Source organism: Schistocerca serialis, chromosome 2 (assembly GCF_023864345.2).
Source record: "Schistocerca serialis cubense isolate TAMUIC-IGC-003099 chromosome 2, iqSchSeri2.2, whole genome shotgun sequence".
Classification (NCBI taxonomy): Eukaryota; Metazoa; Arthropoda; class Insecta; order Orthoptera; family Acrididae; genus Schistocerca; species Schistocerca serialis.
The window spans coordinates 727,512,913-727,585,001 of NC_064639.1; positions in this window are offsets into that span (position 1 = coordinate 727,512,913).

Here is a 72,089-nt window from a genome sequence, read left to right on the forward strand (position 1 = left end):
CTAGCTGCTCGTAGAGTAAGTGATATTCGTACAGTGTGAGTCAGGAGGAAATGTGCCGGGTGGTTATAGTTAAAGTGGTACTGCTCACGGAGGTCCTGTGTGGGCTGTAAGTATTGTGTGGCAGTGAAACTTTGTAGATACGACGATTCATTGATGCGGAACCGATTTATGCTGGAGAAAAGTTAGTTCCAGTTTGAGCCACCAACTGTAAATCCAGTGCTGTACACCGTTTCCTTTTGTAACTGGATTTAGCATCCACTCTGTCATTTCACAATCCATAACGTGAGTGATCAATGGCTATCGAGAAGAGAGACCGTGCACTTTTATTGAATCCTATTTTTCTGAACGGTAGAAATTACAGTGCTGAATCTGAGAGAGTATCGCCGACTGAGACGTCTGAGGACAGGCCTAATGTTATTAAATGTTTTGAAGAAAATAATAATGAAATTCGCAAACGCAGATGAGCTCGGTCAAGTACATAGAAGAGGAAGGCGTCCTGTCACGATGTAAGTTATTGACGAGGTTGCTGGTGCCATTTAACTGTGCAAGGCAATGCCTAAGATTAACCTGTGTATTCAGCAATTAACATCTATGCAGACACAACGATCGTACGTAAGCTTCGATGTTAATTTTCTCTCGCTACAGATCACACTACGTACCACTACAAGTAAGCTTTGTACTGAAGGGTAGCCACAGTTGCTATTTACGTGATATAATGGGGCTAGTTGTAGCTACGGCGATTTGTTAATACCGATTTTAATAACGCATCTGACTCACAGGATATCACTAGGTTCGTACAATTAACTACCATCAAAGCTAATCTCAAGCACAATGAAAAACACTGCTCACAAGAGTATCCGATGGATATAAATCAGTTATTCCTCTTTAACACTTGCAGCGACAAACTAAAATCTTCCATTGTACGATTTGGCAGGTAATTTCCAAGAATGTTTCCCTATCGAAGCCGCGGGCTCCAAACGATAGATATCGAACATCCTATTCTAAATCGATCACGCGACTGTGGTGGCGGGCGTTATGAGCCGGTTTATAATGGTCGCTACAGCAACGACTAAAGAAGAGCGTCACTAAAATAGTTGTAATTACAGAGGAAACGACTTAATTCACTCGTCGTCGACGTTGTCGTCATGAGAAAGTGCATCTGATGTGTATGCTACGGGAAGCATTCCCTTTTGTCCGTAACATGGGTAGACCTTGCCACTGTCAGGCAAAAATATGGGTAGAGTGTCACATTTCGGATAAAAATTCAAACATTATCTACATTGCATAATCATGGAGATAGATTCATCCATGTAACGCAATCGGACGAAGAAACGTCTACAATACCAGGCATTCCCATCACTACCGTCATAAGTCGTTTGGGTTTTCCAGCATCTCAAATAATTTATCATAACGCCTGCCATCATAGTCGCGTAATCGATATAGAATCACACGTTCGATATCTACCATTAGGAGACCGCGGCTTCGATAGGCAAACATCATTGGAAATTACCATTTGGCAATACTGCGACGCACATCGCAAAGCAGCGGCGCAACCAGAATATGCGATCAACGTATAAAATTAAGAAATACGGGCTGTCTGACCTGCAGATTCCACTTAAATGCATTTCCTACCAGAGCTTCAAAGTATCAAGTAAAACCATCCAGTCAACTTGGATTTCAAGCACTTTTAGGTAAGACGAAATATATTATACGCGTAAACAAAGTAGACACGGCGCGGTGGCTGATGGGAGCGACTGCAAAGGCATTCCCTTTTACTGCCACTCCTATCAGCCAGCGTGCCAAGTGTCCACTTTGTTTGCGCGTTTAACTCGTTCAACTTCCAACGACGTAATTTAATCTTTAAATATCAGTAATTGCTAGTCAACGATACCGTCTGTATGTAGTGTCTCGCTACAAGTTCATTGATTAAATAGAATTATAACAACTTAACTCTTTCTCAAAAATCTCAGTCTGTCTGAACTAAATGAAATTTCTTTCCTTTAAAATTAATTATCTTTCATAAAGGCTAACTATCTTTCCCTTTCTTAAATCGTTAATGTCTTTCCTCACATCGCAAGTTAATAGATGTAGATTATTATATCTTCTTTGCGGGTTGATATATCTGAACTTTATTTTAACACAATGCCAACCTTTTTCTTTACGTGGCTTCTCTCTAATACTTTGCTATATATATGGGAATTATTCATCTGTTCGAAGATCGAGCTTTACTTTCAAATATCTTTCCACTAATAGTTCGGGAATAAATGATACTCAGGCAAAGAGACAATTAGCATATCCTCGAAAAATGAAAATCGTTCTTGCTTCATCGTTTAGCGACCATGGGAAGAGCTACATATGAAAGTATCCGACAACTTCCGATTCGTTCTCAAGAATACATTAATTACGTAGGACGTCCGCTCTCGTCATAACAACAATTGCGCTTACTGCTTATCTCTAGAGAGATTTCTAATATTTATTAGAATAAACGACTCTCACGCTGAACTCACAAAGTACGCCGTGACTCAAAGTCGCAAAGGCACTATTCATAAACATTTATTTCAGTATCAATATATCCTATAAATATTTAATATAGGAAATTAGTTAATAATTATGGTTATCTGAGCCTAAGGATCGCTCGAATAATACTCTAAGACAAAAAAACTTTCAAAAATTTAGAATAGAACGTAATCACAAATTACCCTCATTATAACTTACAAAACTAATACAAGTATGGTGCTGAACTGGTATGACCGTTGTTTCATTCTTGTCACTTGCCATATGTAACAATTCTACATGATATACATAATTCACCAATAAATTTCTTGTATTTTTCTTTAAGAAAAACAAAACTAGCGCTAAGTTTCAATTTTACGTTTCCGCTGGAGCACAGTGTAACGGACGACCGAAACGTTCAGTGTTTTCGTATTTTAACTATGTTGTAAGACGGCGCGGCAGTTCGCCCGGAAGGATTTTGAAGGGACAGGAAAAAATACTTTGTTGCCGACACAGATAGTACTGTAATTACAACGTCGAATACGCTACTCATACATTCGCGTGCTAAGCTTGGGCCACAGCGGTTAGGGGAGGGAGGCAGAGAGAGAGAGAGAGAGAGAGAGAGGGGGGGGTGGGGGTGAAAGAGGAAGGGTGGAGGGAGGGCGGGAGACTAGACGGGGACGGGGGAGAGCCGACGGCTGCGACCCATGAATTTGGAGTTGAACGTGCTCGTCATTATGCACGGTACGACAAGGAATTTACCATGTCACAACACTGACTGCCTAATTAATTACGCTATATGAATTTCATTCGCGTACCGTGTATAGCGCAGCATCCGGTCCGCGGCAGGCGAGTCCGTCACAGCCCAATGTTTGGAGCAGCAAAACTATCGTTATTATATTTTTTTGTCGGCGCTGATTACAACGGCGGCGCGGCGATCCGCCCTGCGCCAGAAATCCGGATCGGTGCAATACCACGCCTGACGGCGCCCAGAGCGCCACAGATGAGTTTGTAGAGCGCGCCTGTGTATCGCGGCCGTTGATTACAGTCACTGCCCGCTCTCACCCCCCGCTGTCCAACAGCTTTGTCGAACGGCTCCGAAACAGATGGCCGTAATGAAGGTATGCTGCCATCACCGCGCTGTTGACAGCCGGCAATACGCCTTCTCCAGTGTTCGCATCTTTCATGTACAGTGGACGCACAAACTACAGGAGAGACTAGATACTGCATCTAATTCTACATCAATAAGAATCGACCTTACGGAGCGGGGCGCGCTTCTAGTACCACGAGGTTTTCTTCCTTTCCTTTCGCGACTGGAGGTGAGAAGAATAATTATTGATAAACCTCCGTGTTACCTCAGTCTTCTGATTTTCGCGTGTAGTCACTTTGCGACACGTATGTGTTTGTCGACTGTTCCCGGAACATACTCTCTCGGAATTTCAATAATAAACCTCTCCGTGACTCACGAAGCCCCTTTTGTAGCTACTACAAACAGAGTTGGTTGAACATCTCCGTAACGTCCTCGCGGCGACTGTACCTTCCCGTAACGAATAGTACAGCTACACCCCTATTCCGCAAGCAAACGTACTGTGCGTGGCGAAGGTACCCTGTACCACTACTAGTAATTCCTGTACTGTTCCATTCGCAAACAGAGCGAGGGAGAAATGGCTGTCTATGTGCCTGCGTATGAACCTTAATTTCTCGTATCTTTGTGGCCTTTACGCGAGATGTATGTTGGCAGCAATAGAATCGTTCTGCAGTAACCTTAAAACGCCGGTTCTCTAAATTTTCTCAATTGCCTTCTCTCAACAGGGCTTCCCACACCAGTTCCCGAAGCACACCAGTAGCGCCTGTGTGTTTCTAGAGGCTACCGGTAACAAAACTTGCAAACCGCCTCTGAATTGCTTCGATGTCGTCCTCGAATCTGACCTGGTGCGGTTCCCTGTCGCATGAGCATGCTGTATGCGGTCTCCTTTATAGATGAATCACACTTTCCCAAAATTCTCCCAATAAAGTGAGGTGGATCATTCACCTTCCCTATCACAGTCTGCATAAGCTAGTTCCATTTCATGTGGTCAGTTCACTTTTGGTTACCTCAGAGGGATAGTCCTAGGTATTTTACAGCGGTTTCCAATTGTCTGTCACAAATACTGCAACCGAACAGTGGTAGATTCCTTCGCCTACTCAGGCTCAGCAGCAAGTCCAACACTAATCGTCGCTCCCATCCAGGTACTCCTGGAATTCGCTTCGGTCTTCTTGCGTTGCTACTTTCTTCTAGAAATCTGCATAGTTTGCTAATAACCCCTTGGAGTTTTCGACGTTATTTAGCAGTTCATTTATAGATACTGTAAGCCGCGCAGGGTAGCCGCGCAGCCTCAGGCCTCTTGTCACGGTCCATGCGGCTTCCCCCGTCAGAGGTTCGAGCCCTCCCTCGGACATGGGTGTGTGTGTCGTCCTTGGCATAAGTTAGTTTAAGTTAGACTAGACAGTGCGTAAGCTTACGGACCGATGACCTCAGAAGTTTGGTCCCATAAGTCCTTACCACAAATTTCCAATTTCCAAATAGATACTGTAAACACTAACGGTACTATCATCCTTCCTCGGGGAACTCCTAAATTATTTTTACCTTCGTCCATTTTATTTCGGTATTCAGTTCTATCCGCAAGGGAGTCTCGAATCTAACTGCAAATCTCCTCGGGACTGTTGCTCCGTAAGCTCGTATTTTGTTCATTAAACGACAGTGCGGATGTGAAAACGACAGCGCTCGGTACCCCGTGCACCAACAGACAGAGCTGAGTTTCATGTTTGCTGAATCCACGTTCGTTCTTTTCTTTTTTCTCCTAAAGCGCAATACCTAAGCATAAAATACGTTACATAACGTCTCGTCAGAGATATAGCCCCATATTATATACATCTCTCCTACGACTCTTCTTACAAGTCTTTATTTGATACAACGCTTTTTTTTACCGCCTTTACTCAGAGAATTTCATTTCTTGCAAACGCCTGAATGGTTAGAAATGGAAGTCAACCTTCGCCTTCGAAAAAGTACTACTCATAGAAAGCTTGTAAGACTTAAATAACGATGATCAAACCTCGCATTACACCCAACATTTGCGAAGCTAATAAAACATGACAGGTTACCTTTCCGCGTCAAATCTTGGGAACAATGTGAACATTTAAGCGATCATTAGTTCTCCAGGTGCTGGTTCCGCAATATTTAATGAACTGGTGAAAAACCGAGGCAGCTGCTGTTGAGAACGTTATTGCGTTCACTACTGGTTTTGGGCCTAATATGAGAACATATTTCGAGTGTTTTGAAAAATACCATAAATTCGATAGATATATGAACACTGTACGTGCGGGTCGGTGGTTCAGTGTCAAATTACCAGACTATAAATCCCGATATCTCGGGTTTGATCTCCAGTCTATCTTAGGAGCTTTGTCTGTGCTAGTTTACGTGAGAATTGTCGAATTGCGCCGTGGTACGGAATCAACGTTTAACGTTAGGTCCCCCTGTAACTATCTGGGTGAGTAAGCTCAAATGTCGGAGAAAGGCGACGGCATACCACCACCAATAGGACCATGGTAAGTAATGCACTGTGGTGTTCAAAACAATCTTCGGATCGATGCCGTATACCATTGGTAAGTGAATTTTATCTACTTTTCATGGATATATTTAATATGTGTGTTATTTTCTTGAACTTCCTACCTAATGTCGTGTGCAGCGTACTTTGAACCACTGCTAGCTCTCGTGAATGAACCACTGGCCCATTCATGGAAACACCGTAAAATTACTTAGGAGTTTAATTTGTACGTATAGTATTTAGTTACTTCATTGGAAAGAAAAGCGTGCAAAATGGCATTCCTGTTCATCTGACAGATACACAGATATAATTTAAATACACATACTGCACACTGAAAACAATAACTGTAACTAAATATTTAATAAATAATATTAAATTCTTCTAGCACGTTAAAATTATTGTAGGAAGCTAAAAACGGCTATAATATTGCTACCACACGTACTCCTTTTTTGCAATGTACTCGTAGTTCATTTTGATCCATACAGTAAAGAGTTACCAGTAGTGAGAGAGACAACATTCTCACAAGCAAAAGTGATGGAAAGGGCGTTAGGATCAGCATCATGCTTAGAAACCTCAGCAAGACGAGCAACAACCGCAAAGGGCATCGGAAAAAATATTGCTGGACCCAGTCGTTTGGTTCTTCCTTTAGCAGACATTTCCCCTCTTTCCAAAGCTGCTACGTCACTGTAGGCCAGGTTGAGGAAAGTCAGTCAAAAAACTTTTATACTGACCAGTTCTGCATACAAGGATCAATTAGAGCGTAGCGTTAAACCTCCCACTAATCTAAAGAGAAAGCTGCCTATAGCGAGTCAAACAAAATGAGTGGAATACACAAATACCGATGATGGTTTTGTGAGGTATGTCAAAATCGATCAGTGGAAGGCATGATTCAGAGCATGCCATGTAGAAAGTGTCTGGATGAAAATGGCGCTGCAGTTAGGAATAATGTTAAAAGATACCTTTGTTATAACTGCAGATAGACTGTACTCCTGTGTTTGAACTGCCTTATAATCTGTCCACAATTATACATAATGCCAGTTGTTTTACAGAGTAGCCTAAATTTTATTCAATTTCATAATGTCAATTTAGAAATGTAACCCACTTCACTATTGATCTTGCGTTCAGAATCAACGTTCTTCGTTCATATTACAATTAATTTCCACATAATCATCCTTTCATTTTCTTAATTATGCTGTGTGACCACATTCAAATCCTGCTAGTCGTTGTATACTCGAAAAAAAAAACAGGAAATTTCGGATATACCACTACTGGTCTATTCATGGACTTCAACTACTCCATTGATGGAAACGGTTATCCGTGAATGGACCTTTACGGAAAATAACTGAGCATATTTTTCGTGATGGTGTTAGGAGTATTTTAGGAATAACCATTATACACTGGCATGTAGGCAACCTGAAGAATTCTGATGTCCAGTTTCACCACATTAGAAACACTGAATTTCATTCAATTCCAGACAAAAGTTATCTGGTCCATTGATGGCAACCTTGCCCTATATACCCATTACATTTATGGCAGTTTTCATAACAATTTCAAAATGGTATAATATAAAGAACGAAACCGGTAATGGTCTAAATAAAGTTCTCAACAGCAGCGCCTTTCATTGCTTTTGGTGATCACGTGTATCATTTTTGTCACAAGCTCCTCACGAGATTTGTGAAGGTGACTACAGAAAGCTTCTGCTTTTATATATATCTGATGCGGGTAGAAAACTTGAAAGTGTTTTATACAATACTGTCGTGAGAAACTTCGCTGTCAGTCTACGTAATGAGTGAGTTGGTGGAGGAATCAATGCGAATTACAGAAGTCTACACTTGGAGTGTAGCAGTCAAACAAGCGACATACGGCATTTGCATACTAATATTGCCGGTCTGATGGTGTAAATGGACTTATCCTGGCCCGTTTGATTGGTAACACTTCTAAATCTGTATCACATTTTAAGAATATTCGGCTTAAAGGGAAGAAAAATCATACAAGCGATGGAAGAACATGGCTATAGCATTAGGTGACCATTATCAAACAACTTACGGGACTTCAGCCAGGTAATGTTTAAAGCGATCGCCGATATTTCGGTGGGAGTACACCGCGGCATTTCCAAGGCACAAGCTGCAACCGACAGGCGATGTAATGGGAAATTACAAAAAAAATGGTTCAAATGGCTCTGAGCACTATGGGACTCAACTTCTGAGGTCATTAGTCCCCTAGAACTTAGAACTACTTAAACCTAACTAACTTAAGGACATCACACACATCCATGCCCGAGGCAGGATTCGAACCTGCGACCGTAGCGGCCTCGCGGTTCCAGACTGCAGCGCCTATAACCGCACGGCCACTTAGGCCGGCGGGAAATTACAACGTCGGTTCTTGGAGTAAGTCAGGATAGATAACACACACACACACACACACACACACACACACACACACACACTGACACTAGTGCCATTAAAGATAGCCAAAGTCAGAGGTATCGAGGGTGAAATACTACGAACTAGCAAGTGAGGTATCACTGACTCTGTCCCTCTGTTGTTTGACAAGAGAGAGAGCAGGATTCCAAGCAGAGCTTAAGCAAAAATCTCCATCTCTGTTTACAAGGTTGCTCGCTAATTTAAACTCAACAGCCTCCTTAATAGCACTGGCCTAGTAGCTGGACGTGCATCCCAATATCTCGGTATTGTTATATAAATAGGGTGACCAGTATCCAAACAACGTACGCCAATAGCAGATTTACGTGGCTGCTGTAATCGTGTGTGCCGCTTATGCTCAGTACATCGGTCCTCCACGGTTCTGATAGTCCGACCAATATATGCCATGCCACAGCTACTAGGAATGCGATATACACCCGCCATACGCAAACCAAGATCATCCTTAACAGAACCAAAAAGCACTTTAATTTTAGATGGAGTTCGGAAAACACATTTCAAGTCTAATTTCCGTAAAATACCGATCTTGTTAGAAGTGCTTCCTACGTATGGCAAAAAGGCAGTAGACTTAGGTGTCGACTCAGTATTGTCATCAATCGTTTGCACAGTTGGTCGGTAGCGCAACGCACATTCAATCTGTCTTTCACTACACCCATTTTGACGAAATGTAGCTTCAATATGGGTCAGCTCAGCTGACAAATCTCAGTGTCGGAAATGACATATACCCTGTGTACCAAGGTGCGAAGTACCCTTTCACGCTGAGCCGGATGGTGACAACTATTGTCGAATTTATTTTTTATTCTAACCTCGAAAATGTTTGAGAGGAGGAGTGAGTTTGTCTGTTGTCGTACGATATACCTCGTTTTGGCTGTTATTCGCTTCAGTTCCTATAGGCTGATGGTAATATCTGTACCATATCAGACTCATACATTAAAAGGGAATCAGTAAGATTAGTTTAAAATATTTCTGTTCACTTGTCCGTAAAATGTTGTACTAGCCACACTGCAGCCCCTCTGGGGTATGCACGGGATGAGTAAGACACTGCTAGTGAGCACCTAGAAATCACCCAGAGTATCGTTTAGAGATTGGAAGCTGCTACGAATAGTGGTGTATGGATGTCTACCAGGATTAATGTAGGAGAGATTCCAAACGTACTACAGTACTATCCTCTTCTCTTGATACTGTCTCTTCTACACGAAGTACAGGCTCTATCACTACTGGCCCACTGCGAGTGGCGTGTCAGTGGCAGGCCTAGGAACTACAGTATGTAGCCCAGGATCTATGTACAGGAGAGACAGAACCCAGCGAGAACTCAAAGTGTTATACCCGTCCCCCTAGCCACCAAGTTCGAGTTGATAGTTGATGGTTGCAGACACAACGTCGCTTTTACAGTATTCTACGAAAGCCAGTTCATGTTGACCACTGGTGGTATCGTGTATACGACAGCAGTTCACCCCCACAGCGTCAGTTAAGGCATGAAGATGGTTTATTGAGTCACCGAACAGGTTGGAATATAATAAAGTTGCCAGAACACGATGGCTGCAGATGTTTCATTTCAGTAAGTAAGTCCACGGTACTGTTGTCTACTGAAAACCAACCTGAGACTCACTTCATTTGTTGGTAACGTGCTGCGTTCCGTTTCAAGGGGAAGCACACGTAAAAGGGGAGCAGTCTATTAATTGCCCTCAGTTCAAACGATATGACAAAACAATTTTACTGTACAACTGTTGCATTGTTCACTAAATAAGAAGCCACCATCTGATCAACCAAGACTTTATCTAACACATTTCGGGTAGAATCCACCTTGAGACTGTCGTGAACATCTTGGTGATCAGGCATATAAAGACAATACGTAACAAACAACGCTATCATGAGAGCTTTGTTTGTTCCATACTATCTTTTTGCATCCGATCACCAAGACTTCCATGAGAATCTGAAGATGGAATCCACGCGAAACGAGTTAAATAAAGCAATTGTTTTATCAGCTAGTGGTTCCTGTTTAGTGATTAAGAGAGCAGCTGTGCAGTACTCCCATTGATTTTCAATATGGTCGGATACTTACCACTTAACTTTATGTCATAACTAGAAAAAATGACAGAAAGGGATGAGAAGGAACACAAGGTACACTCAGCGTGTATGGCAGGGAGCCACATTCTCACGGAGTTTAAGGAAGCTCACAATCTGCAGCATCGTGTCCAAAAACGATCGTGGCCCCTGGTTTTGAGTCGAGTGGAATTCTTGAACCAGACTGCGAAGGCTTTATGACGAACTGGGCTACGACTTCCATGACTTAGGCCACGGGATTGATAACTGTAGAGTCTCCTCAAATGGGTCAGGTGTCCATTACACATCAGAGGCTGCTACTCAGGTAGATGACAGTGTGTGGATTGAATATCAGGGTTTCTTCGATTAGGCAACTGTCCATCCAGTCCAAATAAAGATAACTGTAGAAGACCCGATAGTATCAGTGTAAGATACAAAGAAATGCCGCTCCCACCCCTTTCCCGCCACTGGTGAGAGTATTAAAATCATAAGCGTTCATTGCCGTAACGAAGTGTCAGAGCATGATGCGCTCCTAAAATGAGAGAAACATGCAATACTAGCTACAGAAAACTGGGTAAAATTCGAAATTAACGGCAGTGACATTTTTGGGGGAAATATAACCTAACATTGAATGAACAGGTCATGGGGAATGGGGGTGATATACATGTCGCAGTAGACAAGAAACCTATATCCACAGATATAAATATTCAAACTGCTTGCAAGATTGTTTGAGTCCTACTATCGACCATCAGACTAACCCATTGATATGAATGAAAACCTTAGGGAAAACCTAGTAGCTAAGTTCCCATTTCTTGTTGTAATCGTAGAATGATACTTTAATACCCAACGATGAACAAGAGTAACCACAGTTTTGTTTGCTGTGGGAGTAACAAGTCATTCTGCGACTTACTGCTAAATGTCTGCTCTAAATATGTAGAATAAGTGGAACGGGTTGCTCAGAACGTCACTAATGATGAAAATATATTGAAAATATTGAAACTAGTGGCAGAAAAATAGACCTGAGCTCTTTGAGGATGTCCACGTTCAAACATGTATCAGTAGCAGCAATTCTTACCAAAGCCCAAAGGGCACCAAAAAAAAAAAAAAAAAAAAAAAAAAATTGAGGGATTTGTATGATTAGTGAACAAGACTAAGAAGCAGAAGTGTCAAATCTCAGTGAGGGGCTACGAAAGTTTGACTCAGAACAGGACCATTTAGAGGAACTTTGTGTAGCAAGCACAGTGTTTCAACGGGTGTGGGTGGTGCTGACTTGAGAGGAGAATACACGCTGACATGATTTTCATTTACTTTCTTTTGACAATCTTGCCTTCCAGGAAGGCGCGAGACACAGATAGAATACGCTATTACTAACATAAAATTTGAAATAGTTGCATTAATTTAAAAATGAGAGAAGATACATAATATCAGGAACGTCAAAACAGAAAAGTAGCAACAGTTTAAAAATAAGAAACAAAATACACAACATCAATGAACATCCAAAATATCAATGAAATGACAGTCTTGTTTCCCGTCTTAGAAACTAACAGGCCCTAGAATTTAGGAACATCAAGCGTCAACTACCAAAATATTATAATACATGTCACAGTCAAAGTTCAAATCCTGTGCCCAACAGCTTTCCTTAGAACGGTTTGAACGTATCTCGACAACTCAACAATACACGTTTTTCCGAAGCCTCTCACAAATGGCTACTAACGCTAAGAAGAAAAAGAAAATTCGTCACAAATACACATTTGGCAATTCAGATTTTCAACTCTTACGCAGTTAGCAGAACTAGCATTACAAAAGGTTACAAGTGACAAACCGACAGCAGTGATTTGGTCCGAATTTCATCCGTCTCAACACAGTGACCTGAGCCAATGTTTCTAATTACACCGTAACCGCTGATCAGCCGAACAACAAACACATCAAATAAGCCCTAACCACCCAAGTCACGCCATGTGATAGGAACACGCAGAATCACAATTTCCTTGACTAGACCTCTTCACGGTGGAATTCTACAATAGTAGTAACCTAGGTTAATGTGTTTAGCTTCACCTTACCACCAAGGACACAAAGACTTATAAAAGCATAACTTCTTATATACCATATGAAAAGGGATAATCACTTCCGGCAAATGCCGGGATGGTTCCCTTGAAAGGCCACGTCCGACTGCAGCCCCCATCTTCCCTAATCCGATTGGACCGATGACCTCGCTGTTTAGTCCCCTCCTCCAACTCAACCAACAAACCAAGAGATAAGCAACGTCAATAACCACAACAGCTCTATAAATTAACTAGAAAGCTCAATTAGAAAAACCAACCTAACCACTTATCACATTTGTACATAACTTCCGTCCATCAAGTCACGGCTTCGGCACAACTGACAAGTGCCGTGAAGGTTTCATTTATTTTTAGTGTGGCCGGCCGGAGTGGCAGAGCGGTTCTAGGCGCTTCAGTCTGTAACCGCGCGGCCGCTACGGTCGCAGGTTTGAATCCCGCCTCGGGCATGGATGTGTGTGACGTCCTTAGGTTAGTTAGGTTTAAGTAGTTCTAAGTTCTAGGGGACTTATGACCTCAGATGTTAAGTCCCATAGTACTCAGAGCCATTTGAAACTTTTATTTTTAGTACAATGCAAGGTTCAGGATTTTTCTGTGCGTGTAGAAACAGAGGTACCACGCAACACCAGAGGTAAGAAAGCCTTACGCATTGAGAACAGTTGAACTACCGCAACAGGAAAGTTCATCAATATACATCGATTGCACAAAACCACTAGCGTTTAGGACAAAATGATCAGACACAGTTAGAAATTCAGTTCCCAAGGCAGAGTACTTACAGCAGACTATTTCGTCCCAAGCGAGCAGAACAGTGTCTGCAACAAATGATACTTTTCACTGCAACGTCATTCTGCCCTATCTTCTGTACCGATCATTTGCCATCACATGTGCATAAGCCGGACCCTCACAGCCAATGTGCGCACACGTCCTCCGTTCGACTCACGTCTATGTGCAGGGCACATTTATTCCTTTCACGACGACGACTGGAATTCCAAATAGCTCCTCCACGCCGAGCCCCGGACTGCCTCGCCACATCCACCACAGCGCCCTCTTTCGCCGCTGACTGACAACCGTTGCTCTCTGGTGGCGCTCTTCTCAGTGACCGGCCGCGGCAAGGAGTTCAAACACCGCCGCTCGATGTGCCGCCATAATATCACACTTTGGCTCAAGTTTAAATGAATAGGTGACCACGCACGGGATAGATATGTGTCTAGTAGATCAATTTCTGATGCGTGCGACGCTTTCTTGTATACACTCACCGTAAACATAATTATAAAAAACCAGAGAGAATTTCGTAACAGGTGTAAAAGATAGCATAGGGTACAGATAAAGAAATACTGAATGAAACGCGTTTGGCTGTCAAGATGGCAATGTATGAAGCCTTATGGTACTATCATAGCAGAGCGTTATCTTAAGACCTCTCCCAAAATCGGAAGAAATTCTAGTCGTATTTGAAGGATGTTAGTAGCACCACAGTTGATATCCAGGTAGTTCTGGACCAGACAGGATATGAAACTGAAGAGAGCAAAGCAAAACCATAAAGCTTAACTCCGTTTTCTAATGTTCATTTACTAAGGAAAACCTGGAAGAGTTTCCTCTATTGAATCTCGTAACACTAAGAGGATCAGCGTAACAGACATCTGTGTCAGTGGCGTAGAAAAGAGAAGAAATCTTCAAAGTTCAACAAAGCTCCAGGGTCTGACGGCATCTCTATGAGAAACTATATCGAGCTTGCTGAAGAGTTAGCCCTTATCGAGGCATGAACGTGTCCTAGATGGTAGTGTTTGCTTGGCTCAGCGCGAAGTCGTCCTGCTGCGGCCATCACCCAGCGGCACGAGCTGGCCCTAGGCGGTAGTGTTCATTTGTCTCAACGCATTCCAGTAGGAGTTGGCTGGTGGAGGAAAAGCTGCCAATCTGGATAAGTGCACGGTGGTGAAGCAGAGATGTCAGCATCACAGTTCGTCTGGCCACGGCATGCGGCACGCCCACGGTAGCAGCACACTGTGATAAAAGCCACGTCATTTTGCACAGCTGTGCGACCACCTAACAGTCTGTGGTGGGACAGGTACAGGACGCATCCATGTGTGGTGTCGAACTGAGAACCCCTAACGTAGGATGTGGCATCAGTGGCCCACAGGGGATACAAGCCGGTGGTAGTAGAATGCGTACACCTAGCGGAGATGTCGGCTCGGTAGTACGTGAGGTACGCGTGGTGCCTGAGCAGTCTGTCAATCATGGATACCCCAGGTAGGTGCCATGAAGTAGGCCGAAGTCAGCCAGCAACACCACCTTCCAGAAGCGTCAGGACTAGGTGCAGATCTCAGATTAGCACCTTGCTGAGGAAGCTTGCTGTAGTAGTTTGGCGCGATGAACCACATGAGGTCGGCGACGGCTTGGAAAACTTCTCAGTGCTGCAGGTAATGGCAGATACTGCGTAGCTGGAAAAGGTTATCCAGAATGAGATTTTCACTCTGCAGCGGAGTGTGCGCTGATATGAAACTCCCTGGCAGATTAAAACTGTGTGCCGGACCGAGACCCGAGCTCGGGACACTTGCCTTCCGCGGGCAAGTGCTCTACCAACTGAGCTACCGAAGTACGACTCACGCCCCGTCCTCGCAGCTTTACTTCTGCCAGTATCTCGTCTCCTACCTTCCAAACTGCGAACCTTGCAGAACTAATACTCCTGAAAGAAAGGAAGGAGAGGAAGAGGTGATATTTATTGCTCGACCTGCTTTGTTGTCACAAAACATATAATTTTCGATCACATAGACCACGGAAGCTGTGTAGTCCCAGTCTCAATGTAACCAAGGTCACCACTCCGGCCGTCAGGTCCCTGTACTTTGCTGCGTAGACAGTATTCCACCCTCAGCAGCAGTCAGTGGGGCAGGACATGGGGCAACAACACTCACTTTTGTGCAAGGGTGGAGACTTCCGTCATGTCAACTCGGCCCCTTTCACCTTCTGGTCAAGAAAAGTGGAAGGGTTTCCAATGACTTGGCTGCTAATATCTACATCTACATAAATACTCCGCTAGCCACCAAGCGGTGTGTGGCGGACGGCACAATTCGCACCAAAGTCATATTCCCTCCCGCCGTTCCACTCGCGTATCGCGCGAGGGAGAAACGACTGTCTGAACGCCTCAGTACGAGCTCTTATTTCCCTTATCTTTGAATGATGATCATTACGCGATTTGAATCTTGGTGGTAATAATATATGCTCTACATCCTCGGCGAAGATTGGATTTCGGAATTTAGTGAGCAGCCCCTTCTGTTTAGCCCGTCGTCTATCTGCAAGTGTGTCCCACTTCAAACTTTCTATGTAACGCTCTCGCGATGGCTAAATGTAGCAGTCACGAATTTTGCCGCTCTTCTTTAGACCTTCTCAATCTCTTGAATCAGACCCAATTGGTAAGTGTCCCATACAGACGAACAATACTCTACGACTGGACGAACCGAAGTTTTGTAAGCAATTTCCTTTGTTGAAGGACTGCATCGCTTCAGGATTCTACCAATCAACCGCAATCTAGAGCTCGCCTTACACGTTACTTGTGTAACCTGATCATTCCATTTGAGATCATTTCGAAGAGTCACACCCATATACTTGATTGATGTTACCGCTTCCAAAGACTGATCATTTATTTTGTAATCATACATTAATGGCGAATTTCGCCTTGTTATACGCAGTAGATTTCGCTTACTAATATTGGGAGATAACTGCCAGCCATCACAACATGCATTTATTTTCTGCAAATCATCATTGATTTGTTCACAACTTCCGTGTGATACTACTTTCCTGTAGACTACAGCATCATCGGCAAACAGTCTGAGGCCGCTGTCAATACCATCAACCAGATCGTTTATATAAATCGTAAAAAGCAGAGGACTTATTACGCTGCCCTGGGGTACACCTGAAGTTACTCTTGTTTCTGTTGAAGTTACCCGTTCAGGACGACATAGTGCTTCCTGTCTGTTAGAAAACTTTCTATCCAACCGCATATGTCATTGCATAGACCGTAAGCGCGCACTTTTCGTAGCAAGCGACAGTGCGGAACTGAGTCGAACGCCTTTCGGAAGTCGAGAAATATGGCATCAACTTGGGAACCGGTGTCTAGAGCCTGTTGTATACCATGCACAAAGAGGACCAGCTGTGTCTCGCATGACCGCTGTTTCCTAAGACCGTACTGCTTTCTGCAGATCAGCTTCTCAGAGTCTAGAAATGTCATTATGTCTGAACACAAAATATGTTCCACGATTCTACAACAAATAGATGTCAGTGAAATTGGCCGGTAATTATGTGCATCCGATTTTCTACCCTTTTTATAGATTGCTATGACTTGGACCTTCTTCCAGTCCCGTGGAACTTTCCGCCGTTCCAGTGATCTCTGATAGATGACGGATAAGAATGGTGCGATATTTGTAGCATAGTCAACATAAAATCTTACGGGGATACCTTCTGGGCCAGATGCCTTTCTGGCATCTAAGGATCTCAACTGTTTTACAATCCCAGACACACTAAACACTATGCCAGCTATCCTTTCGCTTGTTCTATAATTGGAAGGGGGAATGGTGCTGCAGTCCTCTATCGTAAACGAGTTTTTGAAAGCTAGCTTTAGAATTTAGGCCTTCTGTTTATCTTCATCAGTTACATTACCTGTACTGTCAGCAAGAGAAAGTATTGAATTATTTGTAGCGTTCATAGATTTTACGTACAACCAAAATTTTTTGTGTTATTTTTAGAATCTGCAGTTAAAATATTGCTTTCAAATTCGTTAAAAGAGTCTCTCATTGTCCTTTCATTTCGCATAATTTCTGTTTCCAGCGGGGCAGTGACTACGTTTAAAACGATTGTGCGAAATTCTCTGCTTTCTCAGCAACTTCCTAATATGTATGTTATACCAAGGTGGATCTTTTCCCTCCCCTATACTTTTGATAGGCACATACTTTTCTAGCACATGGTGGACAATACCTTTAAATTCCGACCAAAGATGCTCAATATCTTTGCGTCCCGCGGTGAATGCTTGGAGCTGACTATGAAGATATTCATTAATGACACTTTTTTGCTTTTCCAAACAAATAAAAGTGTCAATAAATATGTCAGACAGTAGTCCAATACATTTATCCTCTTTAGAAGATTTGATCCAGCAGCTCGCAGACTTGAGCTAGGTCTGAAAATCTCTTACAGTAGCTAGTCTGCTCCAGACTCAAGTGGAATGTACAATACTTAATCACGAATCATTCGACAGGTATCACCCACTCGGTCTGCACATGGTTTACAGGGAGGCATGGTAGGTCGAGAGGTTTCCGCCGTAAATAAATATAGGCTGCACAGATGAGACTCAGAATCAAGACGGTACCCGAGGTTGAAATATTTATTGCTAGGACTTGGTGGAGGTAATTTCTCTGATATTATTGCACTTGCTGAAGCGTCTGCTCCAAGCTAACACACTCTTTCTGCGCTGCTATCAATTGGTCCAGAGAGTTAACAAGTTTGCGTTCCAAGGTACTGTTTAAAAAGGGTAATTTTTGGGCAGGCACTATATCGAAAGGTTTGTCAGGCCAGTACAGTGATGGATATGTTATTTTTGGAATCTTAGGCACTGTTGTGGTTGCTGGGAGATGAAAAGTTGGCCCTAAAAGTCATAACGCTCAACAGCATGCCGCTATTTTGCAGCTCTAGTTGTTCTATACCACTAGGTCACCCCTGCTCGTGAGAGTTCCTGCAGAATCTAATCACAATCTGGTAATCATGAAGAACAGGAAGAAGTTTAAGAGACTAGTCAGGAAGAACCAAGGCGCAAAGAAGCAAGATACAGAAGTACTGAGAAATGAACAGACACGCTTCAAATTCTCTAAGACTATAGATACTGCGATGGTGAATGGTTCATTAAGAAGTTCAGTTGAAGAAGAATGGACATCTCTAAGAAGGACAATCACAGAAGTTGAAAAGACAAACATAGGTACAAAGAAGCTAATTGCGGAGAAACCTTGCGTAAAAGAATAAATACTTCAGTCGATCGACGAAAGAGTAAGTGCAGTAATGTTCTGAAAATTTAGGAGTAGAGCAATGCAAGTCACTCAGGAACGAAGTTAACTGAAAGAGCAGGGAAGCTAAGGCGAAAGGCCCCTTGAAAATGGGAAGAAATATGAGGATCAGTATTAGAAAGAAAGTTTGAAAGAACTTTGGACGACTTATGATCAAATAAGGCAGAAGGGATAGTTGACACACCACTGGAATTTCTGGAAGACAAACAACACAACTATTCACGTTGATGTGCAAAATATGTTATGAGACTGCCGATATTCAATCAGATTTTAAGAAGAAAATGATCCACGCAATTCCAAGGACAGCAAGAGCCTACCCGTACGATAATTATCACATAGTCAGCTTAACAGCTGATGCATCCAAGCTGCTGACAAGAATAATATACAGAAGAATGAAAAAGGAAACTGAGATGTGTTAGACGACGATCAGTTAGGCTTTGGGAAAGGTAAAAGCACCATAGAGGCAGTTCTAAAGTTTCGGTTGATAATGAATGTAAGACTAAAGAAAAATCGCAACACGTTCGTAGGGTTTGTCGAAATGTAAAAAGCGTTCGACAATGTCAAATGGTGCAAGATGTTCGAAATCCTGAGAAAAATAGTGGCAAGCTATAGGAAAAAAATAGTGGCAAGCTATAGGAACCAAGAGAGAACAATAAGAATGGGAGGCTAAGAGCGTACTGGTCAATCTATACAGCGAAGGAGCAATGAGAGAAGTAAAAAAGAGGGTTCAAGAGTTGGATTAAAAGTCATGGTGAAAGGATGTCAGTGATAAGATTCGCTGATGACATTGCTGTCCTCAGTGAAAGTGATGATCCATAACGGATGTGTTGAATGGATTGAATAAGCTAATGAGTACAGAACGGAGATTGAGAGAGAATCGTAAATAGACGAAAAGTAATGAGATGTAGTTGAAATGAGAACAGCGAGAAACTTAACATCAGAATTGGCCTTCATGAAGTAGACGAAGTTAAGGAAGTCTACCACATAGGCAGAAAAAAGATTCATGTTGGATGGTGCTAGGACGTAATGTAAAGCTGACTCTGGCAGAAAGGGCATTCCTGGAGAGAAATAAATTTCTGAGAATGTGTATTTGGAGCACAGCATTGTGTGGTAGTGAAACATAGCCCCAGGGAAAACCGGAACAGAACATAATCGAAGGCTTTGAGACGTGGTGCTGGAGAAGAATGCTGAAAATTGGGTGGACTGATAACGTAAGGAATATGGAGGTTCTTCACAGAATCGGTGAGGAAAAGAACATACGTGAAACACTTATAAGAAGAAGGGACAGTACATCTGTTAAGATATCAGGGTATTAGAGGGTGCTGTAGAGGGCTAAAACGTAGAGGAAGGTAGGGATTGGGAACACCCCCTAATAACTGATGGTGTTTGTTGCATGTGCTACTCTGATATGAAAAATTTATCACAGGAGACAGCATCAAACCAGTGAGACGACTGGTGCCTTGAAAAGAAAAAGATGAATCTAGAGTGGGAACAAGCAACTCTTTTGGCATGAAACTAAACCATTTACGATGCTTCTTAAGTGGTAACCGGCTGTGCTTTTGCTCAGAGAGTACGAGGTGTTTATCTGATATACAACTCTACGTAACATTTGTAACAGTACTGTAATATAATTCAGTCTTTCCGCCCAAGCGTTAGCCAGGCACATCCGTCTCACTGTCTAGCATAACGCCTACGATATGTGAAGTGTGTTACTGGGTCTCACTTCATACAGGGTCTAGTACGACCCTCAGGACGCATTACGGCAAAGGCTTCCTTCACGTGTCCACTGAACTGATTCACATCTACGTCGTTGTTACTTCTACTAAACTCCATTTTTAAATGCATCCACTAGTCCAGCCGGCCTGCCACCATGCGTCAAGAAATTACAAGCAGGCGAGACACTTTCTTCGATCACACTACTGTGTTGATGATGCTGCATGTTGACCAACGACGTTACTTGAAGCCGCAGGTCTCTTTTGACAACAGTTGTAGCGAGTGTTTATTGGTCTCACAGAAAGTTATGTTCTCACTGCAAGATGGTTGACAGGCAGCACGAATGTGGAACATACACTACTGGCCATTAAAATTGCTACACCATGAAGATGACGTGCTACAGAAGCGAAATTTAATCGACACGAAGAAGATGCTGTGATATGCAAATGATTATCTTTTCAGAGCATTCACACATGGTTGGCGCCGGTGGCGACACATACATCGTGCTGATATGAGGAAAGTTTCCAATCGATTTCTCATACACAAACAGCAGTTGACCGGCGTTGCCAGGTGAAACGTTGTTGTGATGTCTCGTATAAGGCGGAGAAATGCGTACCATCACGTTTCCGACTTTCATAAAGGTCGGATTGTAGCCTATCGCGATTGCGGTTTATCGTATGGCGACCTTGCTGCGCGCGTTGGTCGTGATCCAATGACTGTTAGCAGAATATGGAATCGGTGGGTTCAGGAGGGTAATACGGAACGTGATGCTGGATCCCAACGGCCTCGTTTCACCAGCAGTCGACATGACAGGCATCTTATACGCATGGCTGTAACGGATCGTGCAGCCACGTCTCGATCAAATGGCTCTGAGCACTATGCGACTTAATTTCTGAGGTCATCAGTCGCCTAGAACGTAGAACTAATTAAACCTAACTACCCTAACGACATCACACACCCATGCCCGAAGCAAGATTCTAACCTGCGACCGTAGCGGTCGCTCTGTTCCAGACTGTAGCGCCTAGAACCGCACTGCCACTCCGGCCGGCACGTCTCGATCCATGAGTCAACAGATGGGGACGTTTGCAAGACAACAACCATCTGCACGAACAGTTCGACGACGTTCCAGCAGCATGGACTATCAGCTCGGAGACCATGGCTGCGGTTACCCTTGACGCTGCATCACAGACAGGAGCGCCTGCGATAGTGTACTCAACGACGAACCTGGGTGCACGAATGGCAAAACGTCATTTTTTCGGATGAATCCAGGTTCTGTTTACAGCATCATGATGGTCGCATCCGTGTTTGGCGACATCGCGGTGAACGCACATTGGAAGCGTGTATTCGTCATCGCCAAGCTGGCCTGGCGTATCACCCGAGTGATGGTATGGGGCGCCATTGGATACACGTCTCGCTCACGTCTTGTTCGCATTGAAGGCACTTTGAACAGTGGACGTTACATTTCAGATGTGTTACGACTCGTGGCTCTACCCTTCATTCGATCACTGCGAAACCCTACATTTCAGTAGGATCATGCACGACCGCATTTTGCAGAACCTGAACGGGCCTTTCTGGATACAGAAAATGTTCGACTACTGCCTTGGCCAACACATTCTCCAGATCTCTCACCAATTGAAAACGTCTGGTCAATGGTGGCCCAGCAACTGGCTCGTCACAATACGCCAGTCACTACTCTCGATGAACTGTGGTATCGTGTTGAAGCTGCATGGGCAGCTGTACCTGTACACGCCATCCAAGCTCTGTTTGACTCAATGCCCAGGCGCACCAAGTACGTTATTGCGGCCAGAGGTGGTTGTTCTGGGTAAAGATTTCTCAGGATCTATGCACCCAGTTTGCTTGATAATGTAATTACATGTCAGTTCTAGTATAATATATTTGTCCAATGAATAGCCGTTTGTGACCTGCATTTCTTCTTGGTGTTGCAATTTTAATGGCCAGTGGTGTAATAGATGGCTGCCGCAGGATGACAGAAACAGAGAGAATAGTAATAAATCATAATAAATATTAGACATGGCCTTTCTGTGGTCTGCAGACAGTGGCGAAGCCTGACCGCAGGTGGCGGTGTTTGCTTGGCTCAGCATGCGGCAACAGGCGGCGGCTGGCGGTACAGCCGCCAAGCAGGGCTGGCGCGCTGCCGGGAGAAGCGGCGTCGGCGCTGCAGCATAGCAGCGTAGCACTGTGTCAGCCTTGCCCAGGTGGCACGGCAGCAAACTCCATTGTAAGCCGGTCACTCTGTTTGGCTCAAATGCACGACCTGTTAACAGTCTGTGGTGGAACCGGTGCAACAGGAGACCACGCTCAGCGGCGAAACGAGGACCCCCAGCGTCAGTGTGTGACGAAATGGGACCCCCTCCACCCCCCCCCCCCCTTCGAATATTTACCTAACTAGAAATGACCACACTTGTCTAATAAACGTGAAGGAACTCTGTAATATCTCCCCTGATTTCTCACGTACCTGAGTTCTGGGGTAAATGAAACCTACAACATTCAAAATTTTCCGAGGGTTAACTGAATACTACATTCACACACGTAAGACACGTTCATAAAATTGTAACATTATGAGTAATCACAAATCTGTCGAAATCTTAAAGTTTCTAGTTAATCCTTAGCGTCCCAGGTCATTTCTTTGTCACATTATGTCTCGGTCGCAGTCTGACAGACCACTATATTTCAATAGAAATGAAAATTCAATTCAGCAAACTCAGTGAAACAGTACAGTTTTTTATGTAGAAGTTTACGTTAATACCACATAAAAACATATTAAAATAAATTTTAAAGCTTATTTTTTCTAAAACACCGCAATTAAACGGACAACTGCACAAAATGAACGTAATATTACATGAGGGGTTTAATGATATAGAAACTCAAGTACCCTGCCCTATACATTTTACTTCTTTAGTATTTTTATTGTTTATTACATATGCAATAATAAAAATATGCCATAAAACAGTGAAAAAATGAAAATTACAGTAGTACTTCTTAGGTTTTTAACTTCCTTGTAGAGGGTTCGAGTTAGATTGGCTTCTTGCAACAGTGACAAATAGGTGTTTTTCACTTCCTTTTTTGGTCACGGGAGGAGCATGTTTTGCGTTTTTCCAACCGTTCTACAATGAGTTCTGCTTCTGGTTCAGCTACACTCGAAATGCGGTGAATGTATACAGGGAGTTCATGGAGTGTGTGATAGTTGTTGACTCACTTTATGTCTATGGTGTCACCAACGAGTTCGCAAGCTTCTTCAAAAAATTAAAGCTGGTCATCTGAGTATTATCTCTGTACCAATCGTCAAGAACAAACGCATTTGCCCACTCATGTACAACAAGCGGAAAAATAATGCCATTGGGCATCGTTCAAAGTGCCTTCGACGACCAATGATATTTGTTTCGACCAAATATATTTATAGCAGAAGCTTTCGCTGAAGATTCAGTCTATACAAGTCTGTCTTCATCACATTGATCACTTGTTTCATTCAAGAAATTCACAGGTTGGAAAGCAAATTCTTCTTCACTTTTGCACTATTTCTATACTGAATTACGTCCACTTTCAATTTCGTTGTCACAATATGATCCAGTGTCAATTCCTAAAACTGTCCTCAGATCGCTTTACACCGGTATTCTCAAAGTCTGTGTCCGTAACTGGCTACAGAATCCGTGACGCAAAGTCCCAAGTGCGGTATCAGTGACCACTAGCGTGAAAGAAGCAGTAATAGGATAGATCTACATCACATTCAAGTGGCTACTGATAAAGCAAACCACGGCAGGTTCGGGAAAGAACAACCAGGTAACGATGGAATCTTCTGTCTCACCCTTATGCATTAGCAATGGGGCAACAGTAAACGCTAGCGGTCTGGGAGACCGCACCTGGCACATTGAGGATTAATTCACGAAATATGTCACCAGACCATAATGGACAAGTCGTGGTGGCCCACTGTTTGCTAAAGTAATAGCGTACACTACGCAACTGCTCAACACACTACAAATAAAAGGAATGACACTAGCCAAACAACAAAAATATATTTGCTTAAGCGATTAGAAAGCGAAGTAAAAATAAAGACTGGAAAACTTTGTTCTCACTAATTATAATAATAGTTATCTGCAATAATAACGACAGTGTTGGAAGATGGACTTCAGAATTATAATGTCTATAGAAAGAATGGTTCAATCAACGAAACAAGTTTTAAATAGAATTCTGAAGGTTAGAAAGACATGCAGTTGAAAGTGATAATTTGCAGTTACGTGATTTCAGTGACAATGAGAAAGTACCATTGCTTTTGCAAAAGACTTCACGGTATTATATAGGAGAAATATTCCGCGGAGTTGAACTTTGTACCAACGTTTCTAAGAGTCAGTCTCCACTTAGCTGGTGCTGCCCCAGAATCATCAGCTTTTGTGTGGTTGGTCTATAAACCTGGAGCGTGTGATCCAGTAATTATCGTCGCCTCGCTCTTTCCTCTTCATCGTAGCCGCCCTGTACGAATGTAGCAGGAACGCGCAGTGTTCGCAGAATCGTCTTAATTATCGTAATCACATGCAGTGACGAAAGACATGCTGCATTCAATGAACACGTGACGCATCCCGACGTCATAAAGGTTGTTCTCCGTCTCTAGTCACAGTTTGAGATATATGGCTTTCCGTTCGATAGAGGCTCGGCACATTTCACGGTGTAACCGTCCACAATAAAAAAGGACATTACGTTACTCGCATTTCAACTTGATTTGACACATTGCGGTGTACATCAAACAATCTGTACCGTGCACAATAGTCAACGTTGTTACGTCTGTAGCGAAGATTGCCCTCACCGTACATTCAATATTAATGTTTTTGATATGATTTCACGGCAAGGAAATGCGTTATCGTATTACTGTTTGCTTTCAGTGTCCACGATATGCACTAAACAATCTGAGCTGTACACATTCAAAACGGTGTACTTGCAGCGTTCGCGCAGCTTGGTGGTCTGCTCAAGTTTAAGGTGCCGAGACGTAGTTTCGACTAATCAGCACCTCGACACGTAAGGTTATTAATTCCCTGACCACACTACACACGAAAATCACAAAACGTATCACCGTCCAGACAGTTATTTGTCATCGGACACGGAGGCAATACACACACACACACACACACACACACACTTGCATCCACGCGGCGCGATAATCACCATCATTTTCTCGCTCCCGACTCTTTCTTTGTCGATACTTTCCTCTATCGACCTATCGATATGGTTCTATATCGCTCCTCACATCTCGCTTCATATTACACTACAAAAAATTCTGAGTACATTAATTTACAGTTTCATGCAATGTTACAGCTTGATACTATTATATTCATAGAAAATGAATTTCAACAACATGTTAATAAACATGAAAACATGCGGCGTCAGAAAAAAAATGGCTCTGACACTATGGGACTTAACTTCTGAGGTCATCAGTCCCCCAGAACTTAGAACTACTTAAACCTAACTAACCTAAGGACATCACACACATCCATGCCCGACGCAGGATTCGAAACTGCGACCGTAGCGGTCGCTCGGTTCCAGACTGTAGCGTCTAGAACCACTCGGCCACACCGGCCGGCGCGTCAGAACGAATCAAAACAATAATTAGATTAGTGACAACTACATGAAGTAAACAGAAACATAATTGCACAAAGAAATAAATTTACAAAACTCATCCTGAAATAGCACTGTCGATGTACCACCAAAATAAAGTAGAAAACAAAGAAAAGAAAACACAGGATAAACAATAAGATTCCGTATTATTTTTTAGCGTTAGCTTCACTAGTGACCCACAGGTGAAAGCTTGTGGTAGCAGTGCATACAAGCAGGGAAAGCAGAGGACTGGCAGCAAGTCGGGTGTGGCTGGCGCCTGAGCACGGCTGTGTACCTCAGACCTCTGGGTATGGCCCTGAACTCGATTCAAGCCAGCTAGTAGATGGCCCCCAGCTGGAAGGCACCAGTTCAGCTCCCGGATATTACAGGACTAGGCGCAGCCCGTAGACCCTGAGGCATCGTCTAGTAGTAGTTAGGCAGGTTTACCAACATCAAATCGACGACTGACGCGGGGCACATCTCAGTGCTAGCTGCTGACGGTGCTTAGTCAAAGCAGACTGTGTTTATGGCCGTTCGATTTGCCCTAGTATGGCAGAACATCAGTTTCGATTGTACAGGCCACTGAAGCAGCGCAGCACCGTGGTTGGACGTGGTATAATCCAGGTAACCACTACCACGGCCTGGCCCTCATTCTGTCCTGTGTCGACAATATTCCAGGCTTGTTAGATGGCAGGGGTTGCTACCAGACTCACATTGACGCCAGGGTGGAGACTTCGGCATGTCAGATAGGTCCCTTTTCTAACATCCAATCGAGACATGCGGTGACAGGTTCCTGCTCACTTGGCCACACGTTACGGATGCCAATTTGTAAGGCTGTGACGCAACAATAATCTAGGCTCTCACAGTATGAGGTATATCGAACGGAATCACCTGTTCGTGCCAACCAGTTCGGATTCCAAAAAGACACTTTTCTCACAGGACATCTTGGAAACGACGGATCAAGGCTGCCAGATAATTGCAGTATTTCATTATTACTGAAGGATGTTTGACGCACAAGCACAGATATGACTATCATCGAAAGATGTAGAAGTGGCATCAGTTGTTTTACAGGTAAGTGTGTTTGTATCCTTCTTGTTCGTGTTGCAAACTTGTGACATAACAGGAAATATTAATAGTAGCCTCACGCTTTTTGCAAATGATGCAGTTAGCTGTAAAGAAGTGATGTCTGAAAATAGTTGAAAAAATTCAGCCAGATCGTGATAAGATTTGAAAGTGGTGCGAAGTTTGACAACTTGCTTGAAATGTACAGACATTTAAAATGTGGCACTTTACAAAACGAAAAAAAACAACCAACGTAGTATTATAGTACTAGATGAATACAATAGCAGTGAGGTACAGTTGTAATCGGTCAACTCATACCTGGATGTAATATTTGGCGGGGATATGAAGTGGAACGATCACATAAGCTCAGCTGGAGACAAAGAAGGAGGCACGACCCAGTGCATAGCTAGAACACTAAGAAAACGAAAATCATTCTGATAATGAGATTGTCTCTAAATAACTCGCGCGACCCGTGATCGAATATTGCTTAAGTGTGTAGTAAGTAACCGATTCAAACAGAACTGACAAGGAATATTGGAAGTTTTGTTGCGACCCAGGGAGCTGTAGTCACTTTGTGAACAGGAGACCGAGCGAAGAGAATGTGGAAGTGGTCAAGTACACGCCCGGGGCCTTCAGTGACACAGTGAAATCTGTAATAACATTTATTTATCATGGAAAGTGTACAGAGTTACTAGTGTCTTCAGGGTGACGGTTGGCAGCAGGGCGTAAAGGCGTGTGCCCTGAAGAAGTGCTAATGTCTCGTCAGTGAGATGTAATACTGCCCAGCAGCTCAGAGCTGTGCTGGCGGCAACATAGGAAAAAGGTGGCCTCACCCGCTGAACGTTCTGCGATACAGTGTGGCTGCCACCTCAGCAATCTACAGGATGACCCACCGCATACTCAGGTGCAGACTGCTGACTGTGGTCCAGGATGTCGGTTGTCATGAAGACTGGGCGCTGGTCATCTACCATGGAGTGACGAAGACTACAGCAGACGGTCACTAGTCGGCCAAGAGACTTCGTGAATTCTCCACGTCTTGGCAGTGCGGAGACAGCAGTTTGCAGATCATCCGCATTGTCCCATAGTGGAGGAGCGCCGACCGCACCCAGTTTTCTCGTCCACGATGATCTCGTAGACAGCAACAGTGGACCACGGCTGTGGTAAGCATCAGGTTGGTTCCGTCCCGGTGTTGAATTCGGCAAACAGGTATCAGGCAGGCCATCGTCAATCAAATTGTCGTGGTTTCACTGAAACTCAGTAGACTGTCATTTTCTCTGCTTCTAACGACGCGGACACAATGGCAGCACTACAGAATGTGTCTTCGAGCTATAAGAGTCTCGGTATTTAAAGGGCAGAGCCCGCGTCCTTGGCACGATGGCTCTTTAAACATACACAGTAAAATTATTATGACGTGCACCACTGTTATAGAAAATTCGCCCAAATTTTGCCTTTGATTATACTCTGCACTAATCTCATACATCTACTTACAGAATTGTACATTGTTACCATTTCACTATTTTGATCGTGAGAAGTAACTTATATGGGCTACCTCTTTGTTTCCTAATTCTATAGCATTATTATTAAGTCTCAGTTGCTGAAACCTTTTTTACAGTTCTGTTGTATTATCCTTATCATTGTTTTTACAATGTATCCTAATTTTACAGGTTTCTTTACATACGTTTTTCAGATTACATCAGCGCGCGTGGTAATCGCGCGTTCTCAGGCGCCTTGCCGCGGTTCGCGCGGCTCCCCTCGTCGGAGATTCGAGTCCTCCCTTGGGCATGGGTTTGTATGCTGTTTAAGTTATATTAAGTACTGTGCAACATTAGGGACCGAAGACCTTGAAAGGTATGTGCTAAGATCTGATCAGGGTAGATCCACAAAATAAAGTCGGTAGTTGACAACCGCAAGGTGGAATGAGTATAATATCTTCGAGTAGGAGGATCTTTGGTGGTTGAGAGAGCCGGGCGCACGCAGCAAAAAACTCGGGGGTCGCAGCTAGGTGCCCAGTGGAAGCAGACGTGCGCGGGCAGCTTCAAGGTAGGAGTCGCGCTCGCTGCGCAATTACCCTAAGCAAACTTTAGCACGTAAAGGAGAGAAGACACACAATTATTTCAAAATGGTTTTTGTTAGATAATGTTCAGAGCTAGGATTTGTATGTCCAAGGTTTGACACAGTAAGCGTTTTGAAAATTATTTTCTAAGACTGATTCGTGCTACAAAGATGTTGGAAATGTTAGGTTTTGTGTATGATTTAAAATATTAACAATATATATATAGATCAACATTGTGTTTAAATCTAACAACCTGAATCAAAATCCACATCCTCTGCTTGTATTGAATATGAAAATGAGTAGTAAAGTAAAGTTACACACCCCCCCCCCCAACGAAAGAATGTAAAAAAGTGAGGCCTCTATGCAATTTACATGTGCAGTTCATGGTTTGAAATCGATTTTGGTATAACAAAAGTTATCAGAGGAAAGTTATTTCCATTAACAAATTTTATGCCATTGCACAACTGGCATTACTCTAGTCGGGATATAATTTCATTAAGTAAACATCAGGGCCAAAAGTTAATTTTTCAGCACCATCTTAATGCCATTGCTGAAATGGCGTTACTCTCTTAAACTTGATTGCTGATTCAAATACATGTTTCATTACTGGCGAAAAGGAGGAGTGCAAGAAACAAGTTCGCTAATGCAGTCAGATGTAGGTTTGTTGAATAATTAATTTCTCACAATTTTATCATTGATACTTTCACAATTATAAAAAGATACAATTTTGGTTAGATACTTTCAACCTCAGCAGTTTGGTCCCATAAGACCTTACCACAAATTTCCAATTTTTTCTAGGTTACATTAGTTAACTACTCAACAGCTATGTGATGTGTTCGTAGGTCTGGAGAATGGATACTTCTATGTCTGAGACGAAATGAAGTATGTAATCTACTATTAGAAAGGCGGCAAGACTAGCGGTCATATTTCTTATGGTTACCTTATTTGGGCATCAGTTCTCCTGTATTGCTTAATATGTTTCAACATTTGCCCATGGAAATTTTGTTTTGTTGAGATGTTATTATTATGTTTAAAGAGTGTATGAATTCAAGATTCATGGTGCAGATTTTGCATTTGCTGTGCTTCCATTTGTTTCTCTGGACAAAAGAGTGTAGAATGAGTTAGTTGGCGTAGAGTGTAGCTAGGAGGCGGCAATTCGCCCTGGCTACATTGCACCGTTCATCAAAATAGCACTCTCATGTAACCCGAACATTGTCATGCCCTGATGTTTTCCATTTCACATACTAAGTCACGCTCGCAGTTTATGGTGCAGAACTGAGTATATCAAATGTGCTCCTAACTTCTGAAAATGAGGTTGTGAAACCATTATCCCTTCCTGACATTTCGTCGTCTTTGTTTTTCCCAGAAACAGTTGCTCTTTGCATGTCTGTGCATCAGCCTGCGTTTCTCTGGCTGTAAAAGTGGTGCTTTTTTCCCTTTAAACTCTCTTGTAGGTCACATAGTAACACAAGAGAATGAGCTTCTCCAAGTTCCGCAATCGTTAACGTCTCTCCTGTCTTCACTTGCACCAATTTACCCGTCTTCACCAATCTCATTGGATATGGGTGAGCTGTATACCATCGATATTTCGCGTCCGTCCCTACCACTGGTAGTGGGACCAGTAAGTATAATTCTGCTCTTTTTGTATTCAGTTCTGTGTTAGCTATGTGATAAGACATTGTTATTTTCCGACACTTCTGTCACTTGTCGTACCGCTGCGGGAAATTCGTTTACCGGTATCTGAGAAAACTAATTTCCATCTTTCCTTCACACTTTCGAAAATGCGTACACAAAAAAACTAGAAATAATATTTACTTGGGCAACATAGGTTTTAGCAGGAAACTTTAACTTTTCGTGGAGAAATCATCTCGATGACTTGATAATTCTTATTGTCCTTCGCTGAGGCTCATAGGATATTGTACTGTAGTTAAACGGGGTCTTAGAAATGATGGAGAGGCTCCATCCCCGCCGCAGCCGCTGTAGTCCACATCCCCACGACTACTGCAGTCCACTTTACCCCTCCGCCGCCCACACCGAACTACTCTTTCAGGGTTATTGTGCGGTTCGGCCCCCGGAGGAACCCCCTCCCCCCAGGGCACGTCTCTCACCAGACTAGTGTAACCCCTACGTTGGCGTGGTAGAGTAATGGTGGTGTACGCGAATGTGAAAAACTTGTTTGTGCAGGAGTTGCCGACGAAGTGTTGCTGAGGCGGAATAAGGGGAACCAGCCCGCATTGGCCGAGGCACAGGCTGACTGGCTCACTGGACTTCGACGCAAGTCCCCCGGCCATATTCGTGTTGGGGACTAGGCGCTCCTTCCCACTCCGGAAAGCCGTGTGTTACCCAGCGCGGCTAACTGGGCAGGCACGTAGGAGATTAGTTACTAATCCCTATTGATGCATTCGATCTCATGACAGTTTTTCCACGTGTTATGTGGTCTGTTACTGTCGTCCCATAGCTTTAGTGTTGGCTCATTTTACTTTCTGCCATACCTCCCGCACATTTTTTGGAAATTTTAAACCGATCAAAGTTTGGTCTTAATTTAGTAATCATGTCATCAAAGGATAACGGCATGTTACTACTGTATACAACCTCAAAATGTTAGAGACCTTTACTGGGATGTACTGTAGAGTTATACACGCAAATTACGTATTGTAATTATGTACCCCAGTCCGCATGATGGCTGGTAACTTAAATAACTCGATGTCTTAGAGGAAGTCCTATGAACTCGTTCCGTTCTGCCATTACTTTGTGGATGGAACGGGCTTGTCCACATCATAACCTCTTCGTTAAGCCTGATACAAAACATGTACCCAGATCCGTAAGTAAGGTCTCAGGCACTCCAGATTTAAATATTTAGCTGACAACTAAAGCCAAGGCTACTGTACTAGCCTGCTGATCACGAACTGCCACTATTGCCAAAAACCTCTAAATACTATCTATAATTGTCAGTGCGTATTTATTTCCAGAGGCTTCCCTATTAGATGGTCCTAAAATAATCATTTAAAAGGGTTTAAAACTCTCTGGTAGTCTTTGCAAAGGGTGTTTTGATGAATGAGTTCAGCTCTTTCTGCAAAAAGTACACAGTCCTTCACGTATCTCTTGGCGTCATGTTTTCTTGTTCTTTCCGCTACTTATCTGTCCATTGTTCGGCAATCATGACTACACAACAGTACGTAGCGAATGTGCGGTTGTAGTAAATGCTTGTGAAAGTCCAGGTCTGCGAAGTCTCGGGGTGATTATCGAGTAGAGCCGTCACCCTTCGTTACGAGTTAATTTCAGAGAAAATATACTTGCAGCTGGGCTACTACTTCCTATAACTTCACAGATAACTCACCCCTTACCTATAAAACTGCCTTTCACCTTGACTTTTGGAATCAGACCTCTCGAACGAAAACAGGTGTCTCAGATGTTGCGCGATTAAAATTCTTCGGGCACAGGGGAAAGGGCTGCCAAAGTGACTGAAATACTGCCAAAGTATTAAGATCATGAAACGTATTCGAAAATTGCGAATACAACTGTGCACCAGCTATACGATTTGTTAGTAACGTAGGAAACTGTGTGCCGGACCGGGACTCGAACCCGATTTCCTGCTTCCCGCACTGACTATCTACGCACTCTCTACTCACGGCCAGACCAAAACTTGCATACGTCGCCGTTCCTGCGTCACGAACTGTAATCGTTCACGTGTAATTCCGGTACCGGGGAGGACATCTTAAGTGAAAGTCGCTGCCTGGCATTGGGGGATAAATACGATGTTATAGTGTCCGTGTTGTTAAGAAGTACTTTGTAGTGTTCCTTTGGACATGCATGCATCTCAGTTACATAATGTGTGTACGAGTACAGATTGTGTTGTAGTGTTTGCGAGTACAGATTATGTAGCTAAAGCGGTTACGGCAACCGCTCTCGTATAGCGGGAATTCCGGGTTCAAGTCCTTGTCTGACAGAAATTTTCACTGTCATCTTTCAGTTATAGAGATTTTGGTTGTTCATATTTGCAACTGCGAATACATTTCATATTTCATAACGGCTTTAGTCGCCGCCGTGCCTGTACCTTTGTACATACTTGCATGTCGGAAGGACATGAGCTACACAAACACTGTAAAATACAGGGTAGTGCCCCACTAAATTAAGATCTGTAAATTGTTCACAAGAACAATTTCAGATAAATCAAACAGCCTTCACAATATGGGAATTGCCAATAATCCACACATCCGGACTTCAGATGGCCCCAGATAAGTATCCACAAAAAATTGACACATGAATTACGGGAATGAATAATAATGGGAGTTCATCCAGCCTTCCTAGAAAATTACACTTAGTATCCAGAGAGGCCCAGTGAATAGGAACCACGCACATAATAAATGAGCCAACGAGAAGAGGGAACGAGAATATGAGCACCTGAGCGCTTTGCTCACCATGTGCGCAATGTAGTCCCCGGAGAGCTCTCAGGTCCGGAAACGAGCACCTGTTGCTGTCCCCATCGCGATCTTAGTGTGCGTTATCGAGAAATGCAATCGAATGCTACTCGCGTCTTTACTCAACGCGCCTGGCTTCAAAGTAATGATGTTCAGAACGTGCTTCGTCTAAAACTGCTGCAGCCAATATTCTGATAAACTGTAACTGACCGATCACGGCTAGGAGCTGCTTCAATGTGAGAGAACAGAGTGTATGTCTTCAGGTTTTGTCAGCTAGGGGGCGACACAGCAGTGTAACTGCGCTGGAGGAAAAAAGTTCCTACACTGCCAGCTTGACTATGAGACAGCACTGTCCCTCCTGCGACGTTTCAGGAGGACAGCTTGCACGGTCCATGCGGGTTTCACATGCCTTATTATGGAAAGGCACCTAACGGGTCCTCCCGCGAAAACGTAGTCTCCCTCCCCGAACAGTCTATGTGAACTGAGTTTGAATACAACGATTAAAATTTATCGATAGACCCCCCCTTATTACATTATGTTACTACGTACATCGGCTTCTAGAAAGGTGAAAATTATGTGGACATTTTCCTCTGGTAGCTATAAAGTATATCTTTGTAAGGTTCTGATCGCTTCACAACTGCCGAGAAAATTGTTTATACGGACAAAAATTCCCTGCCGAGTTTACCATCTCATAAATTATGCATGCCAACTTCCAATGATTATTGTAAAATGATTCATCCTCTCTCTTATAGTCAGAATCTGTATTTGGACTTTAAAGTACTCAACCATTTCATATCTCTACCTTCTTCAGATTGAACGAAACAGTCGTTGGGACTACCCTCGTAGCTGTTCGTGTGCGCCGAAGAAGTCTCTAATTTAAGCAATTAACATCTGTAACAGAGATATTTCTGTTCAAAAGTAGCTGAAGAAATTCGAATTATTACAAATGGGTAACTGCACTGCATAGTAAACAAAAAATAAAATAACAACTAAAATAAATTGAAAGACATTCTAACACCCCAGATTTTCGCCTCTATCCAGTACGGGTAGAAGTAGCTAAACTTGTTTCCTAATTCGAGTTTTAAATTATGAGATACACTTTTTATGTGCTGCAGTCTTTTTCTAAAATTACAAAAATTACTCCAGATAATTAAGGTTTTTCTACATGTAAAAACGTGCTCCAAGGTACATCATGATCTTGTATCTAGGAACTGAAACTTAAAAGTGTTGCATCCGAAAAAAATCTTGTTGGTACAGTATTTAGTTGTCTATCTGCCACATTATTACTGTTCTACAAACCTAAAAGCATTAAGTGAAACTAAATTAAACAGAAGTATTAACAAGAACCAGTTTGAAAATAAGTACAATTTGAAACTGAAGCTATTGGAAACTAACAGAAGATTCAGTTTTCAAGACAGAGAAAATTGTTAACATCGTAACTACACTCAGTTAATTTACAAATGCACTTTGTTACGTCGTAAAAGACCTTCTTCAGTTTCAAGGTACAAGATGGTAAAAGACCGACGAAGTTTTCTTTTTCTTTCTTCTGTCCATTTTGTTCCTGGTCTCTTTAGTGCTACCTTCTCCGACAATACAATCCACTTTTCCACCATATTTCCACGTAGCTACTTTTAAGAAATATATAAATTTTATTTGTTATAAAATTCTGTAAATGAAGAATTAACAACATATTCCAAACAGCTTTAATACATTATGCAACATTTGAATGCTTAAAGCCCGAAATACCTAGCAGTGTTGCACAAAACACACTTTCATGTTTAGCAACAGCAAAAACAATAGGAAATGGCGGAAACTGCTTATGGCGGACACTGGCGCTCATTCCTCCATTTGATTCTAAAATCAGTCGCCAGACTGCAGTATCGATCAAAAGTCATGTTGTAAGTAGCCTGTTCAGGTTTTTATATTGGTAGCACCACGGAGCGCTCTGTATGAAAATCACTGGCTGTGCTGTGTCCAGTTTGTGGCTGGTTTGCATTGTTATTTGCTATTGTAGTTGGGCAGCTGGATGTCAACAGCGCATAGCGTTGCGCAGTTGGAGGTGAGCCGCCAACAGTGGTGGATGTGGGGAGTGAGATGGCGGAGTTTTGAGAGCGGATGATCTGGACAGAGACAGTAAATTTGTAAGACTGGATGTCATGAACTGATATATACTTACTTACTTATCGCGAATGGACCCAGAAGGATCACGCAAAGCTTTCTGACGTTGTTTCTTCCATACTTCTTTCATTCGTTCTCCATGTTTTCTTTTTCTTTCTTCTGTCAATTTTGTTCCTGGTCTCTTTAGTGCTTCCTTCTCCGACAATACAATCCACTTTTCCACCTTATTTCTAAAAGTTTTTCTATCTTTGACATCTTTAAGTGCAATATTTGCTTTTTGTAAATCTAATTTTACTTGGCTAATCCATGGTGTTGTTGATTTGACTTTTTCTATGTAAGTGAGAATTCTGTTGGTGAGTCGTGTGGGGGGAAGTCTAATGACATGTCCATAAAATTTTAATCTTCGCCTTCTTATGTCTGCTGCCAGGTTTGATATAGTTTCTGTGGTTCTTCTTGATTGTATCCAGTATCCTTCTTCTGTTAATTTTGGACCTAAAATCTTTCTCATAATTTTGCGTTCTTCTTTTAGTATTTTTTCTAAATCACATTTTGTGTGGAGTGTGAGCGTTTCACTAGCATATAGTGCTGCTGGCTTAATTACTGCGCAGTAGTGTCTGATTTTTGTGTTCGAGGAGATGCATTTTTTATTGTATATTTCATGTGTCATACCATATGCTCTCTTCATTTTCTGTTGTCTGATCTTCTGTGCAACTTTCTCTCCTCCGGTTGGCTCCAAAATTTCACCTAGGTATTTAGAATGTTTTACTCTATTTATTTTTCCATATTTTGTGTTCAAACTGTGTATATGGAATTTCGTACAGAAAAATTCTGTCTTTTGAAACGAAATTTGTAAACCTACTTTATCCGCGCATTCCTTAAGGATCTCTATTTGTTTGGTGGCGATTTCTTCATCATCTGCAAGTATGGCCAAGTCGTCTGCGAATGCTAAACAAGATATCTCCACGTTGTCTTTGGTTCTACCAAGATGGATTGGTTTCCAGTAGGATTGATTTTTTAATTCTTTTTCCCATTCCTTAATGACTTTATCCAGGACTATATTAAACAGAAGTGGAGATAGCCCGTCACCTTGACGTACTCCAGTTTTTATGAGAAAAGGTTAAGAGATTTCTCCCCTGAATTTAACTTTAGATACAGTGTCTGTCAGTGATTCTTTGATAAGCCTTAGTGTTTTGGAGTCAAGTCCAAGTTCCTCTAAAATGTTAAACAAAGATTGCCGGTCAATTGAGTCATAGGCTTTCTTAAAATCTACAAATGTACAAATTATGGGGGCATTTCTAATTGCTTTGTGTTTTAATATTGTCTTTAAATTAAATATTTGTTCTATGCATGAGCGACTGGGGCGGAAGCCTGCTTGATAATCACCAATTTGGCGTTCCAGCTGCTCTTGTGTTCTTTTCAGCAGGTATGTTGAGAGAATTTTGTAGGTGACTTGTAAAAGTGAGATTCCCCTGTAGTTATTGACATTTGTTCTGTCTCCTTTTTTATGTAACGGGTGAATAAGGGCACATTTCCAATCTGATATATATATATATATATATATATATATATATATATATATATATATATATATATGACTTTTGAACACTATTAAGGTAAATACATTGTTTGTTCTCTATCAAAATCTTTCATTTGCTAACTATGCCTATCAGTAGTTAGTCCCTTCAGTAGTTTGAATCTTTTATTTGGCTGGCAGTAATGGCGCTCGCTGTATTGCAGTAGTTCGAGTAACGAAGATTTTTGTGAGGTAAGTGATACATGAAAGGTATGGGTTATTGTTAGTCAGTGCCATTCTTTTGTAGGGACTATTAAAAGTCAGATTGCGTTGCGCTAAAAATATTGTGTGTGTCAGTTTAGTGTTGATCAGAATAAGTAAAGAGAGTAATGTCTGAGTACGTTCAGTTTTGCTCAGCTGTTTGAAAAGTAAATAATGTAAGAGGTTTATCAGCTCAGTAATTCATTTATTTTTCTAAGGCGCCGTTTCAGTGTGTTCCTAGATAGACGACGATATGGGTACAACACTCTCTCCTAGACGCGGATGTGATAACAAGAGCTAGCATACGCCATGTTAACCGACTAATGCTACTCCTGGTGAGAATACTGTACTTAAATGAACAAAAATGTACATAATATGGAGGGACAGCGCTGGAAAAACCTACATTCAGAAAACACAAAGCAACAGCGCTCTATTACACGCTTGCACTGGTCAGAAAGTACGAAGTATGGCACACATGTTCGTAGTACATCAGCTGCAATCACATTTATAGTCTAACTTTCGCATTCTACAGCAACGATTGCCGCAAGTCGTACCCTCATGCAGTACTAACATCAGTGACATGCTGTACGATGCGTACTTTGAAATCCTGCAAAATATGTACGGTGGCTTACTACCAGTTCTCGCGTGAGTCACACATTCTACAGGAGAAACTCTTCTATGCATAGAGAGCTTTCGATCAATTTGAGACCTGCAAAGAAATCACAGACAACACAGGGGAAAAAGACTCAAGTGCATAACACAATATCCCCTCATTAACGAGTAAACGTTATTATCTCCGATCACCCAGCGATAATTTGCACATTATTTCCACTCCACATCGTATGGCAATAGTTAACTGTGCATAGCAGGAAATAACGTAAGATATAGAATACGGACTGGAAAACAGTTTTAACCGTAGTCTAGAAAGTGCATCCTCCTCCTGGCGGTCCGGTAATTTCCTCCGAGCCTCGCTGCATATCGCTATCTCTAGAAATAAATTAAATGCTGTCGCTATCACTCACAGGGTAATAAAGAGGACACACAATTCTGGTGTACGTTAAGCCCCTAATAAAATTTTGCTGTCACAAGCTGCGGAACGATAACGATTCAAGCTATAATGCGCTCAGCAGCCTTCAGAATTTAATATCTCAAAAATTACCACATAAAGCGGACGTCCAGCGTCACTTTTATCAAATCAGCGAGGTGCCTGAGCGAGTTTATGGCTCTGGTCTCGTGTGGAAGCCGCGAACAGACGCCAAACTGCCTGACTGTAAACACCACGCGACGAAATGTGACAAGGAGAGAGCGAGAGAGAGAAAGGGAGAGAGAGAGAGAGAGAGAGAGAGAGAGAGAGAGAGAGAGAAATGGAGAGAGAAAGGGAGCTAGAGAGAGGGGGGTGAGGGAGGAAGGCAACATTGTATTGTTAACAAAAACAAACTTCGAACCTTATTTTGTGACCTTCCAGAAATTCCGCGCAGTTCAAGAGCGCAGTGTAAGGTGTTAAATAACAAGAGTCCGACTGCGATGCTGTAGCCCCAAGCATCTATTTTTTAGGCTATTTCGGATGATGGTGTACAATGGTGCTAATCCTAAAAAAAGAAAAAAAAATACCTATTATCACTGCAGCTGACAAAATACGCCCGATTGTTTTACCAACCTGTCTGCAAAATACCCTCGAATATGATTAACAGTCTACTAAAAACTGAATTGCCCAGACCCTATAACATATTCACTATCCCAGGACGAAAAATGACATATAATTTGGCTGACTATCCATACCTCGTCCATCTCACTTGAGAAGTGCAGGCGATTTTGTGGATAACGTATCTCGATTTTCAAAAATCGTACATCTGAGTGGAATTTGACTACTTTGAAGGGCTTGTGGATAAATGGGATATCATACAAAACCCTTGAATTCATCAGTGTGGGTGTTAGAAGTTCGTGAACCATAATCCGGATAACTGACAATTTTTCGAAGCATATGCGGTTACTGACGCTCCCTCTTCAGGGTTGTCCATTGTAGGTTTATCCGCACGCGGTAGTGACGTAATCCCTGCTCCAACGATGACAGACCTTACTGGCCGGATGCCATATCTGTGGGGTGAAGATCGTAGTAAACGCGTTCGCAAGTAACTTCAGTCTAATATCAGATATACTAGAACATGTCGTACCTGACGGTCTGACGTTCTCAACGAATATAAAAGAATCAGTGGAGTCATATTAAACACACATACGTTAGATTCATACGGACTTATGACTTATTTCCCTACCTCGTTAACACCCAAGCCCTCGCACAAAGGATGAAAGAAACAGCATTCTGAAATGGTCATTAAAGTGAAACCCCCGTGCATGTCAATATTCTGTTCTACATCTGCATCTACATCTACAACTACATCTACATGACTACTATTAAAGGCCTGGCATAGTGTTCGTCCAATCACCTTCACAACAATTCTCGGTTATTATACTCTCGAACAGCGCCCGGAAAAAACGAACCCCTATAACTACGTGCGAGCTCTCATTTTACTTATTTTATTATGATGATCGTTTCTCCCTATCTAGGTCATCGTCAACAAAATGTTTCCGCATTCGGAGGAGAAAGTTGGTCACTGAATTTCGTGAGAAGATCCTGCCACAACGAGAAACGCTATAGTGTGAGTGATCTCCAACCTATTTCTTGGTAATACCAAACGTGCTGCCCTTCTCTGAACTTTCTCGATATATTCCGTTAATCCATCTCATAAGGATCCAACACCGCGCAGCAGTACTCCAAAGTAACACACAAGCATAGCGTAGGCAGCCTCTTCAGTAGATCTGTTGCGTCTTCTAAGTGTTCTGCCAATACATTGCAGTCTTCGATTCCACGTCCCCCACAAAATTTTCTATGCATTCTTTGAAATTCAAGTTGTTCGTAACTGTAATTAATAGGTTTTTAATTTAAATTACGAACTTTACATTTGACTGATTTATCGTGTAACCGAAGTTTAATGGATTCCTTTTAGCACTTATGTGGTTGACCTCACATTTTGCATTATTTAGGGATAACTGCAAATTTTTGCAACATACAAATATCTTATCTGAATGATATTACAATTGGTTTCGAATTTCTGATGACTTTACTAGACGATAAACGACAGAATCATCTGCAAACAAGCTAAATCGGCTGCTCAGATAGTTTCCTAAATCGTTTGCATAGTCAAGGAACAGCAGAGGGCCTGTAACGCTACATTGGGGAACGCCAGAGATCTCTTCCGTTTTACTCGATGACTTTCCGTCAGTTACTATGAACTGTGACCTCACTGACAGGAAATTATGAATCCAATCACACAACTGAGACGAATTCCATAAACAAGCAATTTCATTACAGGCCGCTGTGTCAAACTGGACGATATTCCATAAGCAAGAAATTTGACTGCAAGCCGCAGTGTAAAAAGCCTTCTGGAAATACTTGGTTTACCCATGTTGGCAGCTGTTCTTGATTCGAAATGTGGAGTATTTAGATAGCCTTCTTTCGTGAAAAAATTTCGGAAGTCTGTGTTTAGTAACACTGCCTTTTCAGCACTGTCATCGATAGTATTTCCATTGCGATAGCGCGGAGAAGCCATTGGTGGTGTCTTTCCGCTAGCGTATTTTGGATACAACAAGAATCTCTTTGGAGTATCAGCCAGGTTTTGACACAAAGTTTCGTTGAGGCAGCTATTATAAACATCTCGAATTGAAGATCGCGATAAATTTCCAGCTTCTGGAAAAGATATTCAGGCTTTTGCGTTCGGTTAACTTTGGCATACTTTTTCGTTATTTCTGCAACAGTGTTCCGATCTGTTTTGTGTACCATTGTGTATAAGTTTCGTCATTTGTTAATTAATTTGGTACAATTCTCTCAGTTGCTGTCGATACTGCTTCTTTGAATTCAAGCCACATCTGGTCTACACTTACATTAATAATTTTGAAGGATTGGGGAGATTGTCTCTCAGGAAGACGTGAAGTGAAGTTTCATCTGATTTTTTGAATAGATACATTTTTCGTTTATCTTTGGTGGATTCAGGAGTTACGGCGTTTTGTCTCGCTACGGCAATCATGTGTTCACTAATCCACACAACCATTTTTATGTTCATTATTATCTCAGGATTATGAGTTGTAAAGAGATCAAAGACTTCCGGCATAAGTCCCCCTCATTCTGCCAACGGCCTTGTCAAAGACGGCGGAGGAGCGGATAGAGGTTCAGGGCACTCTTTTGTCCAGCAGTGATCAACGGCATGAGGATGTAGAAGGCAATGGAAACCACTGCATTGCAGACACACAACGTGTATCTACTGGAAATGCGCCATGTTATTATAAATGTGTCACGATGATTGCTAAATTGGCGAAAGATTCCGGAATTGTCCCCCACTAAAATCTCCGGGAGGGGACTACCAAGGTTGAAGTGACCATGAGGGAAAGATTGAATAACGAATGAAAGGATAACGTTCTAAGAGTCGGGGCGTGAAAAGTCAGAAACTAGAACGTTGTAGGGAAGCTAGAAACTCTGAAAAGGGGAATGCAAAGACTGAGTTTACATAAAGTAGGTGTCAGTGAAATGAGATGGAAGGAAGACAAAGGATTTCTGATCAGATGATTCACAGGAGAATAAGGGCTGTGGGCACAAAATGAGAGGTGGTGGTGGTGGTTAGTGTTTAACGTTCTGTCGACAACGAGGTCATTAGAGACGGAGCGCAAGCTCGGGTTAGGGAAGGATTGGGAAGGAAATCGGCCGTGCCCTTTCAAAGGAACCATCCCGGCATTTGCCTGAAACGATTTAGGGAAATCACGGAAAACCTAAATCAGGATGGCCGGAGACGGGATTGAACCGTCGTCCTCCCGAATGCGAGTCCAGTGTGCTAACCACTGCGCCACCTTGCTCCGTCACAGAATGAGAGGGGGAGGGATGCTAATTGAGTTCTGTAATACGTTTCAGCTAGTAATAGCGAATACTCTGTTCAGGAATCACAAAAGGAGGAGGTATACTTGGGAAAGGCCAGGTGATACGAGAAGTTTCAGTTAGATAACATCATGGTCAGAAACAGATATCTAAATCAGCTACTCGATTGTAAGGCGTAACCAGGAGCAGATATAGACTCAGATCACAATGTAGTAGTGATCAAGGGTAGGCTCAGGTTTAAGAGATTAGTCAGGTGAGTCAACATGGAAAGAGGTAGGACACAGAAGTACTAAGGAATGACGAGATACGCTTGAAGTTCTCTAAGGCTATAGCTTCAGCAATAAGGAGTAGGTTGGTAGGCAGTACAGTTGAAGAGGAGTGGACATCTCCATAACGGGCATATCACAGAAGTTGGAAAGAAAATCATAGGTACAAACAACGTAGCTGCGAAGAAACCATGGGCAGCAGAAGAAATATTTCAGCTGATCGATGAAAGAACGAAGTACAAAAATGTTCACCGAAATTCAGTAATACATAAATAAAAGTCGCTGAAGCATGAAATAAACAGGACGTGCAGCGAAGCTAACAAAAAAAAGCAGAATGAAAAATGTGGACTAATCGAAAAAGAAATGATTGCCGTAAGGACTGACTCAGCACATAGGAAACTCAAAAGAACCTTTGGTGAAATTAAAAGCAATGGTGGTAACCATAACAGTGCAACGGGAATGCCATTGTTAACTGTAGAGGAAAGAGCGGATAGGTGAAACAGTACACTGAAGGTCTCTACGAGAGGAAAGATTTTCGAGTAGACCAGAAGAAGAAACAGCAATCGATTTAGAAGAGATAGGGATCCAGTGTTAGAATAGAATTTAACAGAGCTTTTGAGGACTTCAGATCAAATAAGACAGAAGTGAGAGATAACATTCGATCATAATTTCCAAAATCATTGGGGGAAGTGGTAAAAAAAGACTATTCGAGTTGGTGTGTAGATGAATGAGTCTGGCGACATACTATCCAACTTCCGAAAGGTGCAAGAGCTGAAAAGTGCGAGAATAATCGCCCAATCAGCTTAACAACTAGTGCATCCAAGTTTCTGACAAGATTAATATACAGAAGAATGGAAAAGAAAATTGAGGGTATGTTAGATGACGATCAGTTTCGCTTTAGGGAACGTAAAGGCACCCGAGAGCAATTACGACGTTGCAGCTGATAATGAAAAAACCAAAGAAAAATGAAAAGAAGTCCATAGGATCTGTCGACAAGTAATATACAATGTGTACAAGAGCCAAGAGGGAATAATAAGAGTGGACGACCAAGAACCAAGTGCTCGTGTTGAAAATGGTGTAAGACAGGAATGTAGTCTTGCGCCCCTACTGTTCAATCTGTACATCGAAGAAGCAACGATGAAAATAAAAGAAATTCTGAGAAGTGGAGTTAAAATTCAAGGTGAAAGGATATCAATTATACGATTCGCTGCTCGCATTGCTGTTCTGAGTGAAAGTGAAGAAGAATTACATGATCTGCCGAATGGAATGGACAGTCTAAACTTTGGCTAACAGATCGCACGGCTAAGAAGATTAAGCCGTCATTTCTCTGTTCATTTTAAACAGTCTAAAAGTCTAAATCGGTTCAACTTGACATATATCGGCCGTATTATTATTATTATTATTATTATTATTATTATTATTTGAGGCATCAGTCTTCTGACGTCTGATGCGGCCCGCCACGAATTCCTCTCTGTGCCAACCTCATCATCACAGAGTAGGTCTTGCAACAAACGTCCTAAATTATTTTCTGGGTGTGATCCAGTCTCTGTCTTCCTCTACAGTTTTTGCTCTTTAAATCTACCTTAAGTACCGTGGAAGTGATTCCTTAACAGATGTCCTATCATCCTGTTCCTTCTCCTTGTCAGTGTTTCCAACATATTACATTCCTCTCCGATTCTGCGTAGAACCTCCTCATTCCTTACCTTATCAGTCCACCTAATTTTCAATATTTGTCTGTAGCACCACATCTCAAATCATTCGATTCCTTCCGTTCCGGCTTTCCCACAGTCCATGTTTCACTACCATTCAATGCTGTGCTCCAAACGTACTTTCTCAGACATTTCTTCCTCAAATTAAGGCCTGTGTTTGATATTAGTAGGCTTCTCTTGGCCAGGAATGGCCCTTTTGCCATGCTAGTGTGCTTTTAATGTCCTTCTTGCTCCGTTCGTCATTGGTTATTTTGCTGCCTAGGTAGTAGACTTTCTTAACTTCATCTACTTCGTGACCATCAGTCTTAATGTTACGTTTCTCGCTGTTTTCATTTCTGCTACTTTCCATTACTTTCGTCTTTCTTCGATTACCTTCAATCCGCATTTTTCACTCATTAGACTGTTCAATCTATTCAGCAGACTATATAATTCTTCTTCACTTTCACTCAGGATATCAATGTCCTGAGCAAATTGCGTCGCTGATATCCTTTCACCTTCACCCTATGTAATACAGGAGCCCAATAGGAAAAAATGCTAACAACAGAATGACGAATTGTAAAACCGATACTACTCGCACTCACACGCTCAGTGTGTGTTGACAATACAGAGAATTTTTCGGCCGATATCAGTAATGTTCAAATAACTTATGGGAATGCAGCCAGATGATGTCGTCGACAACCGCCGATATTTCGACAGGAGCACACCCTGCTGTTTTCAAAGCAAAACTGCAGCAAGAGAGGCACTCCACATCGCAGTGTACCTTGTTGTCCAGGTTTCGAGAGGGTGCGTTTCTGGATGAGGTATCGAATATGTTGCTTCCCCCTACTTATACCTCCAGAGGAGATCACGAATGTAAAATTAGAGAGATTCGAGGGCACACGGAGGCTTTCCGGCTGTCGTTCTTCCCGCGAACCATACGCCACTGGAACAGAAACGGGAGGTAATGACAGTGGCACGTGAAGTGCCCTCCGCCACACACCGTTGGGTGGCTTGCGGAGAATAAATGTAGATGTAGATGTAAGCTTTGCAAAAACAGACATAATGTCTTATGGGATAACAGCAATCAGTGATTTTATAATGTTCCTTAAAATCCGTCTTGATTGCAAATTTTTTTTTATTTTTTATTTTTTATTATTCATATGACCGGTTTCGGTTCATTCAGAACCATCTTCAGATCTGTAAAAATAATGACACTAATTTCCTATTTCACGGAAGCAAATCTTTTTCATCCTATCTAATCAACATCAAATGTACCAGAACGTACCTGATATTTCAGTTACAGGAGTAACCCGTGCAAATCCAGTAACTTTCACATGCTACGTCACATAAAATTGGTTGGCAGAGTGCACGTCATTTATATTAATTATAACACTATTACCGACAGGTGGCGTCTGGTACATTTGTTACATTCCATTTCCACATACTGTATTCAGTAGATCTTTTTATATTAAAAATATTTAATTAAAATATGTAGATGTCAAAGTTAAAACCTGTACTTGTCAGGATTAAAAAACGGTAAAGTTGTCATTTTTATACGATCTACAAAGCATAGGGCGATTTATATATCTATGGTGCTGGTGTGAACTTGTTTTTCTCTACGGCCTGCTTCCATGGTTCCCGCCATTTTGGTGTTGTGCCGCGGTCCGCTCAGTCGTCTGATGTCCATCGCCGCCAGCAAGAGGGCCGCACATGATGGCACCGTCAACGACGCCAGGCGCTGCACGCGTCTTCCGGCTTCTCCACCGCGCACCATCTCTCATCCGTCGGCCTGGATCCCCACACGCAACAGTTGTCATCTTAGTAGGTCGTCATAAATGCTAAAATAGGCGTTATGATTGAATTCGCTTTGCTCGTTGAGGATTAAATCCGGATCTTTATTTTTGTGGGTGTATATTTCGATCTCTTCCAAAATGTTAAGAAACCGTCCCTTATGAGCTCTATGCAGGATGTCTAAATTGTTTTCAATATTCGTGACTGAGTGCTTTGTCGCAGCCATATGTGCCCCAAAAGCTGTTTTGTTTTGAGAGTAGGTGTGCTCCCTGAATCTGGTTTCAAAGTTCCTACCAGTCTGCCCCATATATTGTTTACAGCAGTCATTACATTTGATCTTATATACATCTGAATCCTGGAATTTATTCCTACTATTACATATTCTATGCCGGAGCTTCAATTTTAATGTGTTATTTGTTCGGAACCCTATTTTAACGTCGGATTTACGAAAGCATCTTTCAATTTTGTCTGCAATTCTTCCATTGTAAGTGAGAGCTACATACTTTTTCTTGTTGTTCCTCTTAACTGCTACTTGACTTCCTTCTGTTTGTTCCATTTGCCTCTTCTTTATCTTCCTATAAATATTCATCACCTGCTTACACGTATATCCGTTCGCTACGGCCACTTGTTTTAAAATACTTAATTCCTTTTCTACTTTCTGTTGGCTTAGTGGCAATCTTAGTAGCCTGTATACCATCGAAGTAAAATATGCCCATTTGTATCGCGGTGGGTGACAAGAGCGCTTATTGATAACTAGATCTGTACACGTAGGTTTTCTGAATATGCTAAATTCATGCTTCCCATCTTTCTTTATTAGTGTTAAATCTAAGTAATCTATACGGTTGTTTTCTTCAAATTCCATGGTGAATCTAATTTTCGGGTGTTGAGAGCTCATTTTTTGTGCTAAGTTTTCGATATCATTTTTATCTCCTTTGTATAATACAATGGAGTCGTCAACATATCTCCTGTAATATACAATTTTCTCAGCGATATTAGGATTTTCATCAAAGAATTTGTTTTCTAAGTGATTTACAAAAATGTCAGCCAGCGTCCCAGCTAAACTGTTCCCTATTGCCAGCCCGTCTTTCTGTTGATAAATTTTACCATTGAAAGTAAAGTAATTGAACGACAAGACTTGTTCCAACATTTCCACTAGTTCAATCACTTCCCCCAGTGCCAATTTACCATGAGTGAGGAGATTGTTCTTAATGATCTCAATCGTTTCTTTTACGGGAATGTTTGTGTGCAGATTGGTGATATCCAATGAAGCTAGTGACGCATTCTGAGGTATAAGTACATCTTTAATTTGCTCGGCAAATTCGCAGCTGTTGCTAATGTTGAAAGTCCGACGATCTGTATATGCCGCCCTCAATCTGTTATTTAGCTCTTTATTTAATTTATAACTTGGGCTGCTGGTGTTATTAACGATTGGGCGAATCGATTTTCCAACTTTATGGAGCTTTATTTGTGACCGTAATTCGGGGATCCGCGGATTCATTACTTTCAGTTTAAACTTTTCCTCCTCTGTGAATGAAACACACTGTTATCTACTTGTTTCCTTATTTCTGTTTGAAATTTCTTGGTTGGATCTTTCTTGACTTCTATTATTCCGTTTTCCATAAAGAACTTTTCAGTTTTCTCTGTATAGTCTGTATCATGTATTAAAACCATAGTGCCGCCCTTATCTGCCTTTGTGACGATAGCCTTACGTAATTCTAACTTCTTATTCAAGCCCTTAAGAGTTAGTAGTTCGTTTCTGTTCTTATGAGCAGAGTGCATTTCATCTGTAATAGACTTCTTTACTTTAATTGCTGTGTTTGTCTCTTCGTATCTATTCATATTTGGGATATCACATGCTATTTTCACTTCTGCGACAGTCTTTTTTATTGTATTTGAGTTAATTACGGGATTTAGGTTATATTGCAGCCCTTTATTTAAAAGGTTCTGCTCATCCTTTGTTAATTCTATCTCAGTTAAGTTCACGAGCCTCTCACAAAAAGTATGCAACTTTTTATACGCCGTTTCGTTATCAATATTAAAATCTACACCTAGGTTAAAAAGCTTCTTCTGATGTCTGTTTAGAGTTTATTGTCGCTCCCTGTCAATTCTATTTTCAATCTCTCTGCTTACGTATGTGAACTGTAATGGAGATAAAATGTCACCTAAAATCAAGTGAAGATTAAAAGCTTCTCTATTTAACTAGTCAATCATTTTATATGCTTCTCGAATTTGAGTTTTAACCCATAATACTTCACTTTTACGTTTTACTATTTGTGCTATGTTTGACATATTTCTGATTTTTACTTTTGCGTAATTAGGAGTAATCCCTGCGTCTAAGCATGTTTTGTTAAATTTTATTTTCAAGTTTTCTTTCATTATCTTTGTCCTTATACGTAAGAACTTCGTAATGTATCCCGAACCCTGATGTGGCACAAACTTTGCAAAAACAGACATAATGTCTCATGCGATAACAGTTCTTTTCGGAATGTGAAGTTACCTCACAAGGATAGGGCTCGCTAATGAAATTTCTATACAAAGTTTAAGATTGTTATTGACTTGGCAGAATGGCTGAGAGCCGCTCCTACTCAACTTGAATAATTACCCGTTAGAATGTTGCTAGGTACAGTCGAGGCTGTCCTGTGTGAAATGCAGTGAATTGTACTGTTGTGGTGGAAGTATGGGGCTCGCAAGAGCTATAGCGCACAATACCATAAGCTGCGATGACTGCTGTCAGCGCTGCTCGCTGCTGACAAATAAGATAACTCTCGTTCTATCTAAATTGACCTTCGCCAATCAGTCTCCCTATGCCTTGATCAAGTCAAGGACTCCTATTCGCCCCTAGTCTAACAATTGGCGTGTTACACCGGTCAGATAACCAGTCCACCGCGATGCCACTCAAAAATTTGCTCGCAGGCGTTTAACTGTAACTCTGTCCGTTCACACCGCACAATAAGTGTAGCGGCCAAAACAGTGAACAACGCTTAATCACAAGGACTCAATACAGAGTCACACTTCGATTTGCTCTCGACAGAGGTGCTCTCCCAGTGAAGTACTGAGGAGAGACTTGTTCCTCGCTCTTTGAGTACACGTACGAGCGATCGTGCTCTCGTTGTGTGTTCTCGCTCCAAGAGCGACAACGGAACGGCCCCTCTCCAGGCCAGACGTGAAGGGGTGTATCTTTCGGTCTCTTCCATTACTCCTTCAGCTCAAGGCGTCAGAAACATCGTCTGCCAATCAGCATTGCTCTTCTAAAACGGGAGAATGACGTTTCATTTAAGGCGACCAATCCGGAAAGCTGTAGTATCGGCGTTTGTTGTCTCCCTGTGAAAACCTCTGAAACTGTGTGCTATGTGTAAAGAATGCATAGGCTGGCCACTCCCACACAATGTAACGGAATTTGCTTTTAAGCCGAACACGGGGTCGTTCCTCCTTTCACTCGGGCAACTGCTGTCTGCTCTATGGGCGGTCACCGGCCGACATAGGCTGAGTCGTCCTCTGAAGTACCGGCGTCCCGTTGTGCGGTTTCTCTCCTGAACTAAAAGCTCCTGTGACCGTCATGGCTTGAACGTGTGTGTGTACGACAGCCTCGAGTATTTCAACCACGGTGTGCTTACTTGTTATTTGCATATGGTTTACATAAATTCATACAACATTGACTTTATCTTATCGAGTTTGGGCGTCTTGATGTGCGGAATATGATTGTGATGGCGGAATATGTAAGCAATGAAGGTCAGGAGACCATGACGTCTTACAAGGGGACAGAATTTATGCCATCTCACCCGTTGATTATTAATTTCACACTCGATTGCTTCTGACGTCGGTAATATGTAGTGAAAGCGCTAGTGCTTACAGTATGTGCATGTGTGTGATTTGTGTGTGTGTGTGTGTGTGTGTGTGTGTTTTACCTTTATGGAGCTTCTCTTAAACCGAGGTTTTCAGTTCGCTTTCAACAGCGCTTCCTTGCTGCAGTTCTGTCTTCAAAATCACAGTGTGTGCTGCTGTTGAAATATCGGCGGTTTTCGACGACAACCCGACACCATTCCCGTAAGTTACCCGAACATTGTATACTCCACGAGAAACTAAGATATCTGTTACGTACGTCAATATTTGTAGTATTGACAATACGACAAAACTGGCCACCCAGACAGTCATTATATTGACGTTTAGAGAATAATATTGAGCGTCGAGGCCTTTATCTCTCTCTCCCAAGAATTTCTTCTGTGCCTCGGACTGAAATTCGTCCGAGGGGCTGCGGTTGCCCACCCATTAAATACACCCACGGCTCCCAACCTTTCTCGACATGCGAACCCCTTTTACAACGATATGAGATGGGTGAACCACTGACTTTTAAACATACACACAGTATACATGCATAAATTTTAATTCCAAGCAAAAGGTTTAATAATCGTAAATTAACTTAAAGCTTTACCGTTAATACCTAACTATACTTTAGTGAGGGCTTAAAAGTTACATAATGTGTAGACATAATTGGAACAATAAATACAAATTTTCATTGTAATTACTCACTTATTCCCTGGAATTCAGTGAGAAGGTGGCTCCCGATTTCCATGATGCAGAACTTCGAAGTCAGGAACCACAGTTGTTAATTAAAGTCTCAATTCACTTTCAGCCCAGTCTCTTTCTCTATATATTTTTTAAATAGGCATATGAACAAACCGAGTTTTCGCACAGATACGTGGATGGAAAGGGTAATAAAGCCGTTACGGCTTTAGTCGCTAACACTGGGAACCCCTTTAACAGTAACCAAAAACCAATTAATGTCAAAGATTTCTAACTTTTTCATAACTGAAAAGCAGTGGAAATTTCAAGAAGCTAAGAAGCTGCTCTTTTTCATTTACGCATAATGTGAGTTCTAAATTTGTTGACTCTTCGAAGGGATTGCTAATCCAGTTGTTATTATTGGACGTAGCAATGAAATATTCTATGCAAGTTTTTCCGAGTCCCTTCATATGTTCTTTAATCATACTCTTGACACTTTCGTCCATAGAAAGTTGATTTTCCACCAGGAAGTCGAGAAGGGTATTAAAACAGTCCGTTTCATTTCTATTGAAACACGTTTCACAAAAATTATGTTTTGTGAGTTTAAATCGTTCATTTTTCAGAAAAATCTACCGAATAAATGAAGTCTGAACCCAGAATTCAACTTCCATGCACTTTGCTTCGTGAAGGGCATGGCTGGTGAGAAGAATGCAAATTTCGTCTTGAAGCTCGTATAGGCTGCAAGTAGTCCTATCTCAAGATAGGACCTAACATCAGTATGAGACAATAAACATTTGTAAATGCTTCCTATATCCTCACAAAGCACTGCAAAGATACGAGAATTTGTAGGGTGAGCCTTAATAAAATTAATTATTTTCACTGTATCGTCCGGCACAGATTTGGCTCCATCGGGCATGCGTTCAGAAACGAGTGCCTGTCTGTGAATGCAACAGTGTGTGCAAGAAGCATTCGGCCTTACAGATTTCACTTTGGCAAGAAACTCGGCATAACACCCTGTCACAGATTTCACACCATCTGAAATGCCTACACAGCGAGTCCAGTCTACTGAATTTCCGCGAAAGTATTCATCGGTTAACTTAAATTTATCCCCTTCCGTAGATACCTCTTTTTAAGGGGCTGCAGAATAGTAGCTCCTTCTCTACAGAGTCCCTATTAATATAACGGACGAAAAGTAACAAAATGGCTAAATTTTCAATATCAGTCGATTTATCACGTTGAATAGCAAAAGAAGAACAGGCACGAACTCTTTCCAAAATTTCATTTTCGACGTAATTTGACATGTCTTTAATCCGGCGGTTGATCGTATTTTGGGACAGTGGTACCGTATTGAAATTTTTTGCGGAAGATTCTTCAAGCATGGACCGTACTACATCATTTATACATGGTCGCATGAAATCTTCAGCCATTAAACGAGGTTTTGCAGTTTTAATAGTTTTGTAACTATCACGATAAGACGCTTCAAAAGCATTCTCATTGTCACGGTTTGCAGTGGATACAGTATTAGTTAAATCATTGTTTATTCTCTAACTTTTCACGTAAAAAGAAAGAAAAAGAAATCAGCTGATATGTTTACGTTTGTGGGGTATTCAGTTTATAAATAGCGTTTAAGCGGAGAAGTATTCAGACTACTGTCAGCAATAATATCGCCATAAAAAACACGTGGTCTTGGACAGTAATTGTCAGCTATATATGAAAATCTAAACTTAATATAATTACTATCTTACTTCATTTTCCTTACACATGGTTTACTTTTGTCGGATTGGAACACATCACCAGAAGGTGAATGACCTATTGACACAACACAAACAATACCAATTGGGGGTTCGAGAACCACAGGTTGGGAATCGATGCACTACAAAATAGCAATAGTTTTTTGGTTTATGTTTATCAAAGTCTGATCAGCTACCTGTACTTGTTGTCAGCCGTAGTATAAATCTGATGTGGAAACACTTTTCTCCACTATAATGGTAAAGACCAGTCAAAATGCGCTTTTCATTCTTCTGAACATTTTTCTTTCAAATACTTTGTCACATGTATTATGGAGACCGGGATATGGTTATTTCCAGTTTCCGATATTGCTAATATTATGGCAGGATTTGAACAATGACGGAAAATAGTTCTTTCTTGGACACCTTATAAAACTTCCCACACAGTAAAGTGTATCTTATTACTGTTTCCTTTTCTACTCTAATTTTTACTCTTATAATTGATAAGGTAAGTAGGACTCATTTGTAAACAACCAGTTTGTGATCAACATATCTCCTAAATGTTCAAAGATTAGAATTAATATAGTAAAATTTCCAGAAGTTTTAAAGCGACTGAGAGCAAATGAAGGAGCGCTACTCTATCATCTTCTACCTGCGATATCGCCTTCTGTCATAAGGAGCTGAAGCTGAAAAGATGTAAGTTTGGTTGCTGTAGATATGATTTGATCGATAAATGTTATTTAAATCTATCTATTGTGTTGGCTCCGTCAATGGCTTAAGCCATCAGTCTGTCTCCCACTCATTTATGTTGTGATCTGTACGTGCTCCAGCATAAAGCAAGCATGGTTGGCGGCGGATTGTTCGGACATGGACGCTGTGACATAATTCGCGTCCTTTTGTTAATCATTTCTCAATGAAGTGCCCAGAGTCCCCTGAGTAGAAATAGCCAGTAGATTGGAGACGACTTCTCTGAATTTATTTTCCTACCTTGCAGCAACGAAATTAATAGATGAAGTTTCAGCTTCCTATTTGCGATGACGTGTCCTCATTGACTTACAAACTGAACTATACCGTGAATTGTTTGCACGGTCAGAACTCATTTATTCAGCAAAAAGATTATTAGCATCGTTTTCGTATAAATCTTTCGGCTTTCTGAAGGTAGATTTCCATCAAGATCGTCATAGCATCCATGCAATGTTTATTCTGTTATTCACGTTTTTCAGTTCATGTGTAGAAAGGTATTTAGATCATAGTTGTGAAGTATATATAGTAATTCCACATCCTTTGTCTATAAGGAGGGGTATTTACACATTTCGTAAGTATAGGGATGAACCTGTTGGTAGCAGATTTGATCACTGAAGTGTATTTAAATTTTCACTCATGCCTACTGATAAACCGTTCCGCAAAGTTAGTGACACCTGCGTAAACTTTTTCCTAAAATAATGTAAGCATTAAATAAAAGCTTTCAGGTGTAACTATTAATAGATTATGAGAGGGCTTTTTGTAGGCAGGGTAATTTTCTGTAGACATCTTGCTTGTGCTCAGAATTTCAAAAACAAAGGAGCACTTAGAACTAGAAGTAAACAGTACAATGCAATCAGTAAGACGAAGGTAGTTCGGATAAGTTTCGTTATTACGTGTTGATTCTCCTCCTCAATTTACGGGCCTGAAAACTACCTCTAGAATTACGGACAACTGTACCGATTTTGCTCTCAATATCACATATGAATCTTTTACTGCAGAAGGACATCGAGACAGAATTTTCTGTTCTGTTTTTTTTGTGTGTGTGTGTGTGTGTGTGTGTGTGTGTGTGTGTGTGATTCTGCGTGTATCGATGCATTGTTTACCGGAAAAAGGAATCCTGTTTGCACGATAACACGGGTCTGGCAACGACTTCAGTTTCCTGTTTACTGCACATAAGAAACCAGTCCGGGACACGTTGGTGTTGACGGTACGTGGATAGACTGCGAAATACTCTTCCCAGGAAATAATAGTTTCATCTACTGTAAAGGTGAGGGAGGGAAGAGGCCAAATAGTGAACCATGTTGATCCGGTGTATCGAAAATAAGATCGACGAGGACGTTCAAAAATGGTTCAAATGGCTGTGAGTACTATGGGACTTAAATTCTGAGGTCATCAGTCCCCTAGAACTTAGAACTACTTAAACCTAACTAACCTAAGGACATCACACACATCCATGCCCGACGCAGGATTCGAACCTGCGACCGTATCGGTCGGGCGGTTCCAGACTGTAGCGACTAGAACCGCTCGGCCACGACGAGGACGTAAAATTATTGATCTGTTAGGGTTGTTCGGGCCAGAACAAGAATAATACTCTACCTACTATGACGATGACGCTATATGAGATTAAAAGGTTCAGTGACTTTAAAGCTATTTTCCGCATTAGAGGTCACTCGTCCCAACCGGGTAATTAAGAGGAAGCTAAAGAAGGAGTAAATATATTAGACAGCAGATGACTTTTTAAACCAATGAAACATTCCTCAAAAAACGATAACATTGTAAGTACGCTGTTTAGGTTTTTATATTGGTAACGCCACGTAGCGCTCTGTATGAAAATCACTGGCTGTGCTGTGTGCAGTCTGTGGCTGGGTGGCATTGTTGTAATATTCGCTATTGTAGTGTTGGGCTGTCGGCTGTTAATAGCGCGTAGCGTTGCGCAGTTGGAGGTGAGCCGCCAGCAGTGGTGGATGTGGGGAGAGAAATGGCGGAGTTTTGAAATTTGTAAGACTGGATGTCATGAACTGCTATGTATATAATGATTTTTCAACACTATTAAGGTAAATACATTGTTTGTTCTCTATTAAAATCTTTCATTTGCTAACTATACGTATCAGTAGTTAGTGCCTTCCGTAGTCTGAATTTTTTATTTAGCTGGCAGTAGTGGCGCTCGCTGTATTGCAGTAGTTCGATTAACGAAGATTTTTGTGGGGTAAGTGATTTTTGAAAGGTATAGGTTAATGTTAGTCAGGGCCATTCTTTTGTAGGGATTTTTGAAAGTCAGATTGCGTTGCACTAAAAATACTGTGTGTCAGTTTAAGCCCAGACATGTACAATTTTTCAAAGGGGACGTTTCATATGTCGACCCTTTGCCGAGGATACCTCGATACCTCACTGGAATCTTCTGATTTTTTTTCTTGTAGTTTGTGTAATTAGTGTAGCTATTGTTTATTGCTAGCGCGTAAATGTAGAAAGAATCTACTTTGTTGTTGCAGTCTTTCATTGTTGTTGTGGCATGCATGTAGATTTGCACCAATTATTTCGCAGCTGCGCTTTCAATTAACTAGATATTATTTTCGGTCCTATGTTAATGTGCTTTCTTATTTCGCTCCTCAAATTGTGCTTTTCCGTGTTGTCGTGTGAAATATTGTGACAATAATGGCGTGTGAAAAACGTAATACTAGGCTCCAAAGTAAACTGAGAAATGACAGTGAGGACGAAAGCAGTGTGTTAGCGCCACCATGTAATGAATTAACTAATGTTCAAACTAGTTATTTGGTAATTGTGCATAGGGAAATGGAGCGGGCGGCAAATAATGGCGTAGACAGTGAAACAATTAGTGAACAGGGAAGCATTATCGATCGATCGGTCAGCAATAGCTCGTCTCAGGAATCCGAAATGACAGGACACAATCTCGCAAATACTGTAGATTCAGGTTCTGGGTCCGCACCGTTTTCTCAAATAAGTCAAGACACATTTTCTGCTTGTCAAAATGTGAATGTTGCCGGTGCAAATTCACTGCCGAAAAGCACTGAGGAACATGTTTCAGACACCAGTGCATTGTTATTACATTTACTACAACAAATGGGACAAACACAGCAAAAGCTTCAAAAGTTAGACGCAATGGAACAAAATGTTCGAAAGTTAGACACAGTGGAACAAAATCAGAGACAAACAAAGCAAAAGCTTCAAAAGTTAGACACAATGGAACAACACCAGAGACAAACACAGCAACAGTTAGACACAATGGAACAAAATCTTCGGAAGTTAGACACCACACTTGAACAAACACGTAAAGATTTAACTACTGAGTCACATAACACTGAATCGAAATGTCAAAAAGTCTGTAATGATGTAAAAACACAAATTTGTGAGCATTTCCAAGCTATTTTTTCACGTCATGAAAATGCATTACAGAATCACGAAGCAGCCATAAAAGAACTGCAAACCATTGTTCATGAAAATCATGAGACCTTGTGGGCTAAAATTGACTCAGTTGCATCTACCGATTCGCTTACGCAACTTCCAAAAACTCAGGAAAACGTAAAGGACACAGTAGATACGATTTCAACACAAATGGACACTCTCAAACTTGGTTCAGAAAAACACACAGAGGAAATAATTTCACTATCGGATAAAGCAGCCGAACTTTCAGATCCGTTCACTAACTTATCTACAAAGGCAGATGATGATCTGAATGACACAAGACCTGTAGCCTTCACGGACACTGAAGAGTATGAACAAAATAGAAAATTCAAACAAAATCAAAATCAAATCAATACACAGTACAAAAGAGAAATCCGGGAAGTACAAGATCAGTTGGCACAAGTAATACAAGAATTAGATATTTCAGAGGACACTCGCGCTCCAGTACGGGAAGAGGGACATAGAAATACGGAACAACCACAAAATAATAACACAGGACATTTCGGAAATTATGAAAGAAATTGGCAAGGTGCACCGAATTTTTTAAATGGAACCGACGAAACGACGTAACAATGACCGATATGCGACTCGCCGACATGATGATTTAGACTATAAGCCATTCATTACTACACGTAAATTTAAAACATTTAAGAATTCTGGCAACGCCATTCATCCACAAGTGTGGCTCCATCAATTCTCTCATTGTTTTCGTCCCAACTGGTCATTAGAGCACAGATTAGAATTTATGTGTGGCTATTTAGAGAATGAACGAGCTGTAAGAATGCGATCGGTCATTCACGATTGTCACAGTGAAAGATAATTTTACCATGCCTTCCTCTCAGCATATTGGTCTCAAGCTACACAAGACCGAGTAAAACGTAGCATCATAATGATGAAACATTTCGAACAATCTGAATTTTCCAGTCTTGTGAAATATTTTAAAGACATGTTGCACAAGAATCAGTACCTGTCAAACCTATACAGCCCCTCAGAACTCATCCGCATTTGCTTAATCAAATTACCTGAACATTTACGACATATTAATTTGGCAGGACGTTGCAAAGACGACATTGAAGCTTTTCAGGGACTCTTACAAAAATTAGAAATTGACATTGACAATCGCGGAACGCGAAAACAGGAACACAATAATTACAGGTCACATCCGTCGCAATTTCACGATGAAAGAAGTAATAACTGGACACGACAAGGCTATTCTCACAACACAAATCGTGACCAAAACAGACACCACCCGTATGACAACCGTTGGGAGATTAGTAATAATTACAGGGAAAGATCACCTCTCCACAGTAGTAACTACGACAGAGACGATCTGAGAAACAGACAATTTGGGAACCAAAATAATTATTATCAAGGGAGACAGAATAACTTTAGATGCAATGGTCCAGCGTGCAGTTACGATTCAGGAAGAAATTCTCCACCATGTGACCGACAAGAAAGAAACTATGGAATCTACCGACATGACGACAGACGATATGATCGTAACGACAGACCTGAATTGCATCAGAACTGGCGGGATTCAAACAGAGCAGGGCCCTCTCGACAGGGTGAATTTGTAGAAGTTAGGTCTCCAAATCCCAATAACGACGCGTACCAACAAAGACAAAATAGCCAATGACTCATACCGCTGGCAGCCACAAAATGTACTTATGAAACTGACGACGCAGCTGCCGTAGCTAGTAATTACGTAAAAATGGAAGACATTAGGGACATCTTACTCCAGGAGCACGACCTAAAACCTAACAATATGCATATCCTGTGGTTCACATTACTGTAAATGACGTAAAATTTACGGCAGTACTTGACTCTGGCAGTCCCACTTCAGTAATTAGTGAAACAGCTTTTAGCAAATGCAACAAATCGAACGATTGTCACACACTTCCGTTACGTAAGATTAAATTACAAGGTGCAAACTTTGGAAAAAGTGTAGATGTACGCCAACAAACCAGCTTCGAATTCTTTTGTCAAAGCCACAACTTCTCTATGAACTTCCTTATTGTTCCATTATTGTAATTATATTGGGAGTAGAGTTTTTGAATGAATATAAAGTAATCTTAAACTTTCACGATGCTGAAATAAGTTTAGAGAAAGAAGGTAGGTCAATAGCTTTGAAATTTGAAGATTGGCTCTCAAACCATGACGAGGAAATTAATCGGCTTTACCTTCTGTTAGACAACAGTTCGGAATTTTCTACGGAACTAGACACTAACAATCACTCTGCAAGTACTGACAGGAATGATATCGACGGCATATTTGAAACTAATGAGTTAATTCAGAATAAAATTCAAACAATTGAGAATTGTAATGACACTGATAGGCAGGATCTTTTTGAGATTTTACAAGCACATTCCACAGTTTTTACTCACAAAACAGGAACAATCAAGGGATTTCAATACCAATTTCGTGTTCGTGAGCATACTAAATGTTATTAGACCATATGTAATTCCACCACATTATAGGGACCGTGTTAGAACAGAAATACAATCTATGCTTGACGAGGGCATTATTGAGCCTGCAGTAAGCTTATACAACAATCCATTACATGTTGTTGAGAACAAAAATGGATCGATCAGGCTTGTCTTAGATACGAGACAAATCAATACTATCATTATTCCTGAAACGTTGGAAGAACTTCTTCAAAATTTTAATGGTGTAAAAGTGTTGTCTTCGATTGATCTCAGATCCAGCTTTTATCAGATCGAACTTCATCCACAATGTAGAAAATACACAGCTTTCCTTTGTTTCGGCGTTTATCAGTTTCGGAAACTTCCTTTTGGCAGCATTCATTCGTGGGCTAAATTCCATATTACCTGAGTTCTTAAAACATCACATCACCTTATATGTGGACGATATTCTGATAGCAGAAGCCTCATGGGAACAACACAATCGCATCCTCAACAGCGTGTTACATATTTTTGCAGAATCTGGAATTACAGTTAACTTGGAAAAGTCTGAATTCGGGAGGTCAAAGGTGAGGTTTTTGGTACATAATGTTTCTTCTGAAGGCATTCAGCCGGATCCTGAAAAGTTAGAAGCAATCAGAGCCATTCCAGTTCCATCCACAAAAAAACAAGTCCGCAGTTTTCTAAGTCTCGTAAATTTTTACCGTCGTTTTCTGAATATGCAAATTCTTGTTACACCATAACTTTGTTCTCTCACTGGAAAAAATACTATTTGGAACTGGGACGAACACGCACAGTTGGAATTCAATTCTTTGAAAGAATCGCTACTTAACGCGCCAATACTAGCTCATCCAGATCTGTCACAAGATTTCTGCCTTAGCACGGATTCTTCTAAAGTCGGTCTTGGTGCCCATTTACTTAAAGAAGCCACAGAAAATGACACTACTGTTCAGAAAACCATTGCTTTTGCTAGCCGAGTGCTAACAAAATCTGAAAAAATTATTCCGTTACTGAATTAGAAGCTTTAGCTATCGTTTGAGCATTTAACAAATTCCGTTTCTTTCTTTCTGGTAAGCACGTAAAAGTATACAGTGATCATCGTGCATTACAATTTCTTATGTCTTCAAAATTAAATCATGACAGGTTAAAACGTTGGGCATTGTTTCTGCAAGAATTACACTTCACAATAGTCTACATTCCCGGCAAGGAGAACATTGTTGCTGACGCACTGTCACGCGCACCGGCTGGGCTTGAGAAAAGTAACACAGAAGGCAACCTCGAGAAAAATTTCAGTATTCTTTACATTCAGAAAGTCGCCTTTGAAAACATCATCACCACATCTTTAAAGGACATTGCTCATGAACAAGATAAAGATCCGATTTGGAAAGACATCAAAAGTAAATGGCATGAAAAGACACACACTCAGATTCGGCATTATTACCTGGTTAGAAACAACATACTCTTCAAACACTGCACTGTTGATGACAAGCTATGGGTACTTTGCATTCCAGACGATTTTGTTAATAAGCTCATTTGGTACATTCATTTCAGCTACGCACATTTTGGTCCACGAAAATGTTATCATATTCTTCGAACGACTTGTTATTTTAACAATATGGAAGAGAGAATTCGAAGAGTCTTGTCTATTTGTAAATCTTGTCAAAAGGCGGAACCATCTACTATCTCACATCGTGCTCCGTTGTTTCCTATTATTCCTTCTAAATTAAAAGAATTTGCTGCTGTTGATCTCTTGGGACCGCTTGTCAGAACATCTAATGGATTTCCATACGTTCTAGTCGCTGTTGAACTTACTTCAAAATTTGTTTCTTTCACACCGTTACGTAAAGCCACTGGACAATCTGTATCCAACGCCTTTGTTAAAAAAAATTTTACGTGAAGTTGGACACGTTAGTAAAGTCATTTCGGATAACGGACCGCAATTCAGATCTGCTGTTTGGTCACGCATGCTTCGGAATCATAAAATCAAACCTGTTTTTATTTCATTGTACTCACCACATTGTAACCCCTCCGAACGGATTATGAAAGAAATCAATAAGCTTTGCAGACTTTATTGACACAGAAAGTATCAGCATTGGGACAGATATTTCCACTTATTTCAAAATGTGCTGAATGAAATGCCTCATGATTCCACTGCTTTACCACCTACTCTTGTACTGAAGAATAAAGAACCACTGAACAGAATCAGAGAGCTTGTACCTTTCCTGAATACATGTAAACTTTGACACAAAGACATAATTGATTTGGCTCTTAAAAATATAAAATCTGCAGCAGACAAAAGGAGAAAACTACAAGGTAAAGCAAATGCAAAGAAATTATATATTGGTCAGAAAGTTCTCATTAAAGCTCATTCATTGTCACATAAGAAGAAACACTTGAGTCACATTCTTTCTAGTTTACAGTGGATAGCCGGCCGAAGTGGCCGTGCGGTTAAAGGCGCTGCAATCTGAAACCGCAAGACCGCTACAGTAGCAGGTTCGAATCCTGCCTCGGGCATGGATGTTTGTGATGTCCTTAGGTTAGTTAGGTTTAACTAGTTCTAAGTTCTAGGGGACTAATGACCTCAGCAGTTGAGTCCCATAGTGCTCAGAGCCATTTGAACCATTTACAATGGACCTTACAGAATCCGACGTATACCACATGATAATTGCGTTGAAGTTGAAACTCTGCATACAAGGAAGAGTAAAGGTTTACACCACATTTCACATGTAAAACCGTTTATTGAAAAATAATCTGCTTTTTAACTTTGTCTTTGCCATAAAACGTTTCACTTCACATTTCTAGTATGCATCGTCAGACTTAGAAACTGTTACCATGCAACAGTGTTTGAAGTTAAATATCCAATCAAGAACCAAGAGAACTTATTTAAACAGAAATTACGAATGCATTGTTATAGTGAACAGACGTCACAGTGTTATTGTGTGTGTGTACATTTTTGCTTGTTAGTTGCACGATTACGTAACGACTATAAGGCTTACATACTTAGAACATATACTGGTACTGCTAATGAGATTTTAATGCAACATTTTGGTTTACTTGAAAATACATTCTGGATTTAAAGTACTTTCTGTGAGGTACCAGATGAGACAGTGGTTAGTTTATGTGACAGCTACACGATTTTATGATGACGCTACTAATGAGTGACAATTTACATTGTTGCTTTTGCAGTGTTTCTGTTTTAAACTGCACAGTTTTTCTGTATTATTCTGGAAAGTAAAACACGTTTTAGTAGTAACTTTTGTGGTGTAGCTACAATGAGACTGCCTTTTCCGTAGCACAACAATATGTTACAACACAGTACTTTCTTCATCACGGCAATAAGCGTAATAACTAGGATATCTATATGCAAAGCATTTCACTTTTGTTTATCATGAGGTAGGTACATTGGCTTCTGCAGAACTTAGCTTTCGGAGGACAATAACTACGACACTTCCACAGAGATTGTCTTACAGCAAGACGCACATTTAGCGCTACAGGATACGTATTTGAGTGATTAATTTTGCACTTAAATCATTTATTTTTAAAGATATTTGAAGTACAATGATACAAAGGTTTTCCGTGATACATTTCATTCCATTGCTGCAATCTATAACACCTGAGGGTATAATTACATTAATCCTCAGTGGGGTACACGCTTACTTTGTGTACCATGTGTCTGGCAAGCACAAGAAGCCCTAGCTAATATGGTATTTGCTTATACAACTTTGCACATCGGTACCATATTTCTCTAACACATAAAGTACACAGCTATCTGACCATTTAACAGAGAAAAAAATTTTTTTTACTACATCAGTGGCACATGTTTACGTAATTACAGCGTTGGATAACTTCACACTTATGAAATTGTATTTTGTCTGTACTTTGTGAACTCTTCATATTTTTTCAGAACCATTTTGATACTATGAGAGCTTTGAATGACGTATTTGGTATGGGATCACGATTTTTAAAGTACGTTTGAGATAGATGACACTACTGAAATGAGCAGAGAATTTTCTTTAGGTTTCGATATTATTGGAGGATGCTACGACGATTTTAAGATTTGACTGAGGTGTTGTTATTATTGCGATGACAATGTGTATTATGCTGTTGAGGTATGTTTATGATCAATAAGCTGATGCTATATGAGGAATTTGATTATGCTACATATTTATTATATTGAAATATTGAAGAAGTGTCGATGAATATGTATATGTGTAATAAGGTAAGGATTAATGAGTAGTGGTTAGGGACTCTGATATGTGGAAAAGGATGTTGGAAACCAAGAATCGTACTTTAAGAGTTATGAAATGTGTGTAAATGCGCGAATGTATCACAATGCCAACGAAAATTTTTTGGACACTGTTATGTTCATAAGATTTTGTTTCTACACATTTGCAACGCAAATTCTCGACCTGTGAAATTTTTATATGAGACTGTCACTGTAGTGCAAACTGGTGTCGTAAATATTTTGGTAAGAAAGTTAAGTGACCACCTTCACGTAATGCATCGTTGGCATCCAGCTGCGTGACAGTTGCCTGGAAAATAACCATTAGTGTGTGCCTTTCAGAGGCACAGGTGAAAAAAAAAGAGGCCATTATCGTCGTTATTGACATTCCTTTGTAGAAAGCATTGCAAATACGACACGCTCAAACTTGAAAACATATGATAACACTGTGGAGCTCTTAAATTACGATATTTACTGAAATGCCTAATGAAATGACGAGAAATATTTTTATATCTATACACCTGATTATGACTTCTGTCTTTCTATTGAGAGATTTTTTTACTACCTTATGAAATGCCTTATGGCTAATGAATGATGTTTCATGCCTTCCTTTGTACATATTTGCTCATTTTCTTTAATATCTAGTTTCTAGCTGCACTGCAGCATTGGTTATTATAAAATTTAATAGATGTACTAATATCACTATTTTCTGTCTACAGACCCAGTGAAGAATGCGTTTATGATGTACTTTCCTAGAAAAGAGAGCACAAATAGGCATTTCCCTTCACAGGAATTGCATAAATAATTTTTTAATGACTTGGTAACTTTCTTGCAGAATAAGTTGTTGTGATGCATCACTCTAGTGTTAAGATGTGACATATTAAACATGGCAATTTTAACTGTAATATTTTTTCTGCTTGAGCTATGTCATGTTTAGTTATAAGTTATTACATTTTCTGCTGTTAGCTTTGCCAATTTGCATTTTTTTATTGCTGTTTGTGTTAATTGTTTTGTGCTGCTGCATTGCCTCATCCCTTAGTTTAGCATCTGAGCTCAGTAGATTTAACTTAGCTTAAGAGGGGGTAGACTATATAAGAGAATGAGTTGCGATGAATTGGAAGAAATGCATGAGAAGTTATACGAAAAAGTACAGAAAGCAGGTATAGGTAGGATTTTCTTGGAAATAAATGATGAAGAGATAATGGAAAATAAATAATGAGGTAAGAAATGTGTGAACATATAAATACAGAAAGCATGTTTGTACAGAATTTATTTGGTGGAAACAAATGTTGAAATAAGAGGAAAGATGTATGGAATGAAGTTTTGGGATGGACTGCAGTACCTAATGTCACACTGAAAACAAACCCTGTCCTGTATTTCTGTGTTATTACACTATGTGAATTTGTGGTTTTCCTGTCTTAATGCGTTTAGCTAATAAGAGTTATGTTGTAGAATTTTTCTGATAATATGTTATTTTCTTTGTAAAGATGTTTAGACATTATTAATTCTGTTCTGTTTCAATGCTCGTGTGTGAAATCAATGTTTCGAAAACTATTCTCATTTTTTATATATTTACTTCTGTCATAGTTCCTATAACACTGATGTATGTGTTTATTTCTATTCTTTTGTAAAGCCTGTATTACTACAAATGTTATCTGTATTATTATGTTTTAATGATGTTTTCTGTATCTTTGTAATTGTATTCTCATGTTATAAAATTGTAATGGACACACAGTTCAGCAAATTAAGTAACTTGTAAGCATTCATTTCAGTGCACAAGTTTCTGCTGGTCATAGTATATGCACAATGTGTGAGAAGTTGGGACCGTTAGTGTTTGCACGTGTGTTGATAATTCAGCAAGGGACTGGTTAACAGGATTGCTGGTTCTAAGGACAATTAGAAAAAAAAACTTTGTGAGTGCACAAGTGGTGGTTTATGGACTTGCTATATTGTCCACTAGACTCTTCGATGGTGATTGTGCTCCTGCACAGTCGCAACAGATGGCTGCTGGCCGTCTCTACAAGGACTACATTGGGTCTGCATCTCTGGTGGCCCACCAATACCATTATTTCTACAAAGACTGCAGTGGGTCTGCACCTCTGGTGGCCCACCAATACCATAATCTCTACCAGGACTACAGTGGGTCTACTCTGTGACGACCTACCTACCAATATTCTTCAAAACTTCGATTGACTCTGCTGTGGGTTTGCTCTGCTGTGGACCATTACCTGTCTGAATGTCGAGATTCAGCACTGTCTTTCCGTTGGAAGGACAACACTACTTCTTCAAGACTGCATGGAAATCCGCTGCTTCTGTGTGCATTTTCTTTTACTGTTCAGACTTAGAGAAACACTGCTATTTTACTGTGATGAACGATCAGGACTATCTTTATGGATTGTGAGAAAATTTTATCTTTTGACCAACATTGTATCAATAAGTGTGTGCATATGATTTCTTTGTTATTGTAATTGTGAAATTTTTTTTAACAAATATGTATAGGCCAGTGCCCATAACAATTTGTAAAATTTTTTGAGGGGAGCATGGGGGCTATGTAAGGACGCTGTTTAGGTTTTTATATTGGTAACGCCATGTAGTGCTCTGTATGAAAATCACTGGCTGTGCTGTGTGCAGTCTGTGGCTGGGTGGCATTGTTGTAATATTCGCTATTGTAGTGTTGGGCTGTCGGCTGTTAACAGCGCGTAGCATTGCGCAGTTGGAGGTGAGCCGCCAGCAGTGGTGGATGTGGGGAGAGAAATGGCGGAGTTTTGAACTGCCATGTATATTATGATTTTTCAACACTATTAAGGTAAATACATTGTTTGTTCTCTATTAAAATCTTTCATTTGCTAACTATGCGTATCAGTAGTTAGTGCCTACCGTAGTTTGAATCATTTATTTAGCTGGCAGTAGTGGCGCTCGCTGTATTGCAGTAGTTCCAGTAACGAAGATTTTTGTGAGGTAAGTGATTTGTGAAAGGTATAGGTTAATGCTAGTCAGGGCCATTCTTTTTTAGGGATTTTTGAAAGTTAGATTGCGTTGTGCTAAAAATACTGTGTGTCAGGTTAAGCACAGTCACGTATAATTTTTCTAAGGGGGCGATTCAACATATTTTCCATTGTTGAAATAAAGGTGGATTCTATTACCGACTACAGTTCCTGGTGGCCTATATTCTATAAAGAAGGACCTACCTCAGCGATGATTCGCATGTTAGTTGTTCCTAGAAACCGGAAAAGCGCTCTCACTATTGCCAACTATTCTTTGGGACGAATTTTCAGCTGAAAATCCGCAGTGTTACCTGGAACAATAATATTTCTGGCTTGACGATGGGCACTTTTAGACCTAGAAAAGATGTGTAGCGTTTGAAACTATCGGCAAAGGAAACCTGAATATCTTTACTACCCGTAAATAATAACAAAATGGATGGTATCAATAAGTCTTTGATCCATATCCGTCGAGACAAAAAACAATTTTACAATTCAGTAGCAATCATGAACGACAACAGTATCTTGTGATGCAGATGACGATAAGTGAGGATAGGCACAATGCAAAAGTCAGATATTGTACAGAAATATGCAACAAACAGTAATTATTACAGTAAAAGACGTTTATATGTAGAATTATGTTTTAAATCAAGTAACTTAAACCCAGTATTATTGGGTTGTTTTATAAGTTCACAGCATTTTTCTGTACGTTCAATAAACACAACAGGGACACAGACTTTAGTCATCAATGACATATCCTCTTCAACTGTATATAACTGTCTGCCAACAATGGGGTAACTTCTCGATTTCGCGACACAGGAATCACGTGGTTTTGAGGCCAAGTACTCATCGAGCCATGATCGGAGTGCGTTACATCCGGCAAAGAAGTTCCTTGAAGGTTATACGATAGAAAGCGGAAAATGTGAAAAATTGAGGGAGCAAGATAAGGCGAATAAAGTGAGTGCGGAATGACCGCTCCACCCAACTCCTGTACAGTGTTTGTCGGTCTAGCAGAAAGCAAACAGGCGTTATCGTAAACTAGCTTCAATTCACGGAGTTTTCATGGTCGTTGATTTTGGATTGCGTCTGCAAGATCTCTGTTGTTGACAATAAATGTCAGCAGTGACGGTCACAATTCGGGGAAACAGTCCCACGCTGTTCCACCAGAAACGTAACATTTTCTGTTGTGGATGCGCGCAGACGGGGTGTTGCTGCTTTGTTTGGGCTCATCCATTCCTTTCTTTTTCTTATGTTAACATAAAGACACCATTTACCGTCACCAGTAAAGAAACATGATAGGAATGCTCGGTGTTGTTCACAAGCCGACTGATGACGAGCAAGCACCTGCTGACTTTTGTGACTTTTATGTAGTTTGAACTTTTCCCATTGCATACTAACGTTACACGATGGTGAAATGATCACAGTTCATCACAGTTGCTGGTTTTCGAGTACACAGACGGGGGTCACTGTGGATTAATGATTAATGCATGTAAACTTCCTAAACATGGAGAGTTCATAATGTCAAAACGATCATCCTTAAAACATGACCAGTTTTGTTGCTGTGCTGTATCCAGTGACATTATCCCCATACTCGGTGCAAGTGTTTGTGGCGGCCACAGCTGCTATCACCACTCTACTGAAATCAAACAGAAGAAGATGTCGCAGATGTTCCGATTTCTCCACTTGGCACTCTATTTTCCAGCATTCACTGCTGCACTCACTATCTTCAGCTGGCAAAATCATAACATGTAAACTCAAAGAGCAACAGTGAACTATAAATAAAAAATGTCAAACGATAAATAAACCTATAGTACCTGAAATACCAACATGGAAAACCAAACCGGTACAAACTTATGCACCAAAATAATAATCTGAAAATCTAGTGCACTGTGGAAAGGAAACATGTCCACCACCAACAAAGCTGTCCCCCTCTTTCCCCTTACCTCACACTTGACTTTTACATTCATATGATAAGCAAGTACACGTACATCAAGAAACCAGAAAGACAATTTAGGAGATAAACTGCATTAAACCGATTTTATTAAATTTTTTGTCACTACTGTTAAAGTAGGAAATGTGAACTTACTACCTTTCTGCAGTAAGCGGTTCGTGCACAGGATGTCTCTCCTAAGAGTCGTCAGGAGCATGTTCTCTTATGCTTCGGCAGTTATTTGCAAGTACTTTTTTACTACGTAGAGCCGGAATCAGAGCAATTAAATCTTGCTCATCACGTCTTTCACACTACGCACAGCATCAGTGGGAAGCGTCAATTTGTTTAACATTACAAACAACGCGACTTTTAAAGTGGAGTTTTACGTGCCCATTCGACAGAGCGGTCGCAGATTAGTCTATTGCGGTATTCGTGTTCTCGATACGTGTTAACAGAATAGCCAGAACTCCAGGAGAGACGGCACTGCCCCAGCCCGTGCTGACTGCTACCACCATACAGAAGCGCTAATCAGTCGCTTCTGGAGTACTGATTATTCTAGGTGTTCGACTGTTCTTGTTAACACGTATCGAGAAATCGAATAACGTACTAGCCTAATTTGAACCGCTCTAACGAACAGGCTCGTAATGTTCCACTTTAAAAATCGTTAAATTATAATGGGAAACAATTTGACTATTTTCGTCGACAGCCGTCGTAAAGAAGAAACGAGCAGCAGGATTTCCTTGGGCCGACACCTGCTACAAGTTGCAAGAAATCAATTGGAAACAGCTGCTACACTAGCATAGGAGATGCGTCTGACATCCATAGGCACACACGGTATTTCGTATATGAGCCGATATTGCAGAAAGTATCCAATGGCGCCTCACAACGATAGACTTAATTTTGTTCACTAAACGTCTAAGTAATGTATGCTCCCAGTTGTGGCAGTAGCCACTCTGATATACGGGGGGTGTCCAGAAAGTAAGTTCCTATCGGTTGCGAAATGGCAACGACTATAAAAATCCGATAAAGCTTTGGACAGATGTGTTGGGCAGTGCCTCAAGTATGGCCCTAGATAGCATCACGTCACTTTTCTCATTTCTGAGTTCATAGTCAGTGCGAAATGATGTCTAGAAAATAGTGTCTCCCGCCAAGTACTAGGGCCCGGCGAGAAATTTCGCCTGAAACTATGCAGCCAACATTACACAACTGTCGTGCAGTTTCTTCTTCAAGACAATTCTCAGCCGCATTCTGCAGGGGCAATGAAAATGCTCCTGCATCATTTTCTATTGGAAATGTTTGATTACCCACAATACAGGCCGTAATTGTCTCCCTCTGAGTTTCATCTCTGCTCACATGAACCGCTGCTTATGAAGACAACATTTTGGCACAGACAACGAGCTACAGGCCAGCGTAGAGAATTGGTGGAAAGCACTGGCGGGTGCCTTCTATGGTGCGGGTATTGGAAAATTGGTACAACGCTACGAAAAATGTCTAAGTCACAATGGCGACTACATAGAGAAATAGCTGGAAGGTGTAGGTAACTGTTACAAATAAAACATTTCTGATTTTCACTGTGGTTTCCATTTCGCAATTAATCGGAACTTACTTTCTGGACAGCCCCCGTATAATGTGGATGCTCTCACATCTTGACCGCATGTTGATGCAGGTCACCTCTAAATTGGCACTAAGTGTGCACACGCCATAGTAAAAACAAGGGGGTATTCTGTAGAACTTAAGCCCTTAGAGCACATGCACCATTAGTTGTCAATCCCACTGATGGAGGAATTGAATGATTTTCATACACCCAGGCGAGCATGTAAGTACCCTCATCCTTCCACATTTTTTGTCTTATTTTCATACATTTTTCGTATTTTCATTCAATTTTAGTACTTAGCAGGTTTTCCATAATTTCAGTGCTGTTTACTCAATTACTTGAGGTCCAAACCAACACTCTTGATGTGTTGTCGTGTCAGCAAGACATCTTATTGCATCCATCTGGTGATGCTATCAGCCAATGACATTACAGCATTGTTCTCAGTTTCTGCATCATTGCTAAATCACCTCGTCCATTACTTTGTCAGGGTCATATACATGGGCGCATCACAAACACTGTTACACAGTCTACACTGCATGACACAAATACTAATTCTTAGTGTAGAAAATAGACATCAGCAGAGAGGAGGCGCAAAAACTACATTCCATAGGCAAAACGTTTTATAAATTCCGTAAAATTTTATTACGACTTGCCTTCTCCCCGATTGTGGATGGAGTCGCAAAGTGTTCTCGCATTTGTGAGATAAAGTCGGAGGTTCAAAGCTCCAGCAGTCAGCTCTCTGTTTTGAAACAGATTACACCTTTGTTGAACCTATAAGCTAAGGCCCCTGAGCAAAACACTATATGGCCTCTCTCTATGTACCTCATAACTCTTCCTCTGTCTTTAATCAACCCTCTCTACAAAACTGACTAGAAGGATACTATAGCCACTACATTCTATGTCTCATGAAGGAACAGAATGATCTGAGTTCCACATAATCAGTACACTTTTGCATTTGCTCTCCCGATGAGTATAGCTTGTACTAAGCAGAGCTAGTCATACAGACCAGCTTTCTCATTCGAACACGGCAGCTGCCATTATATGAAGACTGTTCTACACCAATCATACTCACATAGGTAAGAAAAAGGGTTCGTTATGCTGTCAATTACCAAGTTTCATCTACTTTTTCAAGGATATCCAATCACCATTCCTCCAGCCAAAATACATGCACATAGACCACAGCATGTAGGAAATACTTTTGATAGCATAGCGAAAAAGACAGGTACCTTTCTCTTGCAAAATCTTCACTAACTCTTGCATGCACATTTACACACAGAAAATAACTCTTTTACTAGTTAGGTATCGTTTTAATAACGTCGAAATTAATTTTAACTTATACCTTAAATCCACATCTGATTAATTTACTCCTTTCTCTAGCGAGTAATTTGACAAAAAAAAGAGACGATATACACTACTGGCCATTACAATTGCTACACCAAGAAGAAATGCGGATGATAAAGGGGTATTCATTGGACAAATATATCATACTAGAGCTGACATGTGATTACATTTTCACGCAATTTAGGTGCATAGAACCTGAGAAATCAGTACCCAGAACAACCACCTCTGGCAGTAATAACGGCCTTGATACGCCTGTACATTGAGTCAGAGATTGGATGGCGTGTACAGGTACAACTGCCCATGCAGCTTCAACACCATACCACAGTTCATCAAGAGTAGTGACTGGCGATTTGTGACGAGCCAGTTGCTGGGCCACCATTGACCAGACGTTTTAAATTGGTGAAAGATCTGGAGAATGTGTTGGCCAGGGCAGCAGTCGAACATTTTCTGTATCCAGAAAGGCCCGTTCAGGTCCTGCAAAATGCGGTCGTGCATTATCCTGCCGAAATGTAGGGTTTCGCAGGGATCGAATGAAGGGTAGAGCCACGGGTCGTAACACATCTGAAATGTAACGTCCACTGTTCAAAGTGCCGTCAATGCGAGCAAGAGGTGACCGAGACGTGTAACCAATGACACCTCGTACCATCATGCAGGGTGATACGCCAGTATGGCGATGACGAATACACGCTTCCAATGTGCGTTCAACACCATCGCAGGCGCTCCTGTCTGTGACGCAGCGTCAAGGGTAACCGTAGCCATGGTGTCCGAGCTGATAGTCCATGCTGCTGCAAACGTCGTCGAACCATTCGTGCAGATGGTTGTTGCCTTGCAAACGTCCCCATCTGTTGACTCTGGGATCGAGACGTGGCTGCACGATCCATTACAGCCATGTGGATAAGATGCCTGTCATCTCGACTGCTGGTGATACGTGGCCGTTGGGATCCAGCACGGCGTTCCGTGTTACCCTCCTGAACCCACCGATACCATCTTCTGCTAACAGTCATTGGATCTCGACGAACGCGAGCAGCAAAGTCTCGATACGATAAACCGCAATCGCGATATGCTACAATCCGACCTTTATCAAAGTCGGAAACGTGATGGTTCGCATTTCTCCTCCTTATACGAGGCATCACAACAACGTTTCGCCGGCCGGTG